This window comes from Rousettus aegyptiacus, unplaced genomic scaffold (genome assembly GCF_014176215.1).
Source record: "Rousettus aegyptiacus isolate mRouAeg1 unplaced genomic scaffold, mRouAeg1.p scaffold_m13_p_2, whole genome shotgun sequence".
In the NCBI taxonomy this organism is placed as follows: domain Eukaryota; kingdom Metazoa; phylum Chordata; class Mammalia; order Chiroptera; family Pteropodidae; genus Rousettus; species Rousettus aegyptiacus.
The window spans coordinates 117,393,075-117,457,298 of NW_023416295.1; the positions used below are offsets into that span (position 1 = coordinate 117,393,075).

General features: G+C 35.0%; 2 protein-coding genes and 1 pseudogene across 4 annotated transcripts; 1 reads left to right on the forward strand and 2 right to left on the reverse strand.

The window, feature by feature from the left end:
• Positions 1-1,891: 1,891 nt before the first annotated feature.
• On the reverse strand, positions 1,892-16,360 carry SLC35E3 (solute carrier family 35 member E3). Of its 3 annotated transcripts, none has more exons than XM_016148465.2 (5): positions 15,747-16,360; positions 14,823-14,933; positions 10,947-11,105; positions 7,724-7,806; positions 1,892-4,379 (listed from the first exon to the last, which is right to left on the reverse strand). In XM_016148465.2, the coding sequence occupies exons 1-5, from the start codon at positions 16,146-16,148 to the stop codon at positions 4,193-4,195; spliced, it is 942 nt and encodes a 313-aa protein (XP_016003951.1). In that variant the 5' UTR covers positions 16,149-16,360; the 3' UTR covers positions 1,892-4,192. The 3 variants fall into 3 exon arrangements, with proteins under 3 accessions (XP_016003951.1, XP_016003953.1, XP_016003954.1); XM_016148468.2 differs by having other exon boundaries at positions 4,262-7,467; positions 15,747-16,354; XM_016148467.2 differs by lacking the exon at positions 14,823-14,933 and having other exon boundaries at positions 15,747-16,354.
• Positions 16,361-19,199: 2,839 nt separating this feature from the next.
• On the reverse strand, positions 19,200-55,353 carry NUP107 (nucleoporin 107). The gene is made up of 28 exons (XM_016148469.2): positions 55,224-55,353; positions 53,370-53,461; positions 52,805-52,891; positions 52,069-52,184; positions 49,491-49,635; positions 46,381-46,484; positions 45,528-45,655; positions 44,811-44,859; positions 39,796-39,867; positions 39,315-39,403; positions 37,638-37,716; positions 35,957-36,070; positions 33,351-33,441; positions 33,138-33,214; positions 31,328-31,387; positions 30,559-30,704; positions 30,399-30,447; positions 27,817-27,886; positions 27,289-27,407; positions 26,528-26,566; positions 26,077-26,227; positions 25,649-25,761; positions 24,894-24,996; positions 24,266-24,426; positions 23,371-23,496; positions 22,872-22,985; positions 19,912-20,079; positions 19,200-19,544 (listed from the first exon to the last, which is right to left on the reverse strand). The coding sequence occupies exons 1-28, from the start codon at positions 55,247-55,249 to the stop codon at positions 19,437-19,439; spliced, it is 2,796 nt and encodes a 931-aa protein (XP_016003955.2). The 5' UTR covers positions 55,250-55,353; the 3' UTR covers positions 19,200-19,436.
• On the forward strand, positions 50,338-50,456 carry LOC118614259 (annotated as a pseudogene).
• Positions 55,354-64,224: the final 8,871 nt, after the last annotated feature.

Sequence of the window (64,224 nt, forward strand, 5' to 3'; positions counted from 1 at the left end):
TAACCTTAGCAGTTAACAAGAAAATACATGATTGGATCATCCCTTAATAGGCCTGCAAAATTGTTTTTTCAAAGTATGCTATAGTCGGAAAAAGAATTGATTTTATTAATAGTGACCCATATGACAAGAATGCTTTCAGGAGCCAAAAATAAAACTTATTTTCAAAACAAAAGATCATCCCTGTTACAGAAGCATGTGCACTTCTTCCCAGGGTACAAAGGATTTTTGGTGCTTTACCATGTAATTGTGTGATAATAAATTACAATAGGTCTTAGAGTCATAAAGAAAAAGCCCCAGTTTATGTCAACCAACATTCAATATTGCTTGTAACACTGCATGTTGCCATAGCAACATAATTGTCTATACTCTTGGATCCCATATCCTTACCTCTCACACGGTGACAACTCAGCACACTCCAAGCTTCCATCACTCCACTGAAACAGTCTAAGGTCAATAATAAACTGTCAATACATACAATGGCTATTTTTCTGTCCATGTCCACCTTTGCTCTCCTTGTATCATCATCTTCATTTTCCTCCTACCTCTTTCCCTTCCTTCTCAGTTCCCTTTGCAGAATTATCTTCCTCTACCAGTATATGCTGGAGTTTCTCAAGACATGATTGTAGACTGCCTTTTTGCTTTATAGTGTCTTCCTTGGCAAGCTTGCCCTGGTCTAAGTTTTCATCCTTATCAGGTACTAGAGAGTACTCCAGTAACTCTCCAAGTTTTATCTCCACTTCAGCTCAAAAATTTCCTAACTCCTAGACCTGTATATCTGATTATTTGATTAACAAGTTTAATTGAATGGCTCAAAGATGTCTCAAAATCAAGAGAGGTATGTATGAACTCATAATCTTCCTCCTCCCACCCCATTCTTCTTCTTGTGTTTTCTCAAAGGATGGCAGCATTCTCTATCGAATTGTGCAAGTCAGACATGTGTGATTGTTGACTTCACTGCCTCCCGTGCCCTTCATTTCCAACCCATCTCAAGTCCAGTTGATTCTGTATGTTAAATTCTCTTGAATCTATCCACTTCTGTCATCTCACCACCACCACCTTTCCCAATGATCACATCTCACTACAGCTGTCTCCCAGATGGTCTTCTAGCATCTCTCTGGTTCTCCTTCATTTGTTCCAAAACAAAGCGGTTGACTGTGACCCTCTTGTTCTTATTAGATTTCTAACATAGCCTATAAGATAACCTATGGGTCCAAGGCTGGCCTGCCTTTCCAGGCTCATGTCACACCATCTCCCCACTCTGCTATATTCCATCCTTTTTGCAATTTACACTCATCGTTATTCCTCCAAGCAATAGGCCTTTGTATGTACTATTTCCTTTTACCAGAAATGCAATTTCCTCCCTTTGCTAACTTCTGTGTATTCATTAGAGTCCAGCTCAGCCATCCTTTCAAGGACACGCTCACTGACAGCCAATCCTGGGACAGATTCTTTGGTGATGTGCTCCAGAGAACCATATTCCTTTTAGAATTATAAATTCACTTTCTTTTTATTTAATAAACATCTTTTCTGCTAAACAGATGTCTCTTGGGAATATAGAACTTTCTTTGCACAGTGCCTAGCATAGCACCTGGCACATAATATACATTTAATAAACGTTTGTTGAGTGAATGAAATTGTCGCTGTATTCCTAATGTTAGCAAGTACAACCCAGTTCAAGTTTGGAAACAAATACAAAACTGAATATGTAATAAATCTGGTCTCATTTTTTTAAATTGAACTTTCACCTTTGGCCATTCTACATATTCATTCACCCAACTACTATTTACTGACGGAACTGATGTAGAGTGCTTATTGAATATTGTTGCTTTCAAATAAAATTTTTTAAAAAGACAATGACTAACGATTTAAATATAGCAAGGTTTAAAATGTATTTAAAAAATGAAACAAGAGAAATCTTGCTTTATTTCACAGAGAAAGATTTCTCCTTCATGTTATTTTAAAAGGGAGAAGAGGATTTTCATATTTGGGAGCTGGACAGGCCAGCCTTCCCACTGCCCATACACACAGATGGTATCATTCTTCCACTAGTTCTAATATGCAATACAAAAGTAAAATCATCAGGTACTCTTTATTTGTAAACGGTAAAAACTGAAGTTCGGTCATTTAACATAGGATAAAAAACAAGTGCGGTTACATCTGTAACGAAAGGACAGTGTGTGTTTTTCCACAGCACTGTGTTTCTGGTTTGTCTCTGTGGCTGGTCCTGGTCATCTGGTACATTTTTCCCCCAGAAATGTACTTCTCAATGGGAAGAGAGTCTTCAGGGCACAAAATGTTTATCAGTCTCTAATTCCAGTAGTACCAATTTTATTCACTTATATTTATGCACTTCCACCCTATCTTGCTCCAACCTTCTCACTGCATTCGTACTGACATCATTTATTAAAACCTTCCTCCAACATTTATTATAATCTTGCCCCGACATTTATTATAGCCCTCCCCCAACATTTATTATAATCCTCCCCAAGTCGTATTTACAGTTAAAATAATTTGTACATGGCACAAATCAACTCCTTGCTGTTAGTGCACAGAAATCACATAATTCTCACTGTGCTGAAATACTTTTCTCCAGCTTTTGGGAAATAATTAATTGTTAATTTAAACATACACAGAGAACATTATTAAACAAACAGTGCCTGAGGTTCATCTGGTCAGACAAATTATTTTGTACGTCCTAGCACAATAAAATACAGCTTTGGAAACTGAGAAAGACCAAAGAATATTTAAAACAAAAACAGAACATCACACATACTAATCATAAAACAGACTGATACATCGAAATTCTGTCAAAATAGATTTTCTGTAAGGCTTTCATTTCAAACAGGTCAGGAAAAAAATCTTACAACAGATATTTTATACACTTGGCTCTTTGTCCTCTTAAGTGTTGTTTCCTTATTTAAAGATTATAAATAATATTTAGAAAAAAGGATTATTTACTGCAAGAGGGTTTATCCATCTCAACTTTTTATCAAAGGTTATCGACAACTACTTTTAATGCTTTCATGTCAAGAGGCTGGAAGGTAGAAATACATTTTGCAATTAAATATGTGGCACTATATTTTCCTCAAGTAGAAATCATGTATTTCCCCTACAGCCTAATTAAAAATTTTTCCTTAAAATACTCATGAAACTAGTTTAATAGTGACCATTTTTCTACTTCTCTTTAAAATTTTTCCATTTTCGGCAAGTTTCTACTTAGTGTTTGGATAGCATTTGCTCTGACTTGTTCCATAAGAATTTCCCTTGGCCACTTTAGAAAGGCTGGACTCAGTTCACTCTAAATCCTCAATACCAGAGAAAGTTCCACAAATGCCTCAAATGTGAAAGGTAGGGAGGTAGAATTAAGAAAATGCCAAGTGAAAGGCGCAGAGGCCAGGAGAATATTTACCAAGATAATATGAAACTTGCTCAATTTCACCTATAGTCTCTTCTTGGGCTATTTAAACATGGAACTATTTTGTTTTTTAACTTTACATGTAATTTCAAGAGTTCACTGAGAGCTCAAAAATAAGACTACCTATAGAAACTACAGGTTTTTTTTGGATAACATACAACTTCTTATATAAATTTTCTACTAGAAAAATCGTACCACTGGAACTAGATTTTGTCTCATGGTCTCCTTTAATACACTTTGCTTTCTATAAATTATATTTTACTTCTATAAATAAGCAGGAAGTTATCCTACACTAAAATAGAAATGTTAGATTTAAATTCTGACTTGAACCTTTGGCCAAAATTATAATAGAGTTCATATTGGGGACCACATACAAGCAAGTAGAGGAGTCCTATGTGTCCTTCCTTGGAAGAGCTGAATACTTAAAAACCATGACACATGTGTAGTTCACTGATATGAAGTCCTCTGTCATTATAATAGAACTTTATAATAGAATTTTTCATGTACTTCATTTTGTACGGCCAAATCATCCTATATATTTCATACAATCATCCTTTAAAATAAGCACAAACCACTGTTTTAGAGAATTAGGTTTTCGAAAAAAGGTACTCTTCAGAAGAAAATGTCACATTTATGATTATCATTTCCATTGTGCTACTTCTTGTAAACCATCATTCAATGGATTTTGCAATGTAATTTTTTTTTTCTTATTTGAAAGTGACTTGCACACTTAAGATAATCATCTTGGCGTGACTTTCTTTTCTCCACAAAACCTAATTAAGGACGTTGTACCAATTTACTCTTACTTACTTCCTGTTCACTGAGTTTAAAATGGGTATAGGCGAGAATGCCAAATAATGTACATAACATGCCAAGACCCTGATTAACTGATAGTGGATCCTTAAATAAAACAGATCCTCCAAATAAAGTAATGCAGAACTTGAAGTGTCCAAACATGTTATAGCTGAGGTTGTTGGATAAGGATAAAAAGGAATAACAAGCTAGATAGTACATTCACACAAACACAACACACACACTCATACACACAGCAATGGCTTCTTGTAGCTGGAAAGAACTGCAGAAACACAGACTGAACAGCAGCCCCCATCCAAAGAACAACTTCAGTGATGTGCTGGGTCAATCCTAGTTTCTACAGGTAGGTTACAGCAATTTAAACTGTGGGAGGCTGCCTCTCCTGTTCTTGTTGATCTCCAAATGAGAGAAAAGGGACTACAATCTAAGGTTAGAAAAGGAATTCACAGCAAGGTACAGAGAAGATATTTTGTACAGCAATCTTTGATCATGTTCTAAAGGGCCAATTCTAATAAACTTCCCTTGGCAAGCAAGGTGAGACGTGTAAGGAGCCAGAGAGTGGACACAAGTAGGCACATCCAGTATGCTTCAGTTTAGCAGGGAAATGGGAGACAGGGGAGGGAGTAACACTGACCACCTATGACACACTGGGCACTAAGCGCCATATGTGTTAGCTATAACAACAGTTATTGATAGCAGAATTTATGCATAATAAACATCTGCCAGGTGCTTCACACATATTCTCTCAAACACAACAACCCAACACCATTTGAGGGAATATGTGATACGAATGAGATCCAAGAACTCTCATAAGTGACGAGTGAGATCCAAAAGCTCTCACAACTTGCTCAGGCCCACAGGTAGAGGCAGAGACAGGCATGCACATCTGGATGTGTCTGGCCTTAAAGCCCAGGCTCTTTCCTCTCTTCTGAGCCCAAATGAGCAGCCTGGAAGTTCCTCCTGGGCAGGAGAGTGCTGCTATGTCCCAGGGGTACCTGTGCTCGCCTGACCCAACGCAAGTGATTTCCTGAGAGGCACAGGATCTTCCCAAGGATGTTAATTAGAACCATAATAAAATATACTTTATTTTCAATTATGAACTACCTTCAAGTGCCCTGGCTCTAACATTTCAGCATTTCTTTATTCTTCAGCCTCTCTTTCAAGTAGCTCACTCTGAAAACTCTTGTCCAAACTGTCACTGCCCTCCACCTTACAAAACCCCTTCATCAACTACGTCTTCCTTGTTCTTGACCTGTCGGTGGCATCTGACGTGGCTGATCTCCCTTCCTCCTCACTTGGTTTCTATACTACTCTCCTTCCTTCTGCCTTAATTGCTCCTTCCCTGCCTCTTCTGGCTGGATCCTCTCATCTCTCTGAACTCTAAACATTGAAGTGACCCAGGGCCCAATCTTTGGGCATCTCTTCTACTACTTGTTTACTTGGCTATCTCGATCAGTCTCATTGCTTTAAACCAAATCTACACACTACTGTCTCTAGACTACCCCAGCTGAGACCCTGACCCTGAGCACTTGCTCTTCCTCTTCACCCCCAAACGTAGGGGCTGTCCTATCCAAGTCAATGGCAACTCCATGTACTAGGTATCATAACATGTACATAACATGCCCAAATCATGTGAGTCAACCTTGCTTCCTGTCATACTCTCCCCATCCAATTTGTCAGCAAAAACTGTTGGCTCTACTTGAAAATATATCCAGAATCCAATCACTTCTCACTATGTCCATTGCTACCATCCTGGTACCAAACCACCACTATTTCTGAATTAGAATATTACAGTGGCTTATTGACAGTTTCCCTTTTTCCTCTGCTTCTTTTAGTACAGTGGTTCTCTCGCAGGGGTGATTTTGCCACCTGGGCAAGGTCTGGACACATTTTTGGTTGTCATAATTGGAGAAGGGGTATGCTACTGGCATCTAGTGGGTAGAGGCCAGGGATACTGCTAAACATCCTACACTGTACAGGACAGGCCTCTGCAATAAAGAATTATGTGGTCCAAAAGATCAACAACACTGAGGTTAGGAAACCTTGCTTTGGTCTATTCTCAAGACAGCAGACTAGAGTGACCCTATTAGAATCTAAGTAAAATCATGTCATTTCTCTGCTTAAAACTCCAAAGGCTTCCCTTCTTGCTCAGAGTAATAGTCTTTATGTAAAAGCTCTGCTCCATCTGGCTCCTGTTACCTCTCAGGGTCCTACTATATTCCATGCTCTGCTCTTCCTGCTCCAACCCCACAGGCTTCCTTGTCCCTTAGAGCCTCTCACCTGCTGTGCATCTCAATCAGCATGGTGCAACCTCCTTTCAGGTCTTTACTCAAAAGTCCCCTTCCTATAGAGGTCTTCCTGCCTCCTCTCCCTAAAATTTCAACTCTGTTCCCAACATTTCATATCCTCTTTCCTGCTTTATTTTTTCTCCTTGGCACTTAACACTATCTAACACTGTATATGTATTTTTTTTCTATTTTTATTGTTTATAGTCTATCGTTCTTACCAGAATTTAAGCCTGTGAGAGCAAAGATTTTTTTGTCTATTTGGCTCACTATTGTATCCCCAGTGCCTAGAATATAGTAGATATTCAATATGTAAATATTGTCAATGAACGGTTTATAGTGGGTGTTCAATAAATGCCTGTTGAATGAATAAATGTCCTTAATCGGGACACACTCTTGGATACCTTGACTTAGCAGCACAGTGCATGAGTTCTGGGACCAGATTGCACGGTTTGAAATCTGGACACCACACTTTTTAGCTGCTCAACCGTGAATTATTTAACTGCTCTGCACCTTCATTTCCATCTCCACAAAATCAAATGACAAAATCTACCTCACAGCACTGCTGTGAGAATTAAATGCCTTATACACACAAGGTGTTTCAAAAAATGCCTGGCCAAGGAAATCCATTCTTTGCATTTGTGGAGCAGAGTGAAATGAGACGAGAAACAAAATGATGGCAGATGTTAAGAATGGGCGGTTAAGTCTGATTCAACCTTCAAGGTATGACTTCATTTCTTGAAGTAATATTGAGAAAAACAGGCACACCCATATCCAAGCAAGTACAAAAACATACTCCAAAAGTCAGAAGTCACATGTCAGTTTCAGAAGTATGAAATTATCTTGTTATCTGGAAAACCACAACTACTTTATCACTGTTGATAAATGAGAATTGACTGACAACCTAAGCATCCATCCTATTATTTAACTCCGCCAAGTGCAAGGAATGGTTCTCTATGTTCATTTTGATAAGGTAAAAGGTCATCTATTACTTAAGAAAATTCAAAAATGTTCATGATACAGAAAGTTCATATTTCTTTATATTTCTATTGACTCTAGTGTGTAACGAGATGGTAAAAGATTAAAGAAAAACTCCCTCTACTCAATTTAGGCCATGCAATACTAAGTGTGAGACTCAAGAAAATAAGTGTGATGGAGGTTTGGAAAATATAAAAGGCTATGCATTTGTAAGTTATTAGGAAAAGGATACGTGACTGGTGAAGTGTTCCCAATGATCCAATAAATCGATAAGTTCACCATGAAAGCTATTACTCCAGATAGCAGCACCATAAGCTACAAATAAATCAAAAGAATCATTAATGAAAAGAAGGTTCAGTCACAATAATCAATGAAAAATACATTTCATTAGACATTTCTAAAAACTGAAATAGCAACCATTAAGAATAAGATTTTAAAAAGGAGAGACTCAATTTGAAAGATAACAAAAATTGAGGGTAAAAGAGTGAATGAATAATATTCTGAAATGTAATTTTGTCTACAAAATTCAAAGGAAAATTCTTCAATAATATCCTGCCTCTGAATGTGAATTTCCAGGTTCATTCTTATTATCCAGCTGAAGAAAATTTACTTTGTAATAATTTCTTATTATAAAAGTAATACATGTTTATTATAGAAAAATTAGAAAATAAAGATAAACAAAAAGAATATAAGGAATTCTTATAATCCCAACCACCTACCATTGTTAATACCTTAACATATATCCTTCCAGATCTTTTTTTCTATTGAATTGCTCATATTTATTCTTATTTAAATTAAATCAATATATATTCATTGGATATGCACAAAACTAGGCCATGCATTGTAAGGAACACAATAAATTCTTGTCCTCAAAGAGCTTAGAAACCACTTAAGGACATAATAAAAGTCTTGATAATCACGGCTTAAACTTACATAGTACTTATTATGTGCCAAGAATTGTTTTAAATGTTTCACATGTATTAATTCGTTTGCTCCTCATAAATACCCATGAGGTAGTAAAATATTACCCCTTTTTACAGACAAGAAAACAGAGCACAGAAAGGTAATCTACCTATCTATGATCACATAGCTAGTAAGTGCCAGAGTTAAAATTATCTCAGTAACAGGCAGAGAGACAACAGGTTCTACATGAATCTCTACGCAGGACATGTCATTTTGGGCTGAGATGGTGAGAAAGGTCTTTGGATCTCAAATGTATGTATAAAGAAAGGGAGTTAAGACTCCGAGCAGAGGGAACGGTGTGGGTCAAGGTGTGGAGGAATGAGAGCACAAACTGTGTACATGGGGCAGTGAATAAGCCAACGTGGCTGAGGACAGAGGGACAAAGTGGTCTGTGCCACTGTGCATACCTACGGCATTCTTTCAAAACGTATCCCACAATTTTATTTAAAAAGTTATAGAGTCATTTTCTATTTCTAAAATAAGACTTTAGATAAAATGTTAGTTACGATTTGAATTAATAAGTTTTAGTTCCAAAGAAAAAATACATCATATTTGAAGATTCTTTCTGCCCCATGTGGTTTTATCAGTTTTTAGTGCAGCCATAAGAGGACTAGAGGAGTTGGATTTGCATCCTATTTAGGTAAAAAGGGTAATACCTTAATTGTTTTATAAAAGTGAGGCCTGTTAAATTTTCAACTAAGAGAAACTAGCTCCTTAAAGGTTTTAAAAACCTTTCTAGAAATATACCCATTAATTTCACTGTATGCACGAATGTTACATACTTATTTCTTGATGACGTAGCATATCACTAAAAACATAATTATAAGATCTACTTTGAGGCAATGATGCCCTCTAGGGACATTAAATAAGAGGACTTTTGCTTATTCAATGGTCTCAGACTATTGTGTATTGTTTCTCTGACTTTTTAAAATAACTTTTCTGTTGCACTTTTCTTTCTCAAATTTGTCAGAGGGCCTAACGCATAAAGCTTCTCCTTTCCTAACTTAAGATGTCTAAGCTGCAGTGATTTGAAGACCAGACCAACAAGATAGCTAGAACTTTTGTGAAATCAAGAGGAAATATCATCTGACAGATGGTACAGTGATTTTTATTTTGGAAAAAGGGTATATGCCAAAGCATATGAATTTGAAACAACTATCACTCTACACAGGCAGCACAGTGGGGTGGTTACGAATATGGACTTTGGAGCCAGAATGCATGGATTCAAACTCGAGCTCTGCATTAGCTGCGGGATTTCCAGTCAGTTACTTAACTCTTAGTTTCTAAGTTTCCTCATTGGTAAATATAGGGATAATAATAGTCGCCACACAATAAAGTTGCTATCAGGATTTTTGCAAAATGCTTAGAATAGTGCCTAGCGCCTAGAACACTGACAGAGCTATATAAGTTTGATAAGTTAACACTACCAACAAAAAAGACATTCTTATTGACTGTGTTCCAAAGGTGAAAGTTATGGGAAGCAGACACTCCTTCCCTAAGTGGGTGGACTTTACTTTCTAACTTAAAATGTTCCCAAGTACATATCCATTTGATCTGGCAATTCCACTCTTAGGACTCTATTCCATGGAAAAAAGTACCAGTTCATGAGGACACAAGTACAAAGATGCTCACCGCAACACTGTGGTTAAGAAATGGAACTGGAACTACTACGTAGACATTGAAAGAATGAAATGAAGAAATTTTCATGAAATATTGAAAAAAATCAGATACAAAAAATCACGTGATATGATCCTACTTTTGTAAAATCAAATGTTTACTTTATGTATACGTGTGTGTATGTGTGTGCTGCATGTATTGACATATATGAATGTATACCACAGAGAAAAATACAGAAGAACAAACACTGGAATGTTGACATGACTTACTTCAGGGCAGCGGGAATGGGGCGATGAGATGTTGAAGTGTGTATGGGTAGGAGGGCTGGGGAAAAGGAACCCATGATAATCACAGACTATGTGATAAGGTTCCATGCATATCATATTATACATACATACATGCAGACACACATGCATGCATATATATTTTTTAAAAATTTCCATAAAGTAATCACCAAAATAGTAAAGGTGATTACCTTAGTTTGGCAGGATTCTAGACTTACACATTCTTTATATTTTTATATATGAGTATATACTATTTATATTATTAAAACAAAATCAATAAGGCTATATGTTCATTGTAAAAATAAAACAGATGCCCAAATTATTTGTGGGCTATAGTGTGGAGTGGTCAGAACAGGCATCAGTAGACCTGAATTCTCGTCCTGGTTTTGCCACTGACTACCTCTCTGACCCTTGGCAAGTCCCTTAACCTTTCTGTGCCTCAGTTTCTTCACCTCGCCTCCCTTAAAGGGTGATTATAAAGATTAAATGTGAGAATAGATCTGAGATAGTGCTCTGAAAATTAAAATTACATTGATAATGGAAGGATTATTATTGCCTTGTTTATTAAACACCCAAACAATCAGAACTCACCAAAGCAGAAACTGACCAGGGACCAAACAGTCCTCCTTCTCCAAACACTGGTTCAAAGAAGGGCACGGCGACCAGCAACATGGCAGAGGACATCGGAGCCTGGTAGTATAGCAACTGCATTGAGTTTACTTGCAATTCATGCTGTTTGGCTCCTACCCACTGAAAATTAGGAGATAAAACCAGTTAGGCAGGGGGAAAAAAAACAGCATTACACCAATAAAGGAAAGATGCAACTCTAGCCACAAAGATGGGAATGTGGGGCACAGGGCTGGGGAAGAGGAAACACCTAATCATTCTACAAGATTTCTAAACCCATAATACATACGAATGTCCTTTAAGCACCTTGGATGAAAAGAGCTTTACAAATTCAATGTCTTCTCATGTATTTTCTTCTCAATTATAAAGAAGGAGGAAAAATCCCTCTTCTCTCCTGATCCTAGTAAATGAAGAAAGTCAGTGCATACAGGGGCCCACGAGCATCAGAGATCTCAGAGAAATATGGCAGGAATGGATATTTAGGTAATAAGCAGGAATACAGATGCAGTGTCAGACTTCATTTCTTTCTAAAAGTGCCCTCTCCCCAAAAGACTGGGGGGCAGGGCTGACTAATTTAGAGACTAACAGGAACAAACCTCAGTTATTCTAGGAGGCTGCCATGTGTGTGGCTAGAAAGGTATGTGAGGTCTTTTCATTCACTTTAGAAAACTCAATCAATGGTAGAAGAAATTTTCCTCTTTATCAATGACTTATCTGTGGGTAATCCCCACCAATACACCTCAAGAAAGGAGATATCACAAATCCTAATCGATTACATCATTCACTAGAGCCAACACCTCAAAGCTCCAAGTCCCATCGGTCCTCAAAATTCTTCACAAATATGACTGTTTAAAGAAAGCTTGATAGGACTGTTTAAATAAGATCTGGCAAAAACAGCCAGGCTTTTGAATAACTGCTCCTACTTAATTCTTTTTCCTGTAGGTCTGGGTATCCTGTTACATATATTCTAAGTCTATAGCAATTCACCAAGACAAAAATAGAAGAGCAGGAAATCTGAAACATACTCCTACCAATCTTAACTAAGAGTCTTTTGTAAATATGAAGGACAAAGTACTGATTCTTCTGCTGCTGGTTCCTTGGGGCACCGCAGTGAGCAAAGATGAATGCAGAGTGTCTGCCTACCCCTCTGTTCCTTTAGCAGCCTCACCAGGCAGCTCCGTGTCTCTGATACAGAACCACCTGGAATGGTGGTGACTCTCAGGGCCTCCACTTTCCCTTCCTGCAGTGCACTCTAGTTTCCGCCCACTACCCTCTACCGAAACTATTCCCCCAAATGGCATCATCGCCTCCAATGGCCACATCCAAAGAACTCCCCGGCACCCTCCTCCTGCTGTAGCTCTCTGCAGAACCTGCAAATTTCTCTTGGATGAACTTGACCTCTGATTTGCACTGTTTCCTCACTCACCTCTTCTTTCACTTACTATTTTTAAGGTAGAGGTCCGGCCATCCTTTTTATCCCCAACTGATCTCTTTTACCATCTGATGACATCTATAGCTCTGACCTCTTTCCTTGAGCATCCTTAAACTCATGTCTCCAACAGCTTGCTGGCCATCTTCACTCAGATAACCTGCAGGGACTTGTTTAAAATCAAGCTCATTAGTCCCTGTGTTGCTCCAATAGTTTACACAATCTCCTCCAAAGATTGGACTCCTTACTTTCCTCTCTCACATTCAGTCAGGTCCTACTAATTCTTTCTCTAAGAGGTTCCTAAAGTCTGCTTTTCCTTTCCATGTCCATTTTGCTGTCCTAATTTAAGGCCTTCCTGCCTTCCCCTAGTTTTCTAACTGCTCTGCCTATCATCCTTTTTTCCCTCTCTTATTCAGTCTTCATTGCCACAACAGTTAATTTTCTAAAACACAGGGAACAATCGAGTCATTCCATTCTCTACACTCCTTTCCTGGTGCCGGCAGGATGAAGAGAACACTTCCTGGTTTCACCCAACCTAAGCCTTGTCCTTCCACAATGCCACTATAGTCTCACCAAACAAATCATCTCCAAAAATGCTCCATACTTTCTCACATCATTGCAATGAAAGAAAATTCGTGTGCATCCTTCAACTGAAATTGTTAACTTTTCCATAAAGACTTACCTCACCACCCTCCTGTCGAACTGCTGCTTCCTCCCTGGAGTACCTCAGAACCTTCCTTATGATCTGTACCTATCCTGCTTGTGATTAGCTGTCTGCATGTGTTTCTATGGTGCTGAATAGCGGCTGCTTTTCATCTTTGTATCCTCGAGGCTGGGCATTAAGTAGGAGTAATGTCTGAATGAATGAGTCAACAGTCTTTCTACAACTGAAGGTCACAGCTGATCATTCATCTTTTAACTCCTTTTAATGCCAGAGAAGTATAAGAAAAAACTTAGAAATTGCACCTGGATACAATGGGAAAATACAAGTCTCTTTAAAATGAATTTTTAGAGACCATTACCTTTTCTGTAACAAGACTTTTACCATTTACTGATAACGGAGAACTCTGCCCATTTAGTTAGTCTATAATCATTCCTTGGTCAATCTCATTTCAAATTATCTACCCCAGGGCTATAGAATCCTTTGATTCTAATCTATAGCAATTTTGAGACTAGTGTGAACAAAAACGGTCATATTGGCATGGGCAGAGAGTACTCTGAACTCAAACTACATATAATGAATACAAGAAATTCTAATGTTCAACAAATAAAATTTCTTGCTATATTTAGTAAATACTGGGCAAAAAAATAAAAAGTTCATTTAGCAAAAAAGATAATAAGAATGTTCATTATTGAATCTAGTAACAGAATTTAAGCCCACTAAAGCACACCTAAATATAATTTTCTTAAAGAACAAAGCTGAGCTTCCTCTGACTGCTGTCTGCAATAAAAGACAGACTATCTGGGAGCTAAGTGAAAAGACTGAGGGGGTGCTCTATCCTTTCATGCCACTGGTGTGTTATTTAGACTGCTTCTCTGCTACTAAAATATGTATTCAACCCCAGAATTTTTACATAATAATGTTTCTGAAATGATCAGTATTATAAAGTTTAAGATGCTAAGGCTATGATTTTAACTCCTAACACTCAACTAGAATGTCATAGTTTATAGCCAGTGGATGTTTGTGAAAGAAGTAAAATTGGTTACACATTTTGACTCTGATTACCCCATGCAGGCACACCCAGAATTTCCAGTCCAAGGTTTTTAGTATAGAGAAAATACTGTTTCACTGTACCCTACACCAAGTTACTTTTTCCCACTATTTAAGAAACAAAAAACATACTTGTTCAAATTTTATGGTAATGAAGTGGATCCATGAATAAATTTTTAATGAATGCCTGCTATAAGCAAGGGCACTGTGCTAAGTACAAGAAGTAAAAAATCCATTGCTAAAAAATATTGATATAGACAAATTATTTGAAGCCAATATACAAGTTGTAACATCAGCATATTTTTGAGGTAAAGATTTATAAATCTGAAATTTTCCTTTCCCATTCAAATTTTGAAAGAGTATATGATTAATGCAACCAATGAACTCAGTCCTCAAGTAAAAAGTCTTACTACTCATTTTGTAAAGATTTCCCAAAAATAATATAATATCACCCCAAACTGAGACTGTTAAGCAGTTGTATTATACACTTACAAACAGGTAGGTAAGTATTTGGTGAGCATCATACACCCAAGTTTCTCTGTCTCCTTTCTTCTCTTCACCTTGAGTCAGACAATTTATGCAATTATGCTTTCTTCCCAACAGTCTATTGTCTCTATACTGTACTTTCTAAACCTTGGGATACAGCTTCGAAATTTATGATATCTGTTAAAAAGGCACATAAAGAAAAAAAATTACCAACCACTTGATAAAGGGATGTAACTAAAACACCAAGAGCAGCAAACACCATTCCAAGGAAATTAAACTTCACATCGTAATAAGAATTTAGGATTACACCTAAAGTTATAGGAATCTGTAAAGAAAAAGAGGTAAATGTTGTTCAGAATAAATTCAAGAGTATTCCTTTCATGGTGTCTTACAAGGTTAATCATAAACACATCACTGGGTAATAATGAACTTCTATAAATTAATCCTGTTTCCTCAAAGTGAAATATGATAATTCTACATTATGTTCACATTTAATTCTATTTCAAATTTTGGATAAAGTAATGAGTCAATGCATTGCACTTTGCAAGAAGGCATACCGCATGCACCGACATAGGAAGAACCGAAACTAGTGTCTAAACAACATATAAACATAAACAAAATCATTCAGATCTTAAATACTGTAAGTTTCTAAGTGCAAATTATTTTAGTCCATTTCCTTTTATATAAAGATGCAGAAACCTCTGCAGTATGTCACTGCTGACAGAGTCTGAGATGTATATTTTACGCTAAACCTTCAACGTTTATCACACATGGCTTGGTTCCCCTGGGGAAGGTGGGCATCTTTCGCTTGAGCTTTTCCAGATAATCTGATACACTCAATTGCACCATCCAGTACAGCTTTCTTTTCTTACCGATCACAGCATTTAAGGATTATCGTCAAACAGTAGTTATTAAACACAAGAGCACACTCCTCGGCTAAGAGCCCAAAAGTGCCAAGATGGCTTTTCCATTTCTCCCAAATAAGCCTTAATTCACATGCTCACAGATGACACATGTGTGGATTTCAAGATGATGGAAGACAGCGTGCAGCAAAGTTAACATTCAAATTTCCCGGAGAGAAAGACGGTCCAGGAGGTGGGTTGTCAGAGCTGTGGCTTGCGAAACTGAAGCTACTCACCAGCGTAAGCTGTATTTTGGTAGAGAAGGTTTTCTTGTAGCAGAAGGTCTGGATGACTATGATCACCGGCGTGGTCATGGCCTTCGCCAGCTGATAGGTGCCTATGGTGTTGTTCTGCAGAGAGAGGTTGGTGAAAACCACGAAGCCACAGAAGCTGAGGGCCAGGAGGAGGAGCTTGGAAAGCGGCAGACTTTTGGGGGCAAAGATGTCCAGCTTCTGGCAGATGTACAAGCCTAGCCAGGTGACCACGAAGTGCACCAGGGTCAGGGTCATGTTGGGGAAGCCGTGGTGCACATAGATCCATTTGTTGAGGAACACAATGCAGATGGACACCAGCAGGTTGAGCAGGAGCCCGGCGGCGATGCGCCCGTTGCTGCGCACTCGGTCAGCCAGCGATGCCATGACCCCCACAAAGCCGGGGTTCTTCAGCCTGAGAGAGAGACACCTGGCCTGTCTCCGGCTGCCCTCGCCCTCCTCCTTCGCTGCCGCGTCCTCGCAGCCGCTGGCTTCACGTTCTGGCGGGAGATAGAGTCCCAGGCGAGCAACAGCTGCACACACATTCTCTGCCACCGCCCATAGAACCCGCTACAACGCGGCGGCACGTCCCGCGCGCCCCACCCCCGTCCACGTGACTCCGGGCATCCACACTTCCGCCCCCAGCTGGTAGAGGAGCGGCCTAAACCCTGCGCAGGCGCGTTGGGCTCTAGGTGTGGCAAGCGGCTGCCTTGGTGTTCTCTACCCTGTTGATCGCCTAACCCCGACCTTAGCTAGGCCCATCTTGCACCCATTTCTTCGTGTTTTACATTTCATGTGTGAGTTGACTCGACTTGGTGGAGAGCTGCTCTCAAGCTGGTAGAGTGGGCTGTGCAGACACTGTACAATTTTACGTATGAGACAAGTGCTATGCAATTTGTAGTCCTAGTCGGAGAAGGGAAATGGAAAGCATTACTTCTTGAAGGCATGATTTTACTATCTTATTTAAAAACTCCAGATATGAAGAAGAGTAGACAGTATGATGAACCTTGATATACTCATGTTAGCAAACCATTCAGATTTTTTTGAATCGATGTTTGGCCTTTAATTGTTCTAGAAAAGTGTCCATTTTACTTAAATGTTCTAATGTACTTGTTTAGAGTTGTACATAGTGCTCTACTATATTTTAAATTTATTTCACCTGCTCTAACATCACTGCTTATTCTAAACATTATGTATTTGGGGTTTTTTTGTCCATTGACTAGCCTTGCCAGTTATTTGTCAGTTTTATGCGCTTTTCAAAGATTACTTCTACCAATTTTGTTTTAGCATTATGTTTTTTACTGATTCCCCCAATTCCTTGAATATTTAGTTCATTTATTTAAAAATAAAAGGATTGAAGGCTGAGTTTCCTCCTTGAAAATAGCTTTGCCCACAGTCCTCAGGAAATGTAACATTCTCATTGTCCTTAATTCCTAAGTAGCCTGATTGATAGTTTTGATTTCTTCTTCGATGTAAGAATTATTTAAATATTGAGCACCTGCTTTGTGCCAGGCACTGTATTTGGCACTTAGAAATAATGGAGAGTAAAACCAATCCAGATCCTCTCTCATAGAACTTAGTGAGAGAAGACTAATTACTAATCAATTATAAATCCTAATAAATGAATATTCTGAAGTAAAATACGGTTCTATGAATGTATAAGAGAACCTCATCTAAATTTGGGGAGGGAGAAGTGATCAAGGGCTTCCCCAAGGCAATGACTTTTAAACATTTGAGGACGAATAGAAGTTAATTAGGCAAAATTTAAAGTCTAGCTTTCCTAACATCATCTTTCCGATGTTTTTCTTCCTATCTTGTCACCAGACTCTACCACCCTACTGTACTATGTACCTTTTCCATTGTATAGTTATACTGCCATCCTCCCAGTTTGGGTCTACGTGACCCTACCTTATCAGTGACTTATAATGCTAATCCTCATTTGCTCACTAGTTAATAACCTAAGCTTTAATTAGCCTATTTTAACCTACCTATCGTCATTTAATCTACTCAATTCATTGTCTTCTTGTACTTATAGATTTGGACTGATAATCTCATCATGAATAATTTATATTTTTATCATTCATTTCTCATATTTGAAAAGTTAATATATGAACTCAAATTTGGGTTAAAAAAAATATAGTGGATTCCAACCGCCTATAGGTGTAGGGTTATGAACCCTGTCATTCAAGGCCTTCCTCGGTTTAACTCCATCTTTGATATTCATCAAGTTTCCCACTGTTCCCGAACCAGTACCTCTCCAGGCTGATTTAGTTGGTTAAGTGGCTTTCTCTACCTCTTTCACCAAAGCACAGGAGCCCTAACCCTTACTTGTCCTGAAATATGATTATTCTTATTTTTACTTTCACACGTTGAAAATAGAGGTTTATGGGTGTTAAACTAGCATAGTAAGATACACAAAGGTTTCGATGTCAATATTTCATCATTAGATCACTTTAGTGAGAGTAAAAACTTGAGGCAGAGTCCAGTTGTCTCTACACCTCTTCCCAACTGATGCCAGGCCAATATCATGATCAACGACTGCTGCCTGCACTGGGTCCGGAACTACCAACACCCATTACTTAAGCCAGAATGACCCAAACTCAGGTAATTAGAATTATAATCACTTATAGCATCTTATGCTTCAAAATACAAATTCCATGACTCCATCCAGGCCTCCTGAGCCAGACATCTCTAGGAGTGGCATTTATAAATACATTTTAAATAAATTCCTTAGACGATTCAGATGATTAGCCAGTTTTAATGTTCCTAATCCAGACGTTTTCTATTAGTCACATTCTTTTTAATTTTGTCCTTCCACTTCTAAGTCCTACACTCTGGTCAGTTTGACACACTTGCTGATTCATAAACATAGCACGAGAATTTATAGGCCTTGCTCATACTGTCTTCCTAACCTGTAGTGCCACACCCTTCTCACGCCGTATCTTTGCCTTTGCAAATTCTGTGCATTACTTAAACCCCGGCTCAAATGCTACTTCCTCAGAGACCTTTGAGCTGGAAATAGTTTCTTCTCGTCTGGATTCCTTGTATTTTGGAATGGCATTAAAATGACTAGAAGAGCTGGAATAGATCTTAGTCATTTTGTGTTTCTCAATGTATTCAGTATTTACTGTGTGCCAAATACTACACTACTAATTGTTTACATGCTCCAACTTATTTTAGTAGCAGGTTTGCTAAATGAGTTAATAAACTAGAAATGTCTTCAAAATAAAGGGAACAATAGCTCAACATTATTTTAGAGAACATTCTTGCTATATTCATCTTCTTAGCTTTAATATTTAAGAAATATCAAATTTTATGATGAGAAATTATATACCTGGCTTAAATCTACTTCCCATCCTCTTCAGAGTACTTATGAGCACAGGGAAAAAGTAGAATAGGAAATTTAATTTCTTATTACATTACAGAGAGACAATCCTAGAATTTGTAAGAACAGAAAACTTAAATTTTTAAATAATTTTATTAATAAACGGAAATACTGATATAATAAAATTTCAGTGTTACCATAAGGTTCTTAAAAGTACAAAATTCAAATGTCTAAATTTTACATTTTCCCCCATAATGCAAAAGAAAAACCCAGTAATTACAAATATGTATATTTTACAAAAAAACCTCCATTTATCATGGAAATTAATAAGATTACAAAAAGTAGATGAATCATGACTGAATTTCATATCCTAATGGATCAAGCCCCTCATCTAGGAGCATCAGAGAGGATTCTCTTAACTTCTGTAGCAACTTCCTTAGTTCTTCCTTAGAAAATACCTGTTTTTTTAAAAAAGGAGAAAAAGTTAAGAATGACAACAAGAAGAGTACGAACTTATAGTGACCTAATCAGCCTGATTAGCCTAATACAAGAGAAATTCCTCTTCAATATTTATGTAGCCAGAGTCCAGTATGTTAGCATGGCCTAGGAATTTCAAAGCTATTTCTCTGAGCCAGTCTATATACTTTTAACTGCTTAGGAATGTATACATATTTTGGAAAAAAAGAAAAACCATTAGAACTGGACTATTACGTTAAGAAAATCTAAGTGCAGCTAAAAAATCTAAACACAATTCAGAAAATTAAATATTACTATGGAGCTTATCGAATCACTAAAATTTAAAAGTGCCAATGGTTTAGAACTTACCAGATACAGTTTGTGGCGCTCAGAGGATACCATATCTGCTAACTGAAGGCATTCCTGATACTGACCAGTACTATGCAATATGGTGTGAAGCAGAAAACACAACATTGGCAGACAAAGCTTTCTCAGTAAAACCATTTGATGAGTTCTTTCATGGTCTTCTTCAGCATCCTAGAAATAGACATCAAGTAGTCATTTTAACAACTTTAAGCAAAATACCCTTATTAAAAAAAATCAAGTACTGAATTAAAACCAAAATGCAACAGGTAAAAGCTAAAAAGTTTCTCTAAAGCTTATCATGCCCATTAAAAATAAAACAAGTCAGGGGGAGAGTTTCAATCACAGTATTTAGTAGACAAGATTTTTTAGCAAAAAAGCATGAAGATGAACAAAATATAGTAAAGAGAAGTCGCAGGTCTGATAATGAAGATAAAATGCTTCTCATTTGTATTTCTAAAAAACTTAACTATGTCTTGAATAAAAACATGCATAAGAAGAATAAGAGTCAGAGACAAAGTACCACTAGACCAATAATCAGAAAAGAAAACAATCACCATTCCCCTGGATATCTACAAATGAAAATACAGACAGATTAAAGGATGTCTGCGAGGACACACCATACTAACAGCAGTGATTACAGCTGGGAAGGGTTTAGACCAGGGGAGAGGGGCGCAGGGAGGGACGACTTCACTACAAATGTTTGGTTAGTCTTTAAACACAGAATGAATTTATGATATCTTTGTGTAATTTTTTAAAAACAGAAAATCTGAAAGAACCTATAGATTTGAAAAATACAATCAATGAGGCAGAATAGATTTGAGGAAAATTTAATGTAGAAAAAACAATTAGCATTTCTCTGTAAGTATGCATGGACCTTTCTAAAATTATGCATGTATTAAGAGTGCAGAAGAAATAGACTTTTTATGCCCACTATATTTTCTTATAACAAATCTGAAAATCATGACAAAAAAGGTACCCAACCACACTAAAATTTCTTGAATAATCTTAAAAATAGGGAGAAAATCTATAGAATTCATAGTGCAAAACAAAACAGAAAACAGGACAAGCTAAAAACGGTAAGTGGTCCTTTGAAAAACCTGATACTTAAAATTAATTTTTTAAAAGGCACTGTCTTCTTAGGAGTTTGGAAAATTTTCTTCCTTATGACAATTATATTAAGCACTAAAAATATTTCATGTGAGAGGCTACAATATTAAGTCACTAAAACATTTTTCAAAGGTAGATATAGTGGAAGTGTGAAACAATAAATTGTAATCTGGTAATTCTATCCATGAGCAATTATACTAACCTAGTCTGACCTACATCAGGTTTTCACACAAAGGAAAAATTACTGTCTATCAATCTTTTAGTCTTGTTCTGAGATATAAACACATAAAAGGAAATATAAAATACATGCTTTCCATTTTCTTAGCTTTTCCTAATTCTTCTACAAGTGATATATATGGTGTCAGGAGCCCTGACAATTTCCAACTTTGTTGAATAAGTAGGAACATTAAGCTGAAGTGATTCAAAATAGCATTATTTACCATTTGGTTGTTCAAGAAATTTCTTCTTGTCTGATTTAGATTTGAAGAAGTGATTGACACTGAATACTGATTTTTAAATGTTTGCTAAAACAAAAATATCATTCATTGCCTTCCAATCCAACTCCATTTTTATAATACTTCAGACTATTTGTGGCTTTCATTATCTAATCTACTAATTAGTAACTAGAAGTATATAAAAGATTTATGTATAAATAAGGCACTCAAGTCTTTTCAAAATTTAAATGGCATCTAATTAGCATTTTGGAACACTAAGATGTTATCTTTGTGAGCATCAGCACAAATCAGAAGGGAAAAGTTTAGCCTGAGGAACCTGCTAAAGCTTCAAATTTATTTATGAAGTCAGCAGAGTTCTATTATCAATTTTAAGGTAAAAAGTAAAGACTTTAAAGATAATTACTGTATCTGGAATAGTAGCAAATAGGAGCTCAAATCTAATTTCCTAGCCCTATTGTTTTTGCTTCTGGTCATAAAGGAAACCAGAGAAGCTAGAAAAAGGTAGTAGTTAAAAAAAATAGTGAATATTAGGATATGGGTATGTCAGAAGATACTAAGAACATTTCTATGGTTTTCTCTGTTCAAAATAATATGCCAAATACCCAAGAATCCAGCATTTCCAGTTCTCTGTGGATAGATCCGGTCTACAGAAGCAAAACTGAATTATTCACTGTTTCTGTCATGCCCTAGGCCCAGGCCTCAGTGTCTTTCGTTATTACCTGCAGCATCCTTCCTTTCCTCCATCTCAGCTGATCCAAATTCTACCCCATTCCTTCAAGAATCAGTCAATTGCTATACCTTAAAGTATCCTGTCCAGATCTCTTCAACCTTGTTTTTTCCTGAACTCATAAAATACTTAATTTATGCTTTTCTTATGGCATTTAGTACTTCTGTATTTGGTTCTCAACCTAGGCTACACATTAAAGCTCTCTAGGCAATTAAAAATAAAGCCTAGCCCTACCTTAGACCAATTAAACCAGAACCTCTGGGGGTGGAACCCAGCATTTTTTAAAAGCTTCCCAGGTAAATGGATAGCTCAGAGGTGAGAGCCACTGCTTTATATGTCTTACTCATACTAGTAGAGTAAGGTATACCCCTAAATTAAGTTTAATACATGTATAATTAAAATTTTAGGTCCAGAATTTAAAAAAGATAGATTTTAGTATCCTGAGTGAACATATTAAACCTGAAGAAACAGTTTACCCAAGAGTTAAATATTCCTATTCCCTAGCTATAGTATTTTCAGTTTAGATTTAAATTATGGGGTATTCAGTTATAAGTACAATGGTTATATAAGAACTATAAATGCTCTATTCAGAGAGAAAACATTTAAAAAGACACAGTTCATTTTGCTTTGTTCTTTTGCTTTTAGTTATAAGCAATGCACACAGCTTAACTTACCTCTCTAACATCCACCATCCATCCTCCATCAACAAACAATAACACATTGTACATTTTCTCCTTCACATCAGCAGTTAGGGCATCCAAATGTCCTTTCCAAATACCATAATCCATCTGTAAAACAAACATAGGCAGATATATAATGGACTAATAAAACCAATAAATAATGTATTTGTAAACAAAGACAGGAGTAGATATATGGAATATCATTCTACAGCATTAACATTTAGCTAGTCGAATATAAAAATAAACATCAACAGATTGCAGTTAAATAAAACACTAAAATAATAAACACTACTGTCATCTGAAGGTATGTTTCACGTCTGGTTAATTATCTACAGAAAAGTAACTAAACAGATGGCTTTTTTTTCAAAGTAGAACATTAACAGGGAGATCACCTGTTATAATAGGAACATAGTTGCTGAAAAAATGACCTCTTTAAATATACAGCATATATTGTTAAGATGCAATAGACAGGTCTCATCTATATTCAACTTACTTCATATTTCTTTTCTTTGTGTTCATGAGCCACTTTCTCAGTAAAAGTTGGTTGAGATATCAAAGTAGGTTTTTGTGGAGCTGAATTCATATGCTTAAACCACTCATTAAATGTTTCATGGGCTTCCTAAAATATAAAATAAAACAGAAAAATAGAAAAAAAGATAAAACTTTTCATACATGTTCAACAAAGCTTTTAAAATTTGGTTATAAGAAGTAAATTTGTGGCATCAAGAAATAAAACTTTAAGTTCTTATGCAAAAAAATAAAAATCATTGTGAATAAGTGTTTTGTAAAGTGACAAACACCAACAGGGTGGATGGTGTGTGTGTGTGTGTGTGTGTGTGTGTGGTTTTCTGGCACCTACTCCTACTCAGCACCCTGATCACATATGTATTTTGACATTCAGCACTCTATGACATTACCACCCTGTGATGTGCATGTTTGCCTTTTTGACTGCTCTATTAGCTTCTAGAGGGCAAAGATAGAAAGCTATCCAGACCTAATCCTAGAACCTAGCACACTGTAAGTTTCATTACTTGTTGAATAGATTTTAAATACATGTTATTTTAGTCATAATATAGAATATCTTGCTTTTTTGTTATTGCCAATAACAGAAATATTAAATTTGAGACAAGCATTCAAAGAATCTTAAGGAAACATAAGTTTCAGATATCACATACATTGTCTACCATGTGTGTGATATCCTTGGTTGGTCAGCAATGATTTGAGGCTCATGCTAATGAAAACCAAGTCGTGATTTCAGTGCCGCTGTGATCAGTCAGTACCAAACTCACAAGAAAAGTACAGTCAATCGCCACTTCTGGAAACACTTCGAAGTCTCAGAGTGGATGAGAAAAATCATTACCATATTTGTTGTTTTCATTACAACTCACCAAATAAGCTCTAATGCACAAATGTTCTCTGATAGCATTATCATCTTCAGCAGGAAGTGGACTTTCCATTCCTTGTTCCTCCCACTGATTATAGATTTCTGCTATAGAATCCTGAGGAATTTTCACAAATACTTCTTTGGCAGCTTCATGTTTTTTTGATGCTGTGAAAAGATATACAATTTTTCAATATATGTGGATTTTTGTGTAATGATTTCTAAAAGAGTCTAATCATTGGTTTGCAACTTTCACAGTGAGCTGTAACCATTTCAGGTCCCAAGGCACTTCTGTTAAAGGTCTGGGTGACCTTTCTACCGAATGGCTGGGTGTTTTCCTTATTTCAATGATAGAGTCACAGAAGAATTCATTACATTGCAGTTACTTCTACATACCTCTGAGTGTTAAAAAAAAGGATTACATTTTTCAAAGCCTTAAGATTATATGCAAAATGAAAGACACGAAAATTCACTGTTAAACATGTTTTGTCTCATAATACCAGTTTTGATATATATGAGTGGCTATTTTGTACCCTCCCCTAGTGGAAGAGTTAGGAAAAAAAACAACAACAAAGTTCAAGAATATATGGATTTGAACAAAAACTTTTAAAAAGGAATATAAAAATACAGCATACCCAAGAATTTTCTCATTATTGCATTGCCTTGTTTTAGTGCTTCTGCTCTTTGTGCTGGGTCAAATACCAACCAGTCAATTACATCAATTTTTAAACGGTCCTCCTATTCATTTAATTAAAAAAAAAAAAAAAAAAAGAAGGAAACATCAATTTTGTTACTAAGATATTCTGCAAATTAATAGTTAACTTACACCTGCATGTCTAGTGAACATCATTTCACCTTAAGTTATACAAAATTATGAAAGAATCTAGCTTTTCTCAGTTTATTTTCACATATAATAGCTTTCTATTAAATTACAGAAAAACTTACTGGACTATAAATCTGGAATTATATATTCTATGTTCCACTAACTTAAACATGTGATTAAGTGCTACATTAAATATTCTTTTCTTAGATAAAACTTTCAATTCCTTTCAGAAAACAGAAATAAGCTACGTAAGGGTTAGTGATTGATCAAGTAGCTAGAATAATCTGATGAGCAAAATTCCAGTGCTCAGTTTTTTTCTAGTAAAGAAGTTCCTCTAACATACTACTACTAAAAGTAATCCTTTATATAAAACCTTAAGTTTGCTCCCAATTTTATAATTTAAAAGGTTTTGATTGCCAAAGAAAAATTCTTAAAAAAAAAAAAAAAAGAAGAGAGAGAGAGAGAGAGAGAGAAAGCCAGAGAATTTTAAGGAAGAAGGTCACCAAAGCACAACTTGAGGGATTATCAGGAGTTTTGTAACATGCTTCACCCTCTCCTTCATTTTACCTCAGTAGTGCCTGTGTCCAGGGCTGGGGCCAGGTCATGATGGCTGAATTCACCATTATCTTTCTTTCGAATATTCTCGACTACAGTTTTTGTTATAGTTGCAATATCCAAATCTAAAGAATTTTTGAAGACACAAAAACAAGAATTAATCATTCACACTAATATTCTCTAAATAGTTACAATGATTTGGTAAATTTGAAATAACTGTTTTTAAAAACTATAACATAAACTACGAAAGACAGTATGAAAGAAAATGCCAAAATGAAATTATATTCTATACGTGAGTTATGGTATATTTTATTCCGGAAACAGAATTTCATTGAAATTCTCTCAAGAGAAATAAAATTTAAAACTAGGAGGATGTTATTAAAGCCAAAATGTGAACTTGCCTATAAAGCCCAAGAGATGAAGTTCTCAACTATTTTTACCTGCTTCTTTAGCCAGCTCCAGGCAATGGTGACGCTGTTCAAATTCTGTAACACCTTCCAAAAATAATGCGTACTGGGCAACAGCTACGTCTTGAGGCAAATGACAGGTATAAAATGCTATGAGATTTGTATGTTTCTCATTTATTAAAAGCTGAAAAATAGAAAAAGATCAAAGTGTGTCAATAATAAAACAAGTTCTAGGATCAGCCATACTTTTGAAAAGAGTTTCACTTCAAATTTCAAATATATTCAGTAAAAATTCATACAAACATGGATTTCTGCTGTTAAACAGAAAATTCTAAAAAAATACACTTATGATAATTAAAAGATCTCTTATGGATTCTTATGAATTTCCTGCCACCAGGTATTAAAATATTATCATTCTAATTTTTGTATCCATGAAAATAGTAAAACAAACAAAAAAATGAAATTACGGATTCTCAAAGTTTACCTGTATGTATGTCTTTAAAACCTCAATGGAAACTTCTTCCTTCATAGGAAAAAAAAGATATAATTCAATTATAAACATAACTGTTTATGTGTACTAGCAACATATCTAATAAAAAATTCTGCTATTAAATAATTTTAATATTTGTTATTGAGCAATAACTATATGCTAGGCTAAGTGCTTAGCAAAGTTTATGCACTGCCTAATTTAACCCTACCATATTCTTTGTGGGTAGTTACTATTACTGTTCAAATTTTAAAAGAAAGAAACTAAGACTTATGGAAGTTTTATTTACCTAGAATGACAAAGCTATAACCTGCTGAGTAAGGCCGTGAACCCAGGAACCTTACCAAAACCCAAGCTTTCAACTGCTATATCATTCTGCCTTCTACGTGTTCTCTGACCAAAATGTTATTAATTATTTAGGAAAAAAGGAAAAGAAAAAAGAAAATAAAGGTTTAAAATCTCACATAGAACTTAGTCTGGTTCAGTTAGCTTAGCTGATTAATTGAGAGTTAGGTCCTGATGAGTATTCAAGCTACGTTCACCAAAAACCAGGTGACAATCAGCATTCTGCAGCCACGGATGAGAACCCAAACATGTCACCCACAGTGAGTTATCACTGACTGACCGTATGGCACTATACAGAAGACTTCTGCACCCTTAATACCATTTCTAAAAACAACAAAAAAGTAGTGTTTTCTTGATGATAAGTATAAAGCATCAGCCTTGCAGAGAAAGGTAAATGGTTCATTTTTATTTACCTTGGTCTGCAGTCCCAGAGTGCGAAAAAACAAAATGAGATGAGTCATGAAGCGAAGCAGGTGTCCAGGTAGGTTATTTCTGCTTTTGGAAAGCCATTTGCTAAACTCTTCCATCAAACCTACAAGCCATCAAAGCAAAAATTCAATGATAGGGATAAAAATCAAAAGAAGATAAATAAACATTACCAAGAACACTTACCACATTCCTATAGTTCTATTAAGTCACTACCTCATTGTTAATAACCATCATATAAAACTTTATAACAGTTAAGTAGATAGAGCATTCAAATAGGCTGGTATTTATAAAGATTAAAAGACTGGGTAAGTCGAATCCATTGCTTTGAGAACTTTTTACAAAATTACTGTAAGAACACATAATGCAATATACACATGACATATTATTGAACTGTACACTTGAAACCTGTATAATTTTATTAACCAATGTCACCCCAATAAATTTAATTTTAAAAAATTACTGTAAGAAAACAAAGAACTCATACAAAGTAAAATAAAATTATAATATCTTACCATCAATGTCTCCCAGGATAAGGAATTTTTGAACTACATGATAATGTTCTTGATTCTCTTCTAGAACTCTCTGAAAAAAATTTTTACATTTTTCATAAATCTTCTAGTGGTCATTCTGCAGTATGTACTCATTGTTAAACTAAAAATGTCAAACTCTGAAGAAACATAAAGTTGGAAATGAAGGATCTTAGGATCGAAATAAAATATAGGAAGGATAATGCCTTTGGAATATATTCAAGCCTTACAAACCCAGGAATAAACAATATCTTTGACAGCAGAGAACTATGATAAAACAATCTGATCTTTGTAAATGTTATTAAACTTTTTAAAAATTTTATTTATTTTTTTTAATATTTTACTACTGTTTTCTTTGGGATTCCATGGTGGAAAGGGCCATGTGACCTAAGCGAAATAAACTATAAAGCCTTCTTCCAGCATGAATAGTTCTTAAAAGCATTTTTTGGGTATTCTCTTCCACACATGGCACCGAGAGAATAAAAATCATCAAAATAGTGAGTAGGCGCATAGCAGAAAAAAACATTTACAAGTAATCTACAGCTGGATTTCTTGAAGTAAATGGTTCATTTTTATCAAATATTTACATTTTTTAGTTGTCTAAATTTTCTTTCAGCATTTATTCTTTTTACATTGAAACCTTCTTCCATCTGGAATTTATTTTAATACACGGCATAAGGTAGGGATCTAGCTTTGTTTCCCTTCTAGATAGTCAATTATATCCACACCAGGTATCTAAACCATTCCATTTCCTCTAAAATGAAAGGTCACCTCTGTCATCAGTTTAGTTCTCATCTATACTTAGATCCAGTATGGACTTTTGTGTTCCACTGATTTATTCTCGTGGCAGTTCTGTACTGTTTTGCTGTATCTTTACATTGTTTTATTATTAAAACAAGTATCCCATAATTATTGTCCTTTTTCAAATTTTCTTGCCATTCTTATTCTCTCATTTTCTGTCTAAATACAATCCCCTAACGCTTTAGGTTTCTATGTTAATTTTGGAATGAATGACATTTACATTAAATCTTCTCGTCCAGGAACATGGTACATCTATTTATTCCTGTTTTTCAATAAGATTCTATAGTTTCTTTCTGAAGTCTCTCAAATCCTTGGTTAATTTTTATTTCTAGGTATCTTATAGTCTGACTTTAATTTAAATGGGATGGTTTGGGAGGGCTCTATCCTTTTCTAACTAGTTGTCACAAGTATAGAAAGGCTAGGATTTTTATAACTTTGTTTTGCATTTAAATACTTTAACGAGAACTTATTAATTCTAGTAACTCGAGTCTTGAGTTTCTAGATTTACGCTTTCATCGTATGTAAATGTTCCCACCTTTCTAATACGTATATCCATTCTTTGACTTTCTTATTTTCATTAGCTGAAAATCTCCAAAATAATAGACTGGCTTTATTACACTTGACAAAAATGCATTAATTTCCTTACTATACAAAGAGCTCAAATACAATATAAGGAAAAGATAAAACCCAAAAGAAAAATGAATAAAATATCTGAACAGGAAACTCACAAATGTTCAATAAACAAAAGAAAACTTGCTCAGCCTTATGAATACACAGAAAAATGTGAAACTGTGCACTTCTACTTCCTACCTTATCTGATGAATTGGCAAAAATAAAAAGGGTGGTATTTGGGACAGGTGAGAATATAGGGAAATGGAAACATTAATAAATTACTTGGGGGAGTATGAAGTAATTGTTATAACCAGTTAATTGATATAATATACATACACCCTTCAACCCAGCAATCCTGCTTTCAGGAAATCTATCCTAAAGAAATAGGACAAGTAGAAGAGCATATATGTATACAAAGATGTTCACTGCAGGGCTAGGAACAAACTAAATATCATCAAAAGTATAATGATTTAAAAATTATACATCATTCTACAGAACGTTAGGTACCTATTATGTTGTTAAACCTATATCTATGAACATTGAGAAAGTATCAATAAATAAAAAAAAAAAAAACACTCTAAGTTGAAAGGTATATAGTATTATGAGAAAAACAACAAAAACCAAAATCCTACATTAGACTGTCTACATTATTTATATATATTTGTATGAGTATGAAGAAAGGTATGGAAGGATACATATCAATATGCTTTATCATCCCAGGGAAATGAGAATAACCATAAAGGGATCGGAAGGAAGTTATTATAAAGTTTTTATTTATACATTTTTGCATTACTGTGTTCCAACAACATACAGTTATTACTTTGGTTATTTAAAAATTTTAAAGAGTACTACTTTAAAAAATATTAGATTATTTTGAGACCTAGAAAAAACAAAGTCTTGTTAAGTTTCCGTTATGTGAAAGATAAAAATTAATAAGAGTACATGCATATCGCATATTTAAATGAAACCAACCCTAAACCAAAGAAACAGAAATGATGTAATACTTATATATGAACGTCTCTCCTTTGGATAACAGAGAAAAGAAGGGAGAAGATAAGGTTTCACATATTTTTTTGCCTTTCAGTGGCAGTGTACAACATAACATTTATTGTTTCCTATTGCAGTTATTATAAAATATTCATATTAATATTTACCTTTTTATCAGTAGCTTGAAGTTCTTCGAAAACTTTTTCTAAGGTCCAACTTCAAAAGAAGAGATAAAATAATATTAATAATGTAAACAGGGGCTACAAAATAAAACTTGACAGAGCATACTACAAATCACCATGACTGAAAACAAACCAACAAACTCACTTTGCTTCCAAATATTCTCTAGGGAGTTCTTCAGTTTCATCCAGAGTCATTACTGATGTCCGGATCTCCTGTTCTACCAGACTGTCCACCATCACCCGAAAGTAGGCCCACACTGTATCTTCCCAGGTGTCACAGACAGGAAGAAGCTTTTCCCCAATTCCAAAGTAGAAACACACAGACATGGCCAACAAAAGAGAAAGGAAAAGCAGTTACATTCACTAGCATGGACCATAAAGTAATGACACAAAATATTGTGGACTACAAAATATCAAATAATCCCACCTCCACTACCAAACCACATCTTCTAATAAGTTTGAACTGTTTTTTTCCCATACTGAGTTCACAACAACATTAATTTTCCATGCTGATATAAGATGGTGTTTCAACTATTTAATATAATACCCCTCAATATAGCTATAAAATTTAGAGGGTAATGGAGTTGTAAGAAGCACACACACATATGTAAGATAATCCAAACAGTTACTGTGCCTTAGTGATACACTTATTCATAAAGCTATGGGTACTATATGTTTTTAATAAATATATGTTGTAATTAAATTTACAATCTTAGAAGGTGAAGTCTGGTTTCATGTATTAATATATCACTTGATATATGAAATACATCATATTACGTAGCTCGAGTTGCTATTCTATTTCATGACTATCTCTATCATTGCTACTCTTAAAAAATAACAAGTTTATAACATTTATCATATATTTTATGTATCTGATTTAATTTTATGAAATAAGATTAAAATAGACTGAATACCTGCTTGAGATTCCCACTTAAAGCTGCATAAATTGCTCTCTCATATCTGTTGAAAAGCTCCTGAAATACAATAAATATAAGTAAATTTGAAATACTGGTTATCTTAGAATGTCAATTTTTTTCGTAATCTGAAATTCTGCAATGTCTTCTAAATTGAACTTATTTATTTGATAGTTTCTAAATTTTAGTGAAAGATCTATTGGGGTAATAAGAAGGACTCCTCAGGTTGATGACATATCTATGCTGAAATCTTTAGGAAAAGTCAAACATCTAAATTTCAAACAGGGTAAAAGCAGATTCAACTCTAATGGATGCTTTATTTACAATAGTCAAATTTTATTCCAGGTAAAACCTGTATAGGTGGTTTCCTCCATAAAGTTTCTAAATACCTAATATTACCTGATACTGACCTAAAAACATGAAAACAAGGCACTTGGAACATGTCAGTCATCAGTTTGCATCAAATTTCTAAACAATTAATTATATTCATCGAATTATCTCATTTCCAGTTTTCTTATCATCTGTCAGAGACTCTCACTATATGGCTGAGTCCTCCTCTGCCTTTTGTCTCTCATTACTGGTCCTGACCATTCTTATTCCCTTCCTTTCCAGGCCCTTATTACTTAGCGTCTGAATAATTCTGACAGACTCCTAACTGGCTTCTCAACCTTAGGCCATTCAATTTTTAAGTCTATTTTCCACTGCCACACTAATCTTAAAACACTGCTGTCATGTGCCCTCCAGGTTTTAATGGTTCACCACTATCTATGATAAAAAAAAGTTCAAATTCCTTATAGCAGCACTTGATGACCACCACTGCCTCTTCTTAATTTACCTCTTTCAATCATCTTTCTCATTACAATCAGTTCTGTTACATTGCTTGTTTTGAAAATGTGAATTTGTTCCAAGGCAATTTATATATCAAGGAACAATTTGAATATAATGCAGATTTTCCATCTGCTTATGCACAATTTCATCCACAAGAAGCGCTAAGTGAATGAAGAAAACTATACCCAGTTGAACAGGCCACTTAGGAATACACAAAAGTAACACACTTCAAACATCTACCAGCTAACTCAGTTCATCAGTTATTATAAGCTAAACTGATAACACCGAGTATTACAATTTTCTGTCTGATTTCAGACAACCTCCTTTTACCACTTCCTAGTAATCCACAAGCAGCAATCCTCTGACACCCAATTCCACAAACTTCAGGTCTCTTTCAAGGTAAAGTGCCACATTTATTACAGTATTTATGTATTTCCCAACCATTTAACAGTGTGAAACTGTACTGTTTCTATTGAGTGTTTATCTTCTGATGTATCTCTTATGGTTTTTGAGTATTGTGCTCTTAATTCATTTTCCTCCCAAAAGTTCTGTGGGTTTTTGTACAATTTTGCATGCTGCAGTGATTTTTAGGCATGCGTAAGTCATGTCATAACCTATGCATCCTACCTAGAATTCCTTCTTATTTTCATGCCCAACAACCTAAATCTTACTAAATTTTAAAAGTTCAATTCAATTCTCTCTCCTGGAAACCAGCTTTAGCCCAGTGCTTAGGCTCAGAATTCATGTGGCACCTCCTTCATATTTTTGCCTTAAATCAGTGTTTAATTTTTAGTTCTCAGTGTCTAAATAGCTCTGATTAGTATTTACACCTGCCAATTTACTGTTTCTGTTCCTCAACTAGATTAGAATTTCTTTGAAAACAGGAATTTTAGGCTTATACTACTCAAAACTATAGCACCTTCACCAGACCTTCAGTTAATTAGATTAAAAATCAATCAGGAAATATTTTATTATATCTTACATCTTCTGCCATTCTCCAACAACTTATTTTCCAAATGCATCTATAAGGATTCCCTTCGACCGGCTCTAATTCTGTTCCTATAAAACAGTAAAAGAAATAAAATATAGTTTAAAAAGAAATCTTTCCTCCATTTCTAAAAAGAAAAACTTCACAAAGATTGGCATTTAGAGCTAAATATATTCCCAACTCTCAGAATAAAATCTACTAAAATACCTCCATTAACATTAGGGTCATGATAGAGCTTCCAGCCTTCAAGTGTCGCAGCTCTCCATGCCTGACCGCAGCGTTTACAGAGCCGCTGTGCCTTCAGAAATAAGAACAAGCAGTTAGTCAAGGAAGAGTACTTACGCCTTATAGAGAAGTGTAAGCAATATGACAGGATTAGATAACTTCTGGCACAGATGTTACAAAAGATGATGTAGATAACTACTGATGAATGGCATTTCACTTTATTAGTGCATGCATGTCTCTCTGTGGTTTCTGACTTTCTCTTCCTAATAATCCCTTTGCTCTTTGACTTTTGGGCTTACCAACAGGCTCCCATGGTGCCCACACACATTTAATTCTGCTAGAGACAAATGAGGCTAAAAGAGATTGATGACCTATGATTTATGTAAAAGTATTACAAAAACATTGTTAGTTTCTAGAATGACAGGGTGCTACTTACTGTTCATTCACTCTGTTGATATCTCTTTATGTTAAATGTGGCCAATCAGATGAGCTTGATATACCAGGAAGACAGATATGTTTTGTTGTTCCATCATCTCTGTAGGAACCATCTTCTTCCCCATTCTTATGGTTTGGGTAAATCTAATCCTATCTCTAAACTTTAGGGTTATGAATGTGATCTAACAAGAATCACCCCCAAGGCTTTTGCAGGAGACATTGAGAAAGAGATACATTCTTTTTGCTGAGGATTGCTAGCTAGCAGGAAGATATAAACTGCTCATGGCCATTACAGACAGGAGTGGCTTCTTGAGAATGGAACCGGAGAAGAGGAGGGCAGAGCCAAGAGCTTGGGAAAGAGAGAATATCCTAATGACATCTTCTGAGTCCCTGGATCCTGCTTAAAACTAGATATAACCCTATATACTTCTCCATTTCATGAACCAATCAATTCCCCCCTTGTAAGCAACTTGAGTCGGGTTTCTTGAACCTAGAAAACCTGATTAATATAACCAGTTAAAGAATATCTCAAACACTGCTCTGGATTTCTGGTTTTAAAAAATTTTGAAATAAATATTGAAAGCTATGTAGAAACATGAAAAAATGTTTTCATATGCTATCTAAAAAAACGTACGATAAAAACTGAATGTAGGACCTCGAGAACATTATTCCAAGTGAAATAAGCCAAACACAAAAGGACAAATATTGCCATGATTCCATCTATATGAAATATCTAGAACACCTAAATTTATAGAGACAGAAAGTAAATTAGAATTTACCAGGTGCTGGGGGAAGAAGGAAATGGGAAGTTAATGCATAATGGATAGAGAGTTTTTGTTTGGGGTGGTAAAATATTTTGGAAATAGTGGTGATGCTTTCACAAAATTGTGAATGTAATTAATGCCATTGAAATGTACACTTAAAAATAGTTAAAATAAAAATTTTGTTATACAGATTTTGCCATAATGAGTAAAAATAAATAATATACCAAAACGAATGAAGTGTACAGTTTAAATGGGTGAATTGTATGGTATGTGAATTATATCTCAATAAAGATGTTAAAGGAAAAAGACCTCTGAATGTATACCATGATTATAATTATGTTAGAGACATATAAAAAAAGGGCTCTAAGTTAATACAAAAAAGCAACCATCCATGGTTATGTAAAGATAGTTTTTCATGCCTTCAGTAATGTGATCATTTAAAAAAAAATAATAATAATATATATGTATATATATATATATCCTGTTTACCACAGCAATAGTGGCTGGGACTTAAATATTTTCTAACTAAATGAATATGTGATATCAATTTCTTTTCTTAAAAAATAAGAATGAAGCTTAATAACTCAAAACTTATTACTGTAAGAAATTACTTAACATATGCTAATGGTTTATAACACAGAACAAACAAAACTTTGAAGTAACATATTTCCATCTAAAAGAACATCACCAAGAGTACTGCAAAAGAAGTACAACATAACACCTAGAGCTCGAAGAAGTTCCTATGCATCAGACTGCCTCATGTAAGGAGTCAACAATGCCATCCAATAAGTTAAGTAGATACTTCTATTCTACAGGCACACCTTGTTCCACTGTGCTTCACTATATTGTACTTCACATGTGTTGCTTGTTTTTTTTTTTTTTTAACAAACTGAAGATAAGACCTTCCACCAGCAAAAAGATTACCACTTGCTTTATTATAGTGTTCTGGAACTGAACCCACAATATCTCCGAGGTATGCCTGTACATATAAGATCTTAACTACTACAAAGAAGACTACATTTTTAAAGAGGTGAGATTAAAAGGAAGAAGTTTGAAGGCCATTGTAGTCTTCAAATGCATGAAGAGTGTCACCTAAAAGAGTAACTAGGGTCAGACTTATTCTCAATTCTTAAAAATCAGAACTAGAAATAATGGGTATATGCCTGGGGCATGCGGTACAATACAGGAAGGCAAAGTCTGACTTCACATAAAGAATTTTCTAAGAGTTGTACAAACTAGAGGACATTGCTTTGTGCAGCAAAGTGTTTATCACTGGAAAAGTTCAAACAGCAGTGTTAGATCTAGATACACTGTCAAAGATTTATTATTGCATTGAGAAGGCATACTAAGTGATCACAAAACTGGACAATCAGGGTGTACATGATTTACCTCTTCTGTCATTCCAGCACGGATGAGAGTGAAAAGATACTTGAGTAATCTAACTTCATCTTCTCTATCTAGATCATCAAGGGGCATTTTCTGTCTTACTGGAGCATCAGGGTCCTGTGAAAAAAAAACCCAACTATAAATCTTTTGTGCTCACATACATTTAAACATTATCAAGAGATGGTATATATCCTGCGTTTATTACTAAAAAAGATTCATTTATAATTTAGTTAATTAACACAGGGAATGAAAGTGTCCCAAGTGTTCCAAATAGCCACACAACTGACCATTGCTATTCAAAACAGACTCTTGGCCCACAAAGGTACATGCCTCAAAAAAAAAAAAAAAAAAAAAAAAAAAAAAAAAAGACAGAAAAGAAAGGTACATGCCTCAGTCAGGAAATATGGAAATACCACTGGCACAACCCAGCCAGATAACTCTAGAAATGCTACTCATAATCCAAGATGACTTAATTTTTACCCTATTATACTAACCACATGGCCAAGATAATTCTAAACAGAATCAGGCCTCCATGGAAATGAGTATAGAGGAAAAACTAAAGGAATCTCAATTAATTCGGTGAGTAGAAAGTGCTTAGTTGGTACTTTGTGAGGACCTACGAGAGCCCATGATGGGGTTAATGCTACATAAACAACAGCAATGCCAATAAAATTTTTTAAAAACAGATTTCCAATACCCCAAAACAACAGTGAATTGAAAAAATGAAACAGTGATTCCTACCTACTTCGCCTTTCACAGATAGAAAGAAGCATGCTTTAAACACTTGGGAGAACAAACTGTCCTCACTTTCCCACAAAGAGTACACATGATCTGCATGTTGAATTTCAAATGAAAAACTATTTTAATGGGGCTTAGGAAAGGAAATAATTCTTATTCCAAATGTTATTGTGCATGGTAATACAACTATCAATCCATAAAATGGAATGAACAATAGATCAATTGGCTATCTTCACAATTATTCTGTAGACAGATACAATCATTGGATTTTGGAACATGGTCTCTTTTTGGAAAAAGGAAACCGCCATTTTTCAGATGTGAAGGGGAAATGATTTTTAGTTGCCTGCTACTGGGTAATTTAGCTATGATTTATTTCAAGCTCTTCCAGTAGTTCCCAAACAATTTTAATCAAAAACTACTTCTGCTACCAAATGGAATTTTATAAATTTTTTCAATTGTTACTTATTTCTCCCACTGTTTATGATAAACATTTAATTCACAAGCTGCCACCTGTCACAAAGCTCTTCTATCTCTTTATTTTTACAATTAGACTCCTTTTCAAATCCAGTTATTCCCATTACTCGATTTCTAGAAAGACATTTCTAAATTCAAGCTAATTCACAAAGCTTTATTTTTTTTCCTGCTTTCAACATAGAAGAGCTTTCATACGTCACCATATTAAAGAATCAAACTTGTGATAAGATCAAAATTATTTTGTTTTTAATGATGGCAAATCAGGAACTCTTTCTACACCTTCTTTTAAAATTCACATCATAGGTCACAGATATGTTTAAATACACTCCATCGAATTCACATTCAACTCGGAGTTAAAGAGAATGTTGCAAATCTTTAGGAAATGAAAACAAGGATCCAACAGAAGAAAAGTTCTCAGCCTTTAAAAAAATCACCTAACTTTAAGACAACTTTCATTTCAAAGAACATTTACCAATTCGGTGACAAGAGGACGGACACTTCCTACATAAGAAGATAGCTGTCGCTGTTTCAAGGTATGCAGAGTATTTTCCCTGAAAAAAAGGTAGAATTTCTTTTAAAGGAGTAACTTTAACAGGTCTATTTAAAAAAATAAATCAAGTCGAAGTAAGAAAGAATACAAACTCAGAAAAAAACATGAAAAAATGCTAAGTTTTAAAGGGCATTTTTCATTTTAGCACAAATGACTACAATTTTAATACATTTTTGTGTCCTTATTGGCCATTCATCTATGTTTTGTGAGGTATTTATTCAAATCTTTATACTTTTCATTGCTTTATCTTTTATTACTGATTTGTAGTTCTTTATGAACTATGGGTTCTATATGTTTCTTCCAATCTGCAGCTCTCCATCAATTCATTTTCTCAATGATGTCTTTTAATAAGGAGTTTTTAATTTTGATGAAGTCGAATTTCTGTCCCGATTATTGTTTGGTGACCTAGGGGAAAAAAACACTTGCCTATCCCCAGGTCATAAAGATGTCCTCCTATGATTTCCTCTAAAAGTTTTGTGGTTTTAGTTTTTACATTTAGGACTATGATCTATCTTGAATTAACTGTTGGGTATGTGATACAAGAGAAGTATCGAGGTTTATCTTTTTTCACATAGATATCGTTTTTTTCTGTGGTTTGTTGAAAAGATATTCCTTTCTTCATTGGATGGCTCTGATGCCTTTGTTAAAAACCAAATGACCATATAACTGTGGGCCTGTTTGGGAGTTCTCCATTCTGTTTAATTAATTAGTAAGAAAGGAAGACTAAGTCATAAAAAAAACTTGCAGAATCTTAAGGCATTTTAACTTAAAAAAATTTTTTTTTCTGAAAATGAAAATTTGCTTAGAAAAATCAGTACTCAAGATTTACACAAAAACCAGTTGTACTAAATTCCTAATTAGCCAGAGAAAATATATAATTGCTTACAATAATTGAGAAGTATTAAAGGATATAGAGAAAATTTTTAAAAATCACAAGTAGAAACATGGTTCAGTATCTTCTTGATCAAATTATGATTATTAAGAAAATATAGCAAGATGATTGTCTGAAAATATGAATCAGACCATGTCATTCTTTTATTCTCAAGGTTTCCCATTACATTTAGCATAAAGTCCCAAACACTTACCTTAGCCTGCCTGTAAAAGTCCTATCTATATGAGCGGGCTCTCGTCAATCTCATTTCCTACCATTCTTTTCTCTGCTGTGTTCACATTGGACTCCTTTTGCAAATATTTTACCTTCTTGGGGTCTGCAGTTTCTGTTCTTACTCAATGCTTGTCCCTGGATTTCTGCATGGTTTGCCTTTTCTATTTCCTAAAAGCCTCTTACTCTTCCTCCTTGTTACTTAGACAGAGACTTCCCTGATCACCTTTTACTTAAAGTGGTACCCCCCTTTATCATCCTTTATCCAACAACTCTTTGGGTCTTTTTTTTTCTCAAAGCTCCTAATACCTAACAGGATATATATTTGATTATTTGCTGTCTTACTCTCTTAAATAATTACAAAGTCGATAAAGGCAGGGGTTTTTGTGTGTTTTGCTCACAGACTGAATTAGTAAGAAGTGAATAAGAGTTTGCTGAAAGATGAATAAACAAAACCCATGTTAAGTGTCTTTAAGAACAAAAGTTTAGTGACTTACCAATATACCGATTTTGCATAAAACTCAATATTATCAGAAAAATCTCCAATCTCATCTTTGGCAATGCTTTCTAACCAATCTACTACCAGCTAAGAAAGAAAAAAAAAAGAGAGCGAGATTATTAACTTCAAAATCCACTGGTATTTTATTTGATGTACTTTAATTAAAAAAAAAAAAGGTTTCTGATTCAAAAATACCAAGTAACAATTTTTCCAACCACTATTTTTACTTTTTTAAGATATATAAATATTATGGCAAAAGAATAAAATTTTCAATAGGAATAATATAGTTTTTAACATTCCTGGAAATATTACGTCTATTATTTGAAAAATAAAGAACAGGTTCTTAATTCCTTTTAGTTACAGATAAAAAGATCAAAAAAATTAAGAAAGTTTTAAAGTAAAACAACTTCAGTTCTTTTATGGTATTTATCTTTTTTTTCCATGTTTCATAAAAAAATATTTAAAAATTTTAATCATACCTGACTTTGTCGGACAAGTGAATCTCTCTGAAATAATGCTTCCACAACTGCTTTTTCACTAGCATTAAGAGCCTATTTAAAATATACATATATATACGTAAAGGAAAGAAAGAAAATACTCTAAAAATATTATTTCAACAGAATGGTAAAAGCAAATCTACAATAAAGTATATTTAATCACCAACAAACATTTTACCACACAGAAACTCAGTATATTCATCTATGAAAAAATTTTATAAATAAATTTTGAACTGCTAGATCAATTTGTGGCTGCTTTTACTTGATATTTTATTTCTTTGGCTACAGTATAAATTTAAAAATTCTGTTTTCTACAGAGATATTGTTTTAGAAAAAATAAAACAAAATCAAACAAAAAAAAATAATAAAGGGATGGATGTAGCCATGTGACATATTATAAAACTAACACTTAAAAACATCTTTTTATTCTACATAGTAGAAGTTAATAGGTGATAAAACTCAACAATCTAAGGTTCTTAAGACTGACTTTAACAACTTGACAAAATTATTAGCAAGTAATATTAAGCAGTACAGTAAAAGGACAATATGTTAATCTAATCTATTAATCTATCTTATTCATGGGTTCAAGAAAAGCCACATGAACATCTAAATAGATGATAAAATGTCATTTGATAAAGATATCTTTACAAATTACAAATAGAAGAATAGTTTGCTAATAGATTTAGCTGAAGCCTATAGCAAATATTATACTTAATTATAAAGAAAGACACTCCTTTTAAAGTCCAGAAAGTAAAAAGAATAAGAATTCCTACAATTATTAACTTTACTTTAAAAGTTCTAGCTTACATATAAAACTAGGGGAAAAAAACTAAGTAGTAAATCAGTATGAAAAAAGGAGTCAAAAGTCATCGCTATTTGTAGATAATAGGACCACCCACCAGAAAATCAAGACAATTAATGGAGAATTATTAAAACTAAAACGTAAGATCAATAAATAGCCAAATAAGATGAATAATCTTTCTAGATGTACCCATCACTTGGTTGGAATAAGTATTCTTAGAATAAATTAAAAGACAGTAAAAAATATTTTAGCTAAACAAAGCACATTAACAGACATATGTAACTGAAATAATTTATTATAAAAATTATACCTGTTTTCTCTTTTTTCATTATAATTACTTCAAACATGAATTACTTTTGTAATCAGAAAACAAAAAGTAATTAAAACCCAGAACAGCATCTGGTTTTTATGGTTTTAAAGGCATATTTTTATTCAAGCCTTCAAAGAACAGGTAATTCCTATATTTTTCAATCAGAGTACAAAAAAATGATAGAAGATTTATGAACTTGTTCTGGAGAGCTAGCACAATTCCAGATACCAAACTGGATGAGGGTAAGTTACACACAAAAAAAGAAAATATGTTTGGGAAGTTCTAAATAAATTATTAGCTAAGAAAATTTAGTAGTAATTTAGGAATATATCATGACTCAGTTTATTCTATCATGACTCAGATAATTCAACATTAGGAAAACTGTTAATGCAAGCTATTACATTAATAAATAAAAGCAAATATCAACAAAAGCTAAAAAAAAACTGACTGCATCCAATATCCATCCCAACTCTTAGCTAGTTAGGAGGGAAAATAAAAATCCTTAATCTGCGGTAAAACAAAAGCATTCTTAACAAAAGTCAGAGACATGAAAAGAATGCCCACTATTACTGATATAATTGTATGGGTGCTCCTACTCAATTTAAAAAAGGTAAAAAATAAGAGATTAGAAAGGATCAAAAAAAATTCGCTATTTGTAGATTATTGCCAAAATAGAAAACCTGATAAAATCAATAAAAAACTTACTGGAGCTAATAAAAGAGTTCCAAAATATGGCCAAATGTGAGCTTTACACATAAATCACTAACCTTCTATTTGATAGTAGTAACTAATTACAAAACTTAAGAAAGAAAATCCATTCACAATAAGATTTATATAGAATTCTATAAATAGCACAAATCTATATACACTCTAAAAGATCTAAATAAATGTGGAGATATGCCATGATCATAAACAGGAAAATTAACATGATAAAAATGTCATTTCTCCTTAAACTAATTTACAAATTCAATATTATTTCAATAAATATCCACAGCTTTTAAAAATCAGAAACTGTAAAGTTCATCTGGAAAAAATGTATGCAAAAATAGCCAAAACTTTTCTTTTTAAAATGAGGAGGAAGACTAACCCTACAAGATATCAAAACTTCTGAGCTAGAGTGATTGAGTTGTGTAGTACTGGCTTTCAAATGAATCAATCAATAAAACAGAGAAGATATGATAAATGATGTATAAGTATGTATAAGTATGATATGATAAATGGTGTTGGGATAAATGGATATATGAAAAAAGTTAATTTTCTTGCTTCCTTCATAGACGAACTCACTCCATATGAATTTAAGAGCTTATTATGTAGAAAATAAGAGTTAGATTTAGAAGAAAACAGTAGAGAATACATACACACACACACACACATACATATATTTTTAGGTGAGCAACCTTTGGTTGACCTCACAGATTGCAAGGACCTTATCAGCTTACAATCTCTTATTTTTTTTTATTTTTTACATCTACAGCACCTGGTCTTCCTAGGTTGTCTCTCGTCCAAATACTAACCAGGCCTGACTGACCCTGCTTAGCTTCTGAGATCATTTGAATTTGCCAATTGGAGGGAAGATGCCTCATTGTTTTCATATGCATACCATTGATCATTAGTGAAGTAGAGTATTTTTCATTCTCAAGCACTTATATCATATGAAGTTTGTGTGCATATCCCTTACTCATTTTCCTATTAATTCCTCAGGATTGGGCTTGTTCAGAAGATAGTGAATGACAAAGGAAAACATGACAAATGTGATCAGTTAGATACAGAAATGTCTGCTTTAAAAAGACCCCTTAAACAAAGTTGAAAGACAAGTGACAGAAAAGGGATTATCTTTAACACATGAGGAATTAAGAGGAAAACAAGCAAGGGATATGAACACAAAATTCATATGATATAAATGCTTAAGAATGAAAAAAACTCTACTTCTCTAATGATCAATGATATGCATATGAAAATAATGAGGTATCTTCCCTTCAATTGGCAAATTCAAATGACTGATATCAGAGTAAACATTTTCATACACTGTGAGAGTGTAAAATAGTATAATCCATTAGGAAGGTAATAGAACAGTCTCTACCAAACTTTGACCCAACAATTTCACTTCCAGAAATATAGGAAATACTTGAATATGTAGCTAAGTATGAAGAAAAATATTCATTACAATATTGATTACTACAGCAAAAATACTGAAAACAACCTAAATATGTCTAGCCAAATGTTCAAAAAATTATACATTTATGCTCTGGTACACTATGAAAAAATAAGGAAACGTAGTAAATTGACATTTAAAAAACTAAGAAATATTGATGAATAAAAAACTCAGTATAATGTATAGATGAAATCATGCTACATGTTAAAAAACACAAACATTATGTGTATATAGACTAAGGAGACTAAATGAAAGCTACTGCCACAATTCCTGCAAAAAATGATGGCGGCTTTGGCTTAAGTGGTGGCAACAGAAACAGATGAGTGGTCAGAGTTGGGACTGAAGAGCCAACAAGACTTGATGATGGATTAAATTTTAATGATGAGGCAGACCAGGGTCTAGACCAGTGATTTCTAACCTTTCTGGCACCAGAGAGTGGTGCTCCTATGAGAATCTAATGCTTGATGATCTGAGGTAGAGTTGAGACGGTGATGCCAACACTAGAGAGCGGCTACAAATACAGATGAAGTTTCACTCGCTTGCCCACTGCTCACCTCATGCTGTGCAGTCTGGTTCTTAGGGGCCATGGATCAGTAGCAGTCCATGGCCCTGGGGTTGGGGACACCTGGTTTAGACCCTTACTACTCAAAGTATAGTATACAGACCAACAGCATCAGCATCAACTGGGAGCTTGTTAAAAATGCAAAACTTAGGCACCATCCCAGACCTACTCAATCAGAATCTACATTTTAACAAGATCCCAAGTGACTCATGTGCATAGAATAACTTGAGAAGCCCTGGTTTAGAAAATGTTCAGGTTCCTTGGAAAGCTGGCTATAGTGCTATCTAGTGAAAGATAAAACTGAGTTTGGCTTTTGGCAGGCTGGAGTTACGGTACTTGAAAGGAAAGGACAGGACAGGACAGAACAGAATAGAATCATAATACAATAAAAAAAAAAAGTGCAGGCTCTCGAAGGGTGGCAAAGTGGCTGTGTTCTCTAGAGTCTGCTAAGAGGAAGAAAGAAAAATACAGGAAGACCATTTATAGAATGAGATAGAGCCAGGGTACTCTTTCCTTTTAGGCTCTATCTTCTCTCTGCTTGGAGTTGCTATGAGGAGTCTGCACAATTTAACAACTTGACTAACATCCTTGTTAGGAACCAAGTCACTGAATCCTCCAACGCTTTACCCAGGTAGCATAAAAAATAAGCCCCTAAGCTTTGGCTGGACGGCCTGAAGGACCACCTCTTAAATTTCCTAGAAGTTCAATGTTTGATTTAGAAGACAGTGAAGCATACCCATCTTCACCTTTGAGGGCCCTCTATCTGAAGGTAGAGCTCTCTAGACTGCCACAGTTATTCTTTCCAAGGTTTAACCATACGTTTCACATTGATATTCTCATTTTCTCTTTAAAAATAACCCCCAAAACAACAATAAAAAAAAAAAACTATGTGTGTGTATATGTATGTGTAAACATGCACAGAAAATGTCTGGTAGGATGTAACATCCTATTGTTAGACTGAACAATAAGAGCAATAAAGAGGGCTTTTAACTTCTACTCTATAATACAAATCAATCTTTGAATATTTTATAGTTTATTATATCTTTAATTTATTCGCAAAAATTTTTTAAATGAAGAAAGTCATGATAGAGGATCAAAAATCAAATTCTACTACTAAAAACATTTTAATTTTTAAGCATTTATAAAGGAAAGATATTAACATAAAACTTACAGTAACTGCAAACATATTTTCATCTTCTAAGGCAGACTGTATCCTGTCTCTGAAGAGAAATAACACAAAATTAAAAAGTCGTATTTCACATAAATATACAAAATTACCTTTTAAGCTATAAACATCACAAACCTACTTTCTAAAAAATGAGTTTCAATTAACTTAGCCGTCATGCTTTAAAAACAAGATATAGAGGTAAATGCCTTCTGTGTCTGATATTGACAGCCAAACAAAACTTATACTTATTAAAAAGACATACTACAAAGTCTTTAACAGCTATCTGCTAATGCATACATCTAACTTTTTAATATAAAGTTTTCGCATGGCAAAAACGATATGATTTTCTTTCAAGAATGAGAGAGAACAGAACGAGAATCAAAACCACTTAGCATCTGAGAGAAGGAAAATTTGGTTAACTTCATACTTGCACATTATATAATTCTATCTGTTAGTTCTTTTCTTTAACCTATCTTCTAAGTATAGTAGTGTTTTAGCACTTTCCTTAAATCTTTATACATATCCAATTTTTGGCCACTACCAGCTTTATGACTGGATATTCCTCTTCTCTCTAACTCATTCCTGACAATTAAGGCATTAGAAATGATAAATATCAAAAACAGAAGAAACTATTTCTAAATACATCTTACTCTAACTTTTATTTTGCCTGTTGGTTTGTTGCCTTTGTTTGTTTCACTTATGACTCCTATACAACTTTACCTATACAAAGAAGCCAGCAGCCTCCACGTGACCATCTCCTGCTGAAGAAGCCAGAGCATACTGGCTGTTTTTGAAAACTTCTGAAGTCCAGGTGTTGCTCGGCTCACTATTTTACTCAGTATATTCACCTGAATTACAAACACAGAGGTAAGGAGGCTTTCTATAATTCTAAGTAACAACTTTGTATTCTGCAAATATATTGGGCTAAAATTAATTACATGTATTGCACATATTTACTTCATAAATTTTTTCTGCCTATCTGTTTTATTACTGAATGTAATGTAATATTCCCACTAGAAATGGCCTTAATTTGAAGTAATGTGTTTATGTGTGTACATATGTAAAAATTTAACATATTCTAGATTTCAGAGTCAACAATAACAGCCCTGGGTACATTTTTTTCTCTCTGTGTATCTACTCAGAAGATAAGTTAAATCTAACCCATACCTGACAGAATCCTAACATGAACCAATGGAGTACCAATGAAAATTAAAAATAAGACATATTCAAATTATGCCTGCAAAATAAGATTGGCACCAAAACATCATTTCTAAGCCAAACTTCAAATCCCTCCTTGTACTAAAGCAGTAGTTCTTAACCTTTTTGGGACTGAGACACATGTGAAGATCTAATGAAAGGTATGGATATTCCCCCTAGAAACACAAAGTTGTTTATCAGGAGGTTTAAGGACCCACGATAAAATAAACTTTTCTCAAACATTATGATTAGCATCTCCTCTTATCAAAGGAAATTAAGACATTTCCCCTAAATACAGGTTGATATTGTTCAAAAAAAAAAAAAAAAAAAACTAAGAGTACTGAAAGTTGACCAAAAATGGAGTGAATTAACTTACCTGACCACTACAAATGTTTTCATACTCTTCTATAAGGTCAAAAACTGTAGTTGAAGAGTGCTTCAAAAAAGACTGCAGGAAATCAGAAAACATACTCATGGATGCTAGAACAACATTAAAAAGAAAAGGGACAAAAAACATTAATTGACATATTTCCGGGTAATTGTTTGAAAACTTAAAAGCATAGCTATGAGTCCTTTTTAACTGCCGTATTTTTTTTAAAAAAATATACTTGTGATAAAATACACATAACAAAATTTACCACTGTAATCATTTTTAAGTGTACAGTTCACTGGCATTAAGTATATTTACACTGTTGTGCTACCATTATCACTATCCATTCACTGAACTCTTTTCAGCTTTCAAAACTAAAACTCAGGATAGCCAAAGCAATCCAGAGAAAGAACAAAACTAAAGGCATAACACTTCCTGATTTCAAAATATACTACAAAGCTATAGTAAGCAAAACAGTATGGTACTCACATAAAAACAGATATACAGACCAACAGAATAGAGACTCCAGAAATAAACTCCCACATATATGGTCAACTAGTATTTGACAAGGGAGTCAAGAGTACTCAATGGGGAAAAAATGGCAAAGATGATAGAGGCTCTGTTCATCCCTCTGGTGACCAAATCAAAGTTATGACGGAAACAAGGAGCAGCAGCAAGGACAAACTGCCTGGGATCTAGATGAACAAGCCATATAACTAGGGAGAAATCCGAGAAAGCACCCTGAAATGGCAGAAAGTAGGACAGAGTGAGGACGCGGGGCTACTCTCTCCCAAGCAGCTAAGTAAGATGGAGACTGCAGCAGTAGCAGACGACTCTTAAAAGGGCCACGTCCGTGAGCAGATTTTCGCCGTGACAGACCTGCTTACTCTGAGCACCAGTGCCTGTTCAGCTGTGCGCAGAGGGCACAAGGGACTTACAGGGAGATATTGTTGGAGAAAGGGTGGAGGCGAAACTCGCTGATACAGAAGTAACAGCAGTATCCATTGTTCCCTGTTGAGCCCTTCCCTTTCCCAGTGCACAGACACAGCACTGCCATTGCAGTGAAGTCATCAAACTCAATAACAGAGGTTGCTCGGCCCAGAGGATTCCCTGAAACCCTGTCTCCCCCAACCTGAGCCCTACCCAAGCCACATCCAAGTATATCCTCAGCAACTCAGATACACTTTGCTGAACAGTGCCTAGACACACGCTAGAGGCAGCTGGCCTCAGTTTCTGGTTGACCTTATGAGGCAACTATAAGCACAGCATCTGTGGATTGCTTGCAGAATCTTAATAAGTGGCCCAGAAGGGACAGAGGCTTGGACTAAATTTGGCCCGCAGCTGAACCTCTCTCAAGACTGTGCCACTGGATACCTACTTCACAAATCCACATTAATAAGACTGGGAGACTTAGGAGCTTTGCTTAGTACATAGAAACAGACACGGAAAGGCAGCCAAAATAGGAAGACAAAGAAGCAGAAACCATATAAGAGAACAGAACAAAGATCCAGATATAATGGAGTCAAGTAATCTAATAGATGCAGAGTTCAAAACACTGGTTATAAAGATGCTCAATGAACTTTTGGGAAATGTAGAGAACTCCAACAAAGAGATAAAAATGGAGATGGAAATTATAAGAGGGAACCAGTCTGAAATGGATAAGACATTATCTGAGATGAGAAGTATATTAAATGGAATAAACAAAGGAATAAATAAAGTGAATAAAGAAGAAGATCAAATGCCCTATCCAGAGGACAAGAAAGCCAATCTGGACACCCAATCACGATGGCAAGAAAAAAGAGGCCAAGACTATAAAAATGATTTAAGGAAGATATGGGACACTATTAAGGCTCCAAATGTTCGTCCAATTGGCATAACTGAAAAAAATCAAGATGTTGAACAGCTGTTTGAAGGAATAATGATGGAAAACTTCCCTAACCTGGTGAAAGAAATGGACATTAAACCCCAGGTAGCTCAGAGGATTCCAAAAATCAGGGATCCAAAGAGGCCCACACCAAGACACATCATAATTAAAATGCCAAAGGTTAAATACAAAGAAAAAAAATTTTAAAGCAGCAATAGAAAAACAAAGAATTACAAATAAGAGAACACTCATACAACTGGCAGCTGATTTCTCAAGAGAGACTGTGCAGGACAGAAGAGCTTGGCAAACAATATTCGAAAGAATGAAGACCCAGGATATACAACCAAGAATAATTTATCCAGCAATCTATCATTTAGAGTTGAAGGACAGATAAAGAGCTTCCTAGACAAAAATAAACTATAGGAATTAATCACCACCAAGCCAGAATTACAGGTAATGTTGGAGGGACTTTTTTAGGAAGAAAAAACATGTATCAAAAACAGAAATAAAAACGGGTAACAACTACATTCCTATCAATAATTTTCTGGATATGACAACAAACGTATAAGAAACAAAAGCAAAAATCAACAAGTAGTACTACATCAAACTAAAAGTTCTACACAGCAATAGAAGCAATCGACAAAATGAAAAACAACCTATGGAATGAGAGAAAATACTTCCAAACCCTATATCTGACAAAGAATTAATCTCCAAATATATATAGCACTCATATATGTTAGCTTATGATAATAATAAATGATGAAGGACCTATGTAATAATGTGTAGGTACAGAAACACCAAAGTCAAAATTTTTTTTCCCAAAAGAGAATGGTAATAACCAACTCAAAATCAGAAAGATCACCGTACTACTTGAAAACATAGCATCGGCATCCAGGCCAAAACAAAACATGTCCACAGTGTTAGAAAAAAACTAAACCAAAAGAAAAAGAACAGCTCTTTTAACAGCACAAATATAAAAAGAATAAAAATATTAGAGACTTGTCTAAAAACCTAACAGGCTGCTGGTTACACTGAAGGATAAAATGGCAAGATGCAGCTCCAAATGAGAACTAAGAGGGAAGTTTTCAACCTTATAAAGCTACTATATCAAACAGCTTAGCCATTCCCATAACCAATTAGCTTAATAAAAAAAAATTTAGTGATGACACTCAGGAATAGGAGTGGACAATTTCTTTGACCTTAGTAAAGTGACAAACTACTTTGTTACAAGCAAAGCTCAAAGTCATTTTACCAGCTTCTCCAGGATCATCCTCCCTTAACATAACAGCACTGAGAGTTACGTCCTCTGTTACACCATGGGGCTCTGTGTTCGTGAACAGCCCTGAACGCTGTGCTGAGAATGCAGCAGCCCAGTTACTGTCATCCAGATTAGTTACCTTACAAAAAAGAGAAGACAGAAAAAAGGAATAAAGCTACTGCCATTGAGTGAATAAAGACATTAATACTGTTAAATTTTTAAAAACTTTATGTATGTGTTTTTCATTTTCAAGAGATAATCACAGGGGCTATTTTCTTAAGGAAAGTGTGGCTTTTTTTGCTTGTTTTCTTCTTTGTACTACTCCTTAGTTAAAACAAAAAGTCAATAAAGATTTTATTTTTGTTACATTTAAGATAATAGTAATAGGTAAATAAGGAAGTCCTACTGTTTCTAAGTTAACATTAATTTTTTACTTTGGGGAAATTATACTAGACAAGTGTCCAAGTTTCTTCAACAAATAAATGGCAATTAAAAAAAACAAATGCAGAACTTACAGATTAAAAGACTTAGGAGACATATCGAGCAAATGTAATGTGTTGACCTTATTTGGTTCCTGATTTGAACCAAACAATTTAAAAACATTTGCCAGAACTGAGAAAATGTCAACACTTAATAAAATATATAATAAAAAATATAAAATGTACGAAATGATAAAGGAATCAGTCTGTGTGTGTAGAGGGGTTAGGTGTGCTAACAGCATAGCCACATACCTCAGAGACACTGCAGGTTTGATTCCAGACTACCACAATAAAGCGAATATAGCAATCAAGAGAGTTACACGACTTTTTTGGTTTCCCGGTGCATCTAAAAGTTATGTTTAGTTTATGGCCATTCTACCCTGACCAAGCCCAATCCTGTCTGATCTCAGAAGCTAAGCAGGGTTGGGCCAGGTTAGTACTTGGATGGGAGACCACCTAGGAAGACGAGATGCTATAGGTGTAAAAAATAAAAAATAAATAAATGATTATAAGTTGACAAGACCCTTGCAATTTGTGAGGTCAACGGAGGGTTGCCTCGCCTAAAAAATATAAATAAAAAAAATTTTTTTAAGTTATATTTATACTATAGTCTATTAACTGTGCAATAACAGTATGTCTAAAAAACCACAATGCACATAAATTAATTTTTATTGCTAAAAAATGCTAACCATCATCTGAGTCTTCAGCAAGTCATAATTTTTTTGCTGGTAGAAGGTCTTGCCTTCAATTTATTTAACAAATGCAGTATCTGTGAAGTACTATAAGATGAGATATGTCTGCACTGTGCTTATATTACAGAAAGTGTCCTTATGTCTCAGAGGTATGTATTAAAGTATTTATGGATAAAATGGTTACAAAGTCTAGGAGTGTAGGGGAAATGATGAGCATGTAGATGAAATAAGATCAGCTATGTTAGTAACTAATGAAATTGGGTAATGAACTCATGGAGGTTTATTCTATTCTTCTATTTTTGGACACATTTAAGAATATCCATAATAAAAAGTTTTCTGAAGTTCACATTTATTTAAAATTCATGCATGAGCCAACAATAAAAAAATCACTTTAAATCACTCTCCTCAATGAACAATGCTAAAATGAGTGCTGGGACTCTATATATTCATTCAGTAGTAACTATGGACTAAGGAGAACCTTGCTCCAGCTATTAGACTGATTAATAGTTCACTCCCTTCTACATACTTATCATTATTAGTAAAAGAATCAAATGGAAAATCTTACATAGCAATGACATTGTACATACAGAAAATTATTTTGCTCCACAGTCAAATCTTAGTAGGTAGATATATGGTAAAATTAATGTAGCAAATAATTTTAGTTCCTTCAGGACAATCTATATGTCCAAGACCACTTCTTATAGCCAATATTAAAACTGACATAACAAATCAAGACTATACCTCTGACTACAAAGTAATTTCCAAATATTTTATAATAATCAATACCTACTTATTCTATCCTAGCCCTTAAGAGAGTAACAATTTTACTGTTACTCTTGAAGTTCTGAAGCAGTAATTATAAGTCATCTTTTGCTTAAACCAAGAGGCAGTCAATTCACTCATGTTTTTAAGTACAAGGTAAATCCTGCCAAAATAAACCAGTTTCATAAGCAGAAAATTGTTCAATGACTAGATTACTAGATATTAACACTCTAAAAATTCACAACACTGTAATAAATATTTTAAAGATTGAGTTAACATTCTAATACAAAGAGAGGTTTAACATGCAAAACCATTCTTCAGAAAACACCTAATTTAGATAATTTCTAGTGCATGTAAAATTTTCTGTGCCTTTTTAATAAGCCGAGCCAAATACAGAAGAATCATTTTTGACACTAAATGCGCCATAATACTCTACTGTTCCAATAAAACTCTTCTGTTTCTTCTCAGTGAGATACAATTCTTTTTCTAGAGTACTTAAATACCTACCTAAGTCGAGTTATTCTACATCACAATTCATGACATTTCTTCTATTTTAAATACTATACCATAGTGATTCCTAAAGAGTGTCATATCATACTTTTATAAAAAAAGAAAATTTCAGCCCATTTTTCTACATACCATAGACAGATTTCCCAAGAACCCTGAAGACTGTGTAAACCGGGGCGACCTCCCTCCTGTTCCAAGAATGCAGGAAATATCTGGCTGCCTGAGGAAGCTTCGGTTAGGTGGAGTAACTACAAAGAAGAAGTTAATAAAAAAGAATCCAGAGTGCATAAGTTCGACCAGGAAAACAGAACAAGAAAAAAAATCAAGAATAAATAATTTTCAGTTTTCAATTATTTAGATTCTAACCAAATATGTTAAATATTAACATTTACAGGACACAGACTTATTTTGGTACTACTGAACCCACCGAGAAAAATTTTACTAAAAATAGAGATGCCTTCATTATAACATAGAAAAGGGCACTAATGAGTCAATAGATTCTTTATATTCTAATTTTATAAACTATCACACTGAAGAAGCAGTAATACTGTTAAAGTGCACGGGTTTTGGAGTAAGCAGATCATTATTTGAATTCTGGTTCCATTACTTACATATTTACTTATGTTATCATTAACTTCTGTAAGTCTCATTTTCAGGTTTCGTAAAAGAGATATATCTATGTCATAGTCATTGTATACATATGTAAATTACAGTGCCTTATACATAGTAAGAGTTCAATGAATAGTAACTGCAGTCATTATTTATTCTTAATTATTGATATTGCAACCAAATATTGTATTTATTACATGTATATGTGTTAGCTATTATTTTTATTATTATTAAATGCTTTATGAGCAAAAAATCTTACAAGGTGGTCGAAATGAACTGGGAGTTCGAGGGATTATCTGGTTTCTCGGCGTAGTAGTACCAAAAATTTCATCGTGGGATGCCCGAACTATAGGAAGTTAAGAAAAGTTTTCCATGTAGAAAAGACACATTAAAGTCTGAATTAATCATATTTACACTATACAAAATGTGTGAATACATTTTTCAAGGAACAGGTATTTTATGACTACCATTTTTTTCTATGCAAAGAGTAAATAATTCCCTCTACCATTTAAATTCTCAGACATCTACACATTGAACTAGGAATTCTTAGATTTCAAATTTAAAAAGGATATCTAATCTCAGCAAATGCTAACTATAATATAAAAGCAGTAAAATCAAACATCCTCATTGTCAGGGAAATAGAAGTTAATCTCACTGAATTTCAGCATTATATTTACCAAATAACATAACTGGGAGTCGAAAAAATTAATTTCTGCAGCACTTTATTATTATAGCTAGTGTTTAATACCTCTCATAAAAATTCTATAATTCTGATCCCAAACATGTTGCAATTTTTATAATGATGTTTAAAATGCAAAGGATACTTAAAACTCTTTTTTGAGCACTCTGTTTCCGTGCGGTACGTGTCACCTCTGCCTCCCGGATCACAGGGGATGACATCTCTCCAAAGCCACTCCTAAAATAACATAATCAAGCTCACATGAGTGAAGTGAAGATATAACATTTGCAAAGAACTTTATCATCATGACTGGAACAAAGGACCGAGTCAGCCAAGGTACAGCTACATCCCAGTAGCCAGCCACATCTTTGCTTTTTGTTGACAATGTCCTTCCAGCTCCAAATCCTAATCTCTCAAAGTCCTGCATAAATTTTACCTGCACAAAAACTTCTTTGACTTTCTAGCACTCACTGTTTTCTCCAATACATGGAATCTATATTATAACACTGTTTTAAATAACTGCTTCATGAAGGTAAAATTTTCCTTGTTGGATTGAGGAGTTCCCTAAAGAGACAGCAGGAATTATCTCTTCAAAGGATTTTCTATAGCCTCCAAAATACTTCAAACCATAGATACTATGAAAAAAATCTATTGTTCGAACTGGTGAGATGGGAGGCTAAGTAAAAAAGAATTCTAGTAAATGGGAGAGAACTAATACTTCGTTATTTCTCTCCACAGTACACTAAGGGTGTCTTCTGGTCTTCTGTCTCAGTATTATTGTAGTCACACTGTTCCAGATTGCTTTTGTCATTCTCAGCTCAAGATCCAGAAAATAAATCATGTGAATTAACGGACCTGTATTTTAAAAGAAGAATCTAACATGCTTTTCCTCCACTTAAAACCTTCAGAAAGGTAGCTACCTCTGGCCTGCAAAATCAAGTCCAAACTTCCTACCATGGTTTTTACAATCTGACCCCAGTTTAACAGTTCAGTCTTATATTCAGCCAAAAACATCACCTGCATACAAACATATACATCTGATCATTCACAAAGCATGCACTTTCCTATCATTACACCTCTATACATGTTTCTTTTACAGAGGCGGACATTTGCCCCCTTGGTCCACCTGCTGAGCACTTATTGAGTTATCAAACAGCCTCCTGGAATCTGGAGACACACAGATACAGGTTGGCAACTTGGTTCTTCTATTTGTTACCTTCCTAACTTTGACCAAGTTCCTTGACCTCTTTTAGTCCCAGCGTTATCTATGAAAAGAGGATCATAATACCTGTCCTCACAGGATTGCTACGAAGATAAAATTAGCTATTAACATATTTTAAATGTTTAAGGCACTCATTGTTGGCTACTATTATTACTGAAAGACTAACTTGGAAGGTACCTCCTTTCAGAGGTCTTCCTGATACCTCCCGTGACAGTGACAGGGAGACTTAATTGCTTTTCCCACAGAGCAGTACAAAACTGTTTGGATTGCTTGGTTGTCTCCTCCACAACACAACGAATTCCCCAAGACCAAGAACCTTAAATAACTCATCTGTGTCGCAGGAGGATAGCATAGTGACGGGGTCATAGGAAGAACTCAATTTAATCTGATTCTGGAATTTGTAATCAGAAAGTCTAGGATGAGATTTCCAGTTCTGTCAATGACTGGCTTTGTGATCTTGGGTACGTCACTCAGCATCTCGAATGCCGGGCCACCTCCTACCTTGCCTTTTCCAGGAGCGAAAAATGTCAAGCAAAAAGGCAGAATAGATGGCAGAGTCCCCGTAAGAACGCAGGGGATTATCATAATCCACATCCCTCTTCCACCCAAGTGGCCGTTCTTCAATCACCTGCAGATTCTCCCACCCCGGGAGAGCCCTAGTGTCACCACCACCAGGGCCCTCCTTGGCTTCCTCTGGGAGTGGGGTTCCACCTGTTTCGTCCTGCCAAAGAAAAGAAGGACAAGTCTCCAAGCTCAGGAGTTATCACCAGAACTGACCTGTCCATGATTATAGCTTTTTCCATGGACGTCCTTGCAAATTCGGCTCCAGGTTCGCCACCGCGTTTCAGCCTTCCCGCTCTCCGGAAGCAAGCGCTTCGACCCGGAAGCACATCCTAGTGAGTCGCCGTGAAGAGCAGAGGTAGGGGCGGGGAAGAAACCACTTTTCCTTTAAGCGCAGGCGCAACTTCCACCTACAGCCTCGGGTCCGGTCTGCGCAGGCGCGAAGGGATGCCCGTCAGTGACGGCGCGGGGCTGGGCCGGGCAGGAGGCGGGGCCTCACCGGATTTAGCCGGGAAGCGCGGCCGCTGATTTGCCTGCCTGGCATTTGTGGGCGCGGTCCAGGCGCCGGGTTATTCTACCGGGAAAAGACATACCAATAGTTTAGAAAAAATCTGAAGTCGTTTCCAGGTATTCTCTGTAAGAAAGAACCTGGACTTGGAATTCAGACGTTCAGACTCTGCCATACACCTCAGGGGTCCCTTGTTCTCACTGTACTCACTGAATTGTAATGTAAACCTCCCACGGATTTTGAAATTGTTTTCCATAATGGTCATTTGTTCTTTACTTGTTATGTCTCCCTATTAAAGAGGAAAGGATTGCCTGTCTTAAAAGGCATACAAGGCGATGATGATATTACCCTCTATTTCAAAGTGCCATATAGGCAAAAACTAGTACATCCTGGCCCCGAAGGAATCCTTCGAAGTTGTGTCGTAGGTATTTACATTCTGCTTTAATCCTGGGGAACTTCATACCTTGTTCCCGCTGAGACGACATGGCGGTTTGGCAAAAAACAAAAAACAAAACAAACAAAAAACGTGGCTTTGGGCTCCGTGTAGGCTCGAAGCCCCCTGCAACTGCGGAGTCCTCCTTTGTGGAATAGAGATAACGTAGTACACTGCAGATAGTAGTCATTGACATGTTAATTTTCTCCTTCAGTAACCTACTTGATGAGTCCCACACTGGTGCTCTCATTCTTCCCATCTCTTAATTTTCCTATACAAAAGTGCACTTGTTTTCTTTTGGAAAGTGAATTGTGGTCCTAATGATTTCTGTCAGTGCCAGGGCAAGTTTATTCGAAGTGTGAGTCTGGTTCAGGCTCTTGTCCTGCGTTTTCTAGCAATTGAATTCCTAAGTATTTAATTCATGTAATGTACTTGAGACGACTGACCATAAGGCACACAATAAAAAGGAAGAGTAGTTTAGGGCAAAGGATTAGCCCATATTAGCCCATATCAGTTCATATGCAAAGAGGAAATACTCGTTGAAAAGTGCACCGGGGTTCTTTTTTGACACATTCAGTTGGTAGGCATGAACGCCATGCTACTCTAATATATTTCAAAATATATTCATTTGATTTCTTTAAAACTGCTTGGAAAAAAACTTGTGTGGTACATAATGTATGCATTCTGACTTTATTTTTAGGGTTCTTGGTTTCAGTGACAGAAACTCACTATACCTAACTTAAGCAAAAGAGTTTTACTGGAAGCCTATCAGGAGCACACAGAATTGTTAAGAAGCTGGAGAAAGGCTTAGGGGAAAAAAATGGCTGCTCAGGAACAAAAGGCCAGGAAGCAGCCATCCCAAAAGTACTCAAACCCAAACTGTCTGATCAGGAGCATCCTTTCCTCTCCCTCATCCTAACAGCTGAGGAAAGCAAACTGCTTTTTTTCTTCTTCCCCAACTATTTATTTTGAAAAATTTCAAACCTACAGAAAAGCTGTAAAAAATAATGCAATAGATGTCAATACACTCTTCACCAATTACTAACATTTTCTCACAAATGCTCTTTTCTTCCCTGTTTGTTTTTTGCCTCAACCATTTGAAAGGTAGTTGTAGACAGCTTGACACTTCACCCCTAAATACTTCAAAATGCATCTCCTAAATCAAAGACAAGACATTCTTCTACCTAATACAGTAAAGTAAACACTCAGAACCATTAATATTGACAAAATACCACAATTAACACACTCTAATTTCCCTAATTGTCTCAATAATGCCTTTATAAAAGCCTTCCTCTAATGCAGGATCCAGGGGAGGATTATGCATTTAGTTGTCATGTCTTTTTGTTCTACTTCAGTTTAGAATAGTCCTCATTTTTCTTTTAAATCATTATTATTTCCAAGAGTTAACACCAAATTTTGCAGAATATTCCTCAATTTAGATTTGTCTGATCATTTTCTCATGATAAGCATTTAAAAATATTTTTAGAGTGATAGGGTGCAGGAATACTACATAGGTATTGTTGAGTGTTTCTCACTTAATCACATCAAATGGCACATGACATCAATTTATTTGTTTCGAAATCTGCCTGACCTCTCTCCTCCCTCCAAAGAAAGCATCTTTTCACCTGGCACGCCTTTCTAGCTATTCTTTTCTATGTTCTTCCCTCCTCAGCTAAACTTGCTTTGGTTGCATTGAAATTGTAAGTGATTCAGCCTTCAGGATCTGATTTGCCTGTCTGCCACTGGTATTATATTGCTACTGTCCCTACCTCAGATTTTATATTCTAGCCATATTTAACTACATACCATTCCCCAGTATTCTGAGGCGATTTGGCATATGTTCTTCACCCCTATAGATTTGAAGCAGAAAGGGAATAAGCCAATGCCCATGTCATAGACTGCTATGCAGGGATTGAAAGGATGTTTAGAGAGTTTTAATAACTTGGAAGTGTTTGTTTTGCTTTAAATGAGAGAAATATGTTGTCATATTGTATGTAACAGCATGCTTAGAAGCAATATAAAAATGCATTAAAAATACTAATGCAGGGTGTGAGGTGAAGGTGATAAGGCGATGAATAAGGGGACCAAAGAGGTTTGTTAGGGCAGTAAAAATACTCTATATGATACTATAACGGTGGACCCATGTCATATATATTTGTTCATATCCATAGAATGTATACCAAGAGTGAACCCTTAGGTAAACGATGGACTTTGGGTCATGTTGTATTAACCTAAGTTCATCCATTATAACAAATGTACCACTCTGGTAGGACATGTTGGTAATGACTACCCACCACGACCTGCCAAGTTAGGAATTTATGATCAGATCGCTCTGTGAGGTCTCTTTACATAGAACCTACATATATATATATATATATATATATATATATATATATATATATATATTTGTCTACACAGATATACATTTTTTTGTGGGGTTGGAGAAGGAAAAGAAGGGTAGTAGCAGTGATAATACATAGTTTGAGGGAAAAAGCTTTACTCCAAGGTCAAATGGGGTCAACATGTAAACGCGGAGTCTGGTTGACACTTGTCTATCTTCCCAGTAAAGCAGTATAGTGTAGTGGGTACAATCTTGGTCAGTTATTTCACCTATCTACATTTCAGTTTCCTCTTCTGTAAAACTGAGATAATAAGAGTATTGTCCTCAAGGTTTATACTGGGGATTAAATAGTATTTATGTAGCAAATTCAGAGGTAGTAGAGAACACAAGGTTCCTTGGGTTGAATCCTGGTTCCCCCACTTACTCAGTGGAACTTTCAACGAATTACCTCTCTTTGCTTTTGTATAACAGAAATAATAGTACCTACCTCACAGATTTATTGTGAAGATTAAATATATATATATATATACACACACACACACACACACACACTTATATACTTATATATACTTATATGTATATATAAGTGATTTATACATCACTTAGAACAGTGTTTGGTATGTAATAATCACTTAATAGTGTCTAATTGGCTAAACATTGGCTAATATAATGTACCACATATAGTAAAAATTCAATATAAGAGTTTGCTCTTTGGTTCAGCTTCAAGAAGGTCGGGACCGTATCTGTTTTTTTCTCCTATACCTTTTGTCACTTGGTAGGTGCTCAAATTTTTCTTGGATGAGTGGATCATTTCCAGTCAATACAGTTGCATTTAATTCTTCAAAAAATATTCTAGTAAGAGTATCTACATTTGTATAATTAGATTGAATTTATTTTTATTTATATTATATTCTGTCATATGTAGATACTTCACAGTACTCTCTACCACTTCAAAAAATTTATCTTCTTAGTCTTGTGGAACTTAAAACCAAGAAGAACTGTAAAATAATTTATTTCAGCTTCTCTTAATTCTTTCAAATTGTGTTCAGTGGAAGAGGAAAATAGATTGGTGAAATGTAAAACTTTGTAATTTAAGTCACTCTTTTATTGCTGAACTGTGATTTATACATGTCTGGGAGACTTTTAACATGAAATCATAAATATATTATTGCTTTATAGAATTTTAATGGTAAGGGTTAGCTCAATATAGGTTTCAATGTGGCTTGTGCTTCTAGTGTCTTAAGCATAGAGTAGTCAATGACATTTTCAAGGTAGTGGTGAATTTGCTGACAAAAAGTTTACCAGACAAATAAATCGATTGCAATGATTCTTCTTATAAACATTTCAGGCTTCATCAGTAGTGGAAATGATCTTGGGAGCAACTGAAAAACTAAAATCATTGTATTCTGTTGATATAAGACATTCTCCAGCTAAACCACAAAACTGTTTTTGCAGCTTAGGCATTTACCTTGCTGTTTTCATATGCTTCTCTGCTTGGCATAGAAATCCTGTAAATCAAATACACATTTGTGTTCTGAACAATGATTTATTAGGGCTCTTGAGAGAGCATTGCTTTGTTCTGTTTTCTCTAAACAGCACTATTTATACTCTGTTTAGATTTTATTATGAAAAGGAGGTAGCAAGCATGAACCTTACCCCATAAATTCGACTGGGAAATAAAAGTCACATTAAAATTTTTTTTTATGCCATCTTAGTTCTGATTGAGCCTTCATCCTGCTTGGTTTGGTGAGTTGAAGGCAGGAAACTCAACCTCACACATCATGGGGGTTTTCTCTTCTATTCTAAAGTTTCTACAAGAATCCAAGGGGTAGCTTCTTGTGGTGCGAAGAACACAGATGAAGGCATTTAGTCTTCAGTTCACTTTACCTAATGCAGGTCATTGCCCAGACATCAGTGTTTGGCTGAAGATGGGCGGCATATGTTGCTTGCATACTGAGTGAAGTGAAAGAGGAGAGGAAGGGGGAACACACACACTATTATCTTATTAAATGATAACCTTTTAAGAAACAATGTAACAAAAAATGTGAATGGCTAGTTAGCATATATGTAGTTTTCTTTGTCTATAAGTATCTTCTGATTAAAGGATCACTATGAAAATGTATCCTTAAGAGGATACAGCATACACCCATTATGCTATGAATTTATTCTTTAACGACAATCAAGTTGTCAAGATGTTATTTTAATAATTGAAAATGTAGTATATTTAGTTCAAAAATCAAGAGCAGGAATTGACTTTTAAAATACTTTGAGTATATTTTGAGCTACAAACATATTGACATATAAGAGCAAACTATGCGGATTCTATAAATAGAGTGCATTTAAAAGCATAAAATGATAGAATGTGGGTATTGGCAGTGCAACATAATGCTAAGAAAAAACTGTGTCTGTCTCAAATATTGTCCTTGAATTTTGTTGGAAGCTTGAGTCTGTACTACAAAAGGGCATCAGATAAATTTGTGTTTCAAAATCCATCCTTGCTTCCTATTTGAAAATTTTAAATGAGTTTAATCTTTAGGAAACTGCCTGCCATCTTGGGGAGTCCTTCCACTTTTTTGTCCTTCATGAGATCAACTGAAGTTATTTGGCTGTGTAGAAAGGCTGAATTTTAGACAATAAAAGAAAGCTAAACTCCTTTGGCTCTTTGAATAATGATTTTTTTTTTCTAATTTAAGTATAAGGTTATGAGGATGACTTGATTACTCAAAAATTTTTAAATTTGCGTTTACCTAAAGATAGCATAACAACTTTAGGGAAAGATAACTAATTTAAAAGTAATTCATATTATTACTACTACAGGCACAGTAATTTTTATTATTGCATATTATTCTCACATTTAAATTCATATTTTACATATAACATTCATGTAGCTTTTTAAATTTATATTCTTGAAACTTGATACTGACAATGAAAAATTCTCCATAGCTTGTGCTCCTGTTTTTTTTCCCCCACTACTGTACTTTCGCTTTTCTTCTCCTACCTACTGAAGTCTCCCTAACTTCCTTATCCCTCCCTTCTTCTATAACCATATTAGCAAACTGGTGTGTACCCTTCAGTACCTTTTCCAAGCTCATGTAATACACACACACTTGCAACATGATTCTTTTCTGTATTTTGCTTTGTTCACTTTCAATACCTCATAGAAATCTATGTCAACCATTAAACATTAAACTCATTTTTTCATGGCTGCATGTTACATGAATCATAATTTATCCAGTCATTCTTTGTCACGCATCCTATTTCTGTTTTTTTCTTGTGCAGTGTGGCAGTAAATAGTATCTATTCGTTCATTTCTTTGGTCTAGCTATTACATGTTGGATAGCTGAATCAACTATACCCTACTTTGAACTTTAATAGACATTAGAAAATAGCAAATTAAAATTTTGGAATCGTATTATATTAAAATGTTAATTTGGGGGGGGGGACTGACATTTTATAATAGTATTCCCATTCAAGAATATAGTATTTGTTCAGATCTTGATTTATATCCTTTAAGACTTTATAATAGCTCTTCTTAGCTTTATTCCTTGAGATGTTTATAGTTTTTATCATAAATATCCCCTCCCCCCCATATCAACGTGTAAGTGTTTATTGTGAATATAGAAACAAAGCTATTGATTTTTGGCATGTTTATCTTGTATTCAGTCACAATTGGCTCAACTACTTTATCTCTCTTTGAGAAGAAAGCAATTATGATAGACCATAGTAACTACGCTGGTTCTCAGCGTTCTGCAGTCAAACCAGATTTAAGGCCAGATATTGAATATATTTTGGCTTAACTCATGTGGTGTTTCAGAGTTCATTTTGTGCAAGTCAAGACCTGTCCAAATCTTTTGCTCCCTAAAATTTGATACCTTTCTTCTCAAAGAGAGATAAAGTAGTTGAGCCAATTGTGACTAATTCTACTACTTTTAGTGAATTTTACAAGTAACTGAGTTAAGAAAAAAGTCCTTCCTTATGATATAATAGCCCTGGGTAAAATTCTTGGGGAGATGTGGTTCTGACAGACAGTGGTAGTAGGCAAGCTGGCACTATAAATTGTCTTCACTTTCCACCACTGGCAAATTCCATCTGTCCCATCTGGATAACATCTTGAGACCTGTCCTCTTTACTGTCCCTGAACAAGAGCCTTGGCAGAGGTCTTAGGGCAATGAAATCATTGATTCTGTATCCGGCATTAGCCACATCCTGCCAAAGGGAGAACATCCTGGCCACAGGAATAACCTGTACTACTTCAAAGTGGAAGGATGAGGGGAGGGGTAGTCTGTGACACTTCCTTCTTTAGTGACATCCTCTATGACAGAATTGGTAGAACGAAATAAGTGGCATGATAGTGGCTCCTTGTTTCTGAAAAATTAAGAGCTAGCTGTTAGGCGTTTGCTAAACAGTAATTACCTACTGGTCCTGTTTCTGCAAAAAACCCAAGATGTAGTTCAAGAATTATTACTGTCTTTTAGTTTAATAAAATAAACTCTGTGAGTCTCCAGTTAAAATCTTGTATGTTCCAAGTCATATTTTATTGAAGTTAGAAAATTCAAAGGAATGAATGAGTGAAGTGATGAAAACTATTTCCAAATAGTTCTAGTAGAGGATAACTGAATAAGCTTCTGGGACCATGTATCTTAAACATGTAAACCACACAAAAGATTACCATCTTCTTGTATCATTACTTCAAGTAATAATTAAGGCTTATCTAGAGAAGATCCAAAGACAAAAATTTCACCCCTAATTCAGGATATACTAACAAATATAACCCCTCCCCTAAAATTTATTGGGTTGAATTAATCCCTATTCGACGTCTTTCATTCCAACCAAATGAATGATCATTTAATACTTGTGCCTGTCCACTATGCCCATTTCTAAAAAACCCCACAAATATAGTAAATACAATTCAATTCAGTGCATAAGTTGGATATAATCTTCTGAATCATGACTTTTTGGTTTCAGCAGTACCATTTTCTTTGAATAAGAAACATATATGTCTCATTAAAGGTGGGGGGTGAGGTAGAGGAAAAATCCGCTTGTGTCTGAAAATGAAAAACAAAGAAAGACAATATGATTTGCTATTTATATCACTCCTAAATCTAAGTCAGTGAAAGGGGGAAATTTCTGTCATCACTGAGAAATATAAACTAGGTATGGTAGACAGGGTGTATGCTAAGTGGAAGGTAGTTTGGCGAGATAATTGTTAACAGCATTCCATGGACACTATGACACTATCTTGATTCTGGAATTGTGGAACTAGCCCATACTGGACTTCTTATTGATCCCGAAAGTCTTATCTAATTCTAAGCTTCCCTCAGAATCTCTGCAGAGTGGCTTAATTCTGAGGCTTTCCTAGGTGAACTCTCTAGGGGAATCCCTAGGTATGCTGATTCAATTCAGCATGTTTTGGGTTATTCTAGAGTAACTGGTTGTTGTTACTGCAAAATTAGTAAAACACTGTGTGGTAGGCTGATAATGGGTCCCAAAGATATGTCCTGATGCCCAAACCTGTGAATGTTATTTTTGCAGAGGTGGTTAAGGATCTTGAGATGAGATTATCCTAGATTGTCCAGGTGGTCTCTAAATGCCATCACAAATGTCCTTTAAAAAGAGAGATGAGACACACAGAGCTATGTAGATGGAAGCAGTTTGGAGTGAAGGTGGCCTAACACCAAGGAATGCCAGCAAGACGTGGATTCTCTTAGAGCCGCTAGAGGGAGTGAGGCCTTGCTGACACTTCGATTTTGGACTTTGGGCTTCCAGAATTGTGAGAAAAAGTTTGTTGTTTTAAGCCACCAAATTTGTGGTACTTAGTTACAGTAGCCCTAGGAACTAATGCATACTGTTTAACTGGGCCACTAATTTTTTTTTTAAAGAAAATAATAGAAATAAATCAATATGGAACAAAGTTAATAAAAATCTATCTCCCTGA

Bases quoted from the DNA above. Each gene is read 5' to 3' on its own strand.
- SLC35E3 (XM_016148465.2), bottom strand. From the start codon at position 16,148: ATGGCATCGCTGGCTGACCGAGTGCGCAGCAACGGGCGCATCGCCGCC. The intron at 14,934-15,746 runs GTGAGTAGCTTC...TTTTCTTTACAG, and splicing joins CCAAAATACAGCTTACGCTG to ATTCCTATAACTTTAGGTGT. The intron at 7,807-10,946 runs GTGAGTTCTGAT...ATTTATTTGTAG, and splicing joins CCTGGTCAGTTTCTGCTTTG to CTTATGGTGCTGCTATCTGG.
- NUP107 (XM_016148469.2), bottom strand. From the start codon at position 55,249: ATGGAAAAAGCTATAATCATGGACAG. The intron at 36,071-37,637 runs GTAAATGTTCTT...TTTTTTTCACAG, and splicing joins GTCCTCTTGTCACCGAATTG to GACCCTGATGCTCCAGTAAG. The intron at 33,442-35,956 runs GTAAATCATGTA...TTATTTCTGAAG, and splicing joins GTGCTGGAATGACAGAAGAG to GCACAGCGGCTCTGTAAACG.